The following is a 72089-nucleotide window of genomic DNA, read 5'->3' on the forward strand; positions in this document are numbered from 1 at the left end:
ATTAAGCCCGTGCGCCACAACTACTGAGCCCGTGAGCCACAACTACTGAGCCCGCGAGCCACAACTACTGAAGCCCATGTGCCTAGAGCCCGTGCTCTGCTACAAGAGAAGCCACCACAATGAGAAGCCCGTGTACCACAAGGAAATATATCCCTCACTCACCACAACTTAAGAAAGCCTGTGTGCAGCAATGAAGAGCCAATACAGCCAAAAATAAATAAATAAAATAAATAAATTTATTTTTTTAAAAAAAGATGGCAGAGGAATAACACGTGGAGATCACCTTCCTCCCCACAAATACATCAGAAATACATCTACATGTGGAACAACTCCTACAGAACACATACTGAATGCTGGCAGAAGACCTCAGACTTCCCAAACGGCAAGAAAATCCCCAAGTACCTAGGTAGGGCAAAATAAAAAAGGAAAAATGGAAACAAAAGAATAGGGATGGGACCTCCACCTCTGGGAGGGAGCTGTGAAGGAAGAAAAGTTTCCACACACTAGGAACCCCTTCACTGGCAGAAACGGGGTGGGCAGGGGGAAGCTTCGGAGCCACGGAGGAGAGCACAGCAACAGGGGTGCAGGGGGCAAAGAGGAGAGACTCCTGCAAAGAGGATCGGTGCCGACCAGCACTCACCAGCCTGAGAGGCTTCTCTACTCACCCACCAGGATGGGTGGGGGCTGGGAGCTGAGGCTCGGGCTTCGGAGGTCAGACACCAGGGAGAGGACTGGGGTTGGCTGCATGAACACAGGCTGAAGGGGTTAGTGCGCCACACCTAGCCGGGAGGGAGTCCAGGAAAAGGTCTGGAGCTGCCGAAGAGGCAAGAGACCATTGTTTCGGGGTGCGTGAGGAGAGGGGACGCAGAGCCCTGCCTAAATGAGCTTCAGAGATGGGCACGAGCTGCAGCTATCAGCGCGGACACCAGAGACAGGTATGAGACGCTAAGGCTGCTGCTGCTGCCAACAAGAAGACTGTGTGCAAGCACAGGTCACTGTCCAACTAGCAAGACAGGAACACAACCCCACCCATTAGCAGAGAGGCTGCCTAAAATCATAAGGTCACAGACACCCCAAAACACACCACTGGATGTGGCCCTGCCCACCAGAAAGACAAGATCCAGACCCACCCACCAGAACACAGGAACCAGTCCCCTCCACCAGGAAGCCTACACAAGGCACTGAACCAAACTTACCCGCTGCAGGCAGACACCAAAAACAACGGCAAATACAAACCTGCAGCCTGCAAAAAGGAGACACCAAACACAGTAAGTTAAACAAAATGAGAAGACAGAGAAATATACAGCAGATGAGGAGCAAGGTAAAACCCACCAGACCAAAAAACTTAAGAGGAAACAGGCAGTCTACCTGAAAAAGAATTCAGATTAATGATAGTAAAGATGATCCAAAATCTTGGAACTAAAATGGAGAAAATACAAGAAACATTTAACAAGGATCTAGAAGAACTAAAGAGCAAACAAACAATGATGAACAACATAATAAATGAAATTCAAAATTCTCTAGAAGGAATCAATAGCAGAATGACTGTGGCAGAAGAACAGATAAGTGACCTGGAAGATAAAATAGTAGAAATAACTATCACAGAGCAAAATAAAGAAAAATGAATGAAAAGAATTGAGGACAGTCTCAGACCCCTCTAGGACAATATTAAACACACCAACATTCAAATTATAGGGGTGCCAGAAGAAGAAGAGAAAAAGAAAGGGACTGAGAAAATATTTGAAAAGATTATAGTTGCAGACTTCCCTAATATGGGAAAGGAAATAGTCAATCAAGTCCAAGAAGTGCAGAGAGTCCCATAAAGGATAAATCCAAGGAGAAACACATCAAGACACATATTAATCAAACTATCAAAAATTAACCACAAAGAAAAAAAGCAGCAAGGGAAAAACAACAAATAACGTACAAGGGAATCCCCATAAGGTTAACAGCTGATCTTTCAGCAGAAACTCTGCAAGTCAGAAGTGTGTGGCAGAACATATTTAAAGTGACGAAAGGCAAAAACCTACAACCAAGATTACTCTACCCAGCAAGGATCTCATTCACTTTTGATGAAGAAATTAAAAGCTGTACAGACAAGTAAAAGTTAAGAGAAATCAGCACCATCAGATCAACTTTACAACAAATGCTAAAGGAACTTCTCTAGGCAGGAAACATAAGAGGAGGAAAAGACCTACAAAAACAAACCCAAAACAAATAAGAAAATGGTAATAGGGACATACATATTGATAATTACCTTAAATGTAAATGGATTAAATGCTCCAACCAAAAGACGTAGACTGGCTGAATGGATACAAAAACAAGACCCGTATATATGCTGTCTACAAGAGACCCACTTCAGACCTGGGGACACATACAGATTAAAAGTGAGGGGATAGAAAAAGATATTCAATGCAAATGGAAATCAAAAGAAAGCTGGAGTAGCAATTCTCATAACAGACAAAATAGACTTTAAAATAAAGACTATTTCAAGAGACAAAGAAGGACACTACATAATGATCAAGGGATCAATCCAAGAAGAAGATATAACAATTATAGATATTTATGCACCCAATATAGGAGCACCTCAATACATAAGGCAAATGATAACAGCCATAGACGGGCAAATCAACAGTAACACAATAATAGTAGGGGACTTTAACATGCCACTTTCACCAATGGACAGATCATCCAAAATGAAAACAAACAAGGAAACACAAGCTTTAAATGATAAATTAAACAAGATGGACTTAATTGATATTTATAGGACATTCTATCCAAAAACAACAGAATATACTTACTTCTCAGTGCTCATGGAACATTCTCCAGGATAGATCATATCTTGAGTCACAAATCAAGCCTTGGCAAATTTTTAAAAATTGAAATCATATCAAGTAACTTTTCCGATCACAATGATATAAGACTAGATATTAATTACAGGAAAAAAATTGTGAAAAATACAAACACATGGAGGCTAAACAATACATTACTAAATAACCAAGAGATCACTGAAGAAATCAAAGAGGAAATCAAAACATACCGAGAAACAAATGGCAATGAAAACACGACCCAAAAGTGATGGGATACAGCAAAAGCCGTTCTAAGAGGGAAGTTTATAGCAATACAATCCTACCTGAAGAAACAAGAAAAATCGCAAATAAACAACGTAACCTTAAACCTAAAGCAACTAGAGAAAGAAGAAAAAACAACCCACAGTTAGCAGAAGGAAAAATAATAAAGGTCAGTTGAGAAATAAACGAAAAAGAAATGAAGGAAATGATAGCAAAGATCAATAAAACTAAAAGCTGGTTCTTTGAGAATATAAAGAAAATTGAAAAACCATTAGTCAGACTCATCAAGAAAAAAAGGGAGAAGACTCAATTTAACAGAATTAGAAATAAAAAAGGAGAAGTAACAACTTCACTGCAGAAATACAAAGGATCATGAGAGATTACCACAAGCAACTATATGCCAATAAAATGGACAACCTGGAAGAAATGGACAAATTCTTAGACAAGCACAACCTTCCGAGACTAAACCAGGAAGAAATAGAAATATAAACAGACCAATCACAAGCACTGAAATTGAAACTGTGATGTAAAATCTTCCAACAAACAAAAGCCCAGGACCAGATGTCTTCACAGGCGAATTCTATCAAACATTTAGAGAAGCGCTAACACCTATCCTTCTCAAATTCTTCCAAAATATAGCAGAGGGAGGAGCACTCCCAAACTCATTCTACGAGGTCACCATCACCCTGATACCAAAACCAGACAAAGATGTCACAAAAAAAGAAAACTATAGGCCAATATCACTGATGAACATAGATGAAAAAATCCTCAACAAAATACTAGCAAACAGAATCCAACAGCACATTAAAAGGATCATACACCATGATCAAGTGGGGTTTATCCCAGGAATGCAAGGATTCTTCAATATATGCAAATCAATCAACGTGATACACCATATCAACAAACTGAAGGAGAAAAACCATATGATCATCTCAATAGATGCAGAAAAAGCTTTTGACAAAATTCAACACCCATTTGATAAAAACCCTCCAGAAAGTAGGCATAAAGGGAACTTACCTCAACATAATAAAGGCCATATATGACAAACCCACAGTCAACATCATTCTCAATGGTGAAATACTGAAAACATTTCCACTAAGATCAGGAACAAGACAAGGGTGCCCACTCTCACTGCTATTATTCAACATAGTTTTGGAAGTTTTCGCCACAGCAATCAGAGAAGAAAAAGAAATAAAAGAAATCCAAATTGCAAAGGAAGAAGTAAAGCTGTCACTGTTTGCAGATGACATGATACTATGCATACAGAATCCTAAAGATGCTATCAGAAAACTAATAGAGCTAATCAATGAATTTGGTAAAGTAGCAGGATACAAAACTAATGCACAGAAATCTCTTGCATTCTTATACACTAATGATGAAAAATATGAAAAAGCAATTAAGGAAACACTCCCATTTACCAATGCAACAAAAAGAATAAAATACCTAGGAATAAACCTACTTAAGGAGACAAAACACCTGTATGCAGAAGACTATAAGACACTGATGAAAGAAATTAAAGATGATACAAACAGATGGAGTGATATACCATGTTCTTGGATTGGAAGAATCAACATTGTGAAAATGACTATACTACCCAAAGCAATCTACAGATTCAATGTAATCCCTATCAAACTACCAATGGCATTTTTCACAGAACTAGAACAAAAAAATTCACAATTTGTATAGAAACACAAAAGACCCCAAATAGCCAAAGCAATCTTGAGAAAGAATAAGGGAGTTGGAGGAATCAGGCTCCTGGGCTTCAGACTATACTACAAAGCTACAGTAATCAAGACAGTATGGTACTGGCACAAAAACAGAAATACAGATCAATGGAACAGGATAGAAAGCCCAGAGATAAACCCACATATGTTCACCCTGATAAAGGAGGCAAGACTATATAATGAAGGAAAGAGAGCTTCTTCAATAAGTGGTACTGGGAAAACTGGACAGCTACATATGAAAGAATGAAATTAGAACACTCCATTACACCATACCCACAAAAAAAACCTCAAAATGGACTAAAGACCTAAATGTAAGGCCAGACACTATAAAACTGGTAGAGGAAAACACAGGCAGAACACCCTATGACATAAATCACAGAAGGATCCTTTCTGACCCACCTCCTAGAAAAATGGAAATAAAAACAAAAATAAGCAAATGGGACCTAATGACACTTAAAAGCTTTTGCACAGCAAAGGAAACCATAAATGAAATGAAAAGACAACTCTCAGAATGGGAGAAAATATTTGCAAACGAAGCAAGTGACAAAGGATTTATCTCCAAAATATACAAGCAGCTCATGCAGCTCAATATCCAAAAAACAAACAACCCAATCCAAAAATGGGCAGAAGACCTAAATGGACATTTCTCCAAAGAAGATAGACAGATTGCCAACAAACACATGAAAGGGTGCTCAACATCACTAATCATTACAGAAATGCAAATCAAAACTACAATGAGGTGTCTCCTCACACAGGTCAGAATGGCCATCATCAAAAAATCTACAAACAATAAATGCTGGAGAGGGTGTGGATAAAAGGCAACCCTCTTGCACTGTTGGTGGGAATGTAAATCAATACAGTCACTATGGAGAACAGTATGGAGATTCCTTAAAAAACTACAAATAGAACTACCATACGACCTAGCAATCCCACTACTGGGCATATACCCTGAGAAAACCATAATTCAAATAGAGTCATGTACCACAATGTTCGTTGCAGCTCTATTTACAATAGCCAGGACATGGAAGCAACCTAAAGGCCCATCAACAGATGAATGGATATAGAGGATGTGTCACATATATACAATGGAATATTACTCAGCCATAAAAAGAAACGAAATTGAGTTATTTGTAGTGAGGTGGATGGACCTAGAGTCTGTCATACCGAGTGAAGTAAGTCAGAAAGAGAAAAACAAATACCACTTGCTAACACATATATATGGAATCTTAAAAAAAAAGTGGTTCTGAAGAACCTAGAGGCAGGACAGGAATAATGATGCAGACGTAGAGAATGGACTTGAGGATACAGGGCGGTGGGGAAGGGGAAGCTGGGACAAAGTGAGAGAGAGTCATTGACATATATACACTACCAAATGTAAAATAGATAGCTAGTGGGAAGCAGCCGCATAGCACAGGGAGATCAGCGTGGTGCTTTGCAATGACCAAGAGGGGTGGGATAGGGAGGGTGGGAGGGAGGCTCAAGAGGAAGGGGATATGGGGATATATATATGCATATGGCTGATTCACTTTGTTATACACAGAAACTAACACAGCATTATAAAGCAACTACACTCCAACAAAGATGTTAAATTAAAAGAAACGAAAAAAGAAACAAAAAAACCACAAAAAATAAAATAATTACGTTTATAGTTACTATCGCAACAACAAACGCATAAAATCAACACTCAGTAATAAACCATCAATAATCAATGCACTCCCTTGGCCTTAGTCTCAAGTACAAAAGCAAGAAATAAGTGTTATCATTAATATATGTAATTCAGTAGTCATTTTTCAATATAATTCAAAGGAATCAAAAATAATCTTCCCAATTACTGTGCTTATTTTCTCTCAATTATCCATCATTTCTCAGTGAAATCTGACTTTGTCTTAAACAATTCTTGATAATAGGAATGTATAGAAAAGCATAGCTTGAAGGTATCTCTCGCCAATGTTCAGCAGGAGCTCAGTAGTACTCAAATTATGTTAAACTAACCCAGATCCTCCCATAATTGTTTTGTATTCAGTTAATTTATTCCTTCCTGTGTCTCTACTTAAGCATAACTCCCGACTGTTTCATTAACAACTGCAGCTGTATTGCTGCCTCAGTACATTAACTTAATGGAAGAATCTATGAAAAATTGAATGCTTTCTGGTTGGCCTGGAAAAGTTAGGTATCTCTCAAATTCATTCATTTGCTCATTCATTCATGTCACAAAAATTATAAGAGCAAGAATGTCTAACTTTGGTACCTCCACAAGTAGTTGGAAAGACGACAAGGACTTGAGTGCAGGTAGATTATCTGGGAGCTGGTCCCAAGGAGCACAGTGAGAGAGTGAGGAAATTGAAGAAAGCAAATCAGGGAAGGGGAAAAAGCAATAAAGCTCGAGGCAATGAGCAAGTTCTAGGCACGGGCACGCAGGCAGTAATCCCTGGAGGCCCTTTATGAAATCATGTAAAACATGCCTTAGAGTCATCCCACTAGGGGCTGCGGAGGCTGTGCCATTTATCCAATATCTCTTATCTGCCATTGGTTGAGGGTTGTGCATCCTTCTGGTCCAGCAAGCTCCCAGGGTGGAGAAACCGGAGAAACAGGAAGAGTTGCAGGTGCCCAGGGCTGAGATGGGAAAGTGCCTTCTGCAGCTGCTAGTGAGCGCAGGTGGGCAGCGGTGGGGCAGAACATTTGCTACAAAGAAGCAACTTCTAAAAGACTGAATGAATTCATACATGTAAGTGCTTTAAGCAACACCTGGCATGGAATAACTGCTGTATAATCTTAGCTCCTGTTATCTTGTTTAAGATACACTAGGTCCTATTCTAGGCACCTGAGAGAAGAATGACCCAGTTCCTGCCCTGGATAAGCACAAAACTATACTCAATTTCAAAAACAAAACCACCTCTCAGAGAACAGTGTCCACCTGTATGTATATTCACTGCAGTTCCAGAAATACTCTCTTATAATTTAGGGTTCTTTGGATGTCCAATTAATTTCTGGTTTTTATTATATTCTTGTTGCACAATGGAGACAAAGTTCAAATGAAGAAGAAGAAGGACCAGAGGATATATATTATTCTTTCTTGTACATCAAGAGAAAAATAAACAAGGAAAAATTCCTGAACTTTCAGACCTCCTGTTCCCCACTTACAGTGTTTCAGAATGCAAAAGTTACATCTTTAGGCTTTAGAAATGAGTGAATCTGAATCCCTTAGAAATATGCTCTAAATTTCACCTATAGGAGCACATTTCCGTAATTCCATTGGGTATTATCTTCAAAATCGTAACCCTGGAAATATGATGGGGAAGAGAAAAGCAAAACAAACACAAAACATTCACGTCTCTCTGACACCTACTGTCTAGTCAGTGGATTCGTATATGATCAGAATTAATGTGGCAGATGGAGCCAAATGAATAGTGACTGCTACCTTCCTGGAATTATTTCAGGTTATTCTATAGCTCCAGCCATTTATGAGGAACAATAAAATGGGACACACACACACACACACACACACACACACACACAGAGGGATCACATATGAAAAAAGAAAAGTTCGGGAAGTCATGACTACAGATCTAGCAGACCCCAAATCCTTTAATTTATTCACTTTTTGTTTCTGGTTATAACATAACTGCTAGTGATTTGTAAACCTCCCAATATAATTGCCCATGTACATTAGCTTTCAATGACCTTCCAAGTCAGTTTTTCCAAGAAATGTGAAGTAATCTCCTCTAGTCTCTGACATATTTAATGGCCCTCTCTGCATCAAGAAAACCATGTCTGTGTAGCTGGGGTAAGCTGTGCATTGGAGGCATTATTCAGACACGTTGATAAAGACTTAAAAAATGGGTAAGCTGGGTTTTCCATCCTCTGAAAGATTTTTCAATATGCATTGTATTTTGATTTTCAGATATTCAATTGGTATTCTTGCTTTCTAATACTTTGTTAATCTCTAGGTATCTTTTAAGTAGCACCCTATAAGTTTTCTGGTTAGAATCAAAGCCCATTTTTGAATAATCAACCTCTTGTGAAATTGGCTGTTAATACAAATTAACTTTTTTTTTGAATAGTGGAAAAGGTGAAGTGGCCAATGGGTGAAAAAAAAAAAAAAAGAACATCTAAGGTTATGGAGCTCATTAGAACCAAAGACTTCAAGGGTTTTAATTGAAAAAAGGCTAATATTAAGGTTTCAAATGAAGCCCTTGAAGAAGCAGGAGTTAAATCTCAAATTTGATGCTAGGAATATTCTAGCTTAAAATTAAAGAAAATATTATCATATACCTTTACCAATCTGAAACAAAGAAACATCATTCGTAGTTTATGATGAGCAAATCTTACTGCTTTCTTTATTGGTGTTTTAAGTGTGTTTATTTTAAATCAGAAAAAGATCAAAATAAGAACTAGTCCAAATGGTTTTTTTTCCATCAACATAAGAATTATTTGTTATCCATTTATTCCAGACACACATTCTTTAAGAATTTCCACCTCTCACTCAGCTCCCCTGTCCAGCTTTGGCAAGATCCAATTCACCTGGGAGAAAAGAGTTCTAATGTTTGGGACAACTGAGTCTTCTTTGCTGAACAATTATTATCATTCAAACTAATTTTCCTTGTGATAAAGCCATTTTAAGACAGCTCACTAACATCTCCTTTTATATTTGAACAACCAAAGGAGAATACATTAGCTATCTCCGTATCACAATCCTTCACCTTGCATAATTGCATTATAGCACTTATTTCTACAAATTATATGGTCATTATTTAGATATAGGATATGTGTTTAGATATAAGGTGTCTTTGACTCCACCCTTAGATTGTACATGCCATGAAGATAAGGTTAGTATTTTCTCATTGTCCCATATCTGGGAAAGTTAGTAGTGAACAAATAATGGTTTAATGAATGCTATTTGAAAGGTTATTGGGCTTTAAGATACACTTGCAGGGAAAAAAAGATGCACTTGGCTTCTAAATCATAATGGTAGACAACTAATCTCTCTTGTGATTAAGATTCTTCATCTGTAAATGAAAGTCATATTTATACCTACTTCACACTGTTTTGAGAATTAAATAAGTTATTAGCTATTAAACACTTAGAAAAGTTCCTGGCATATTGAAATGAGACTTCTATAACTGTTAAATATTGATGTTATTATTTTTAAAATTAGTATTATTATTAGTTTCTTCCAAGCATCCATCCCCCTAGTTCAGTAATAATTCCTCTCCCTCACCCCCCTGCAGTCCTTGAGCTACCCTAACTCTCCCTGCAGCTTCAAGGAGGTACGGTAGGGAACCCAAGTGCACCAAATATTCATGCTCTGTACCTAAGGGCACAAGGCCAGGTGGAGTCAATATAAGCCATTTTCCAATTTAAACAAGGCCAACAGAGAGTAAAGCTGAACGTCAGATGGTTGGTAATATGCAGAAAGGGAAAGAAAGAAAAGGAAAGGGAGGAAAGGGGAGGTGAGGAAAGGGAAGAGGACAGAGAGAAAAGGAGACCAATGACATCATTTGAGCCCCTGAATCTATCACTCTATCATCTAGACTTACATGAGCCAATACATTTCTTAAATTCTCTTTTTCAAGTTTTGGCCAGTTTGATTTAGATATAGACTCAGATTAGATCTAGACTTCTATCAACTGCAACCATTCAGAAGCCCTGACAAAGACAACCATTGATTCTTTGTCTGCCAAAGGAAAGAGTTGACAAAATTATCTCCATTGAAATTCTAAAATCCTGTGTTGATAAGGCAGTAATCTCAGGTGAGTCCATTCAGATGACCACAAGTGGCTTAGCGGGTCTGTAATAAGCTCACCATCTCCTACTCCCTAAGGATGGCTGAGGTTGCAGGGTTCTCCTACAAGCCTGGCGCCGACGCAGAACATTATTTCAAATACCAAGTCCTCATCCCAGGTAGAAAGGGAAAAAATGGATAAAATGGCTACACTTCCTACTAAACAGAAGTGCACTTCATAGTGAATGCGGCAGGACGGTAAGATGTAAAAAGAAAATGCCAACGTCCTAATATTCATAAAGGGAAACTCTTTTCATCTGGTCACGGTGGGTTTTCAAAACAATTGAGGAAAAGTAGACATTTGGGAACTACAACTACAGCAAGCTGTCAAGAGGTTGCTTTTTTAATTTTCTGAATTTAGAAAAAGAGCCGGTCAGCTCTGTGGCAGCCAAGAGCATGGCAGTGAACCTGAGTTCTAAACTTGACACAATCACTCAAAAGGTAAAAGTAAGTTGAGGGAACTCACTTGAAGCTTGAACTTCAGTTTCCTTACCTGGGATATATGAGCCTTGGGAAAGGTGATATCCAAGATCCACAACGGCTCTTCAGTTCCACATTTCTACAAGCTCCTAGAAGATTGGATGTGTGGGCAGAACCTCATCATAAAGAGGAAATCTTCTCAGATGAAAGCTGTAAGAAGGAAAAAATCATTTTACACGTGAACACTGAAAACAAGGTATGACAAGTAATCATGGATTGGTAAACTAGAACTGTCAAGGAGAGACAGCTTTTTAGAGAGGAGTTATTTAAAGACCTTTGTAGAAAAATGTCCCATAAGATCTCCAATCTTCAAAGCCTGGAGACTGAAACATATAATATTCCTTGGGAAAGTGTCATTTTATTTTTTAAGTGTTTTAAAGGGGTTTTTTCCTTCTCCTTTTTAAAAGATGTGTATTAGCAAAGGACAACATTAACATAAGAGGCACAGGAAAAAAGATAAACAGCTTCCTCTTCTTGCTATCAGGGCTTAAGGGTTTTTTTGTTTGTTTTCTCTGTTAAACTAAGATAAAGGTTGGTGGGGGGGGGGTGGGTATAGAGGAAAGTGAAAAGGTGCTGGAAAAGCTCCTCTTTCCATTAGTATCTTTATCTGGAGCTCTGGCCACACTGGATGTGGTAATGCTCCTTGACTCTAATGCAGTAGACACAGCAGAGGGAAGACATTTCAGGTTAATGACTCCTGAGTGTCCTGCTCACGTTTCCTGACTCCCAGGCTCATCTTTCACCCTGCCATTCTGTCTTGGAGATTCAAACTTCTAACCTCAATATTTGTTCTTATAGATGCTGATGTTAATTCACAGTTTTTAAGTTTTATTCACTCCAATCTTTGTGAGAGTTTGTCTCCACAGCGCAGATGATTGGGAAAGTCATTTATTGAGTAAGCCCCTTGGAAATGGAGACTTGGAAGTGTGACTTCTATTGGCTGTAAAAGCCAAGAATGTCAATATTCATTATCCTGGCTTAGCAGGAAGCTACTTTTCATCAATTGCCCCAGAGATCCACCTTAGCAAACCAACACCACCACAAGAAAAATTTAAGTAGAGTACCTAACATATTTAATTGAAGGTCTTTTTTCTATCTTGTCGTAAATCAGTTGCCCTGAAGAGTGGATAAAGTGAGTTTGAGTAGTTCTCAAACTTCACTGATCAAGGACTCTCAGGAGCACTGGAAGAAATTAAACCAACGCTTTGTTTTTCCTCTGTGTCCTGAATCCATATCTGCTCCCGTGTACTTCAGCATATAATTTACACATCCAACTCAGTTTTGCTTAAAAATACACTTGTTTGGATCTCTCTCATCATTTCAGATCTGGCATCTTTGAAAAAATCAGTTTCCCAGGTACCCTATAAGATTCTATAAAGATTCACTACAACCAGAAATCAAATTCATCATCTACAAAACCTCTTAAAAGTCAGAGGAACCACCCTTCCTATGCTGTAATGTGAAATGATTAGGTTGCAATATGGATATTAACAATATGTCTCCTGTACTGTGGCATGATCCTGTCATTTTGTGGCTGGAGAAAACATTTTGCAGTACCTTTAAATCTAGTTACATCAACACCCACAGTTAGTTTTTTAGAGGTGCCAATAGCTTGATTGATTAGAATATCAGCTCTTGATATATTCTTTCATTTAAATACACACCCAGGGTTATAGTAATAAGATGTAAATGGCCTATACCACTTATTCCTACATAGGCTTTTATTTTTTAACTAAGAGTACAAGTAACACTCACAAATCCATCTGTGTCTGAAAAGAGGAAGAATACTTATATATATAACATAGGCAACATCTGGCAGTCAAATGTTTATGAGCAAAGCACAGCTGTCATTGGATAGCTGCTAGTCTGGAATGAATCAATAATTTCTAGGAGCTAAAAATCCTTAATTATTTGTGGATAATGGTTGCAATCTTTTTTGGTGACTATTACTAACTCACATTTTACTGTCATAGTAGTAAGTAGTACAGGTAATAGTAACAGCAACAAGAACCTAAGTTGAATATTTTATAAGGTGTTTTCCTATATGTCATCTCATTTGATCTTTACAATATCTCCGAGAGGCAAGCATAATTATTCTTATTATTTCACAAATGCAGAAATTGAGTTTCAGAAGACTTAGGTAAATTGCCTAAAGATGTTCATAGCAATTCCAACCTGTGTTTTCTGACTCCCAAGCTCCTTTTCTGTCTACAAGATCACATGGTCACTGAAGGTCAGCAGAGCCTGGGCCACAGTCACTTGCCTGAAGCACAGGGCAGGAGCGAAGCTCAGCAGAGGATGCCGGTCAAAGCAGGGTTTACAAGCCTCAAAGATCTGGGTTGAGGTTTAGCTCTACCACTGACTAGCTGGGGTGGCCTTGAGAGGTACTTTACTGTTCTGTGCCTCTAGTTGTTCATCTCGAAAGTGGATTTGTTAAGATTAAATAAGGTAATACCTGTAAAGATCTTGGCCAGGTGATTGCTCAATAATTTGTAACTGTTTCAGAACAGTCCTATCACCTTTTATAGTCATCTAGTCTTTATGATTATTAAAATTTTTAATTACTAAAAATAGTCCTATGGTCTTTATAATTATTACCGTCACTAATAGAGAACGATAATAGAAAGGATGAGGTCAGTTCTAGGAAAAACTTTGAATGGCAGGCAAAGGAGTGTGGGTATTAAGTTACTCATCTTCAAGATCATCCCTGCTGTGACTGATTCTGTGAAACCTTCCCTGACTGCAGCCAATTGATTTGTCTCTTTTTTCTTCCTTCTCTTATAGCCTTTAATATGCCCTACTGCAATATTGTGGTCTCCTTTTAACATCTTCTTCTTTAGACTAAGCTTTCCATAGCCAAGGATTCCCCAAATTCCAGCATAGTACCTGGCATATGACAGACACTCAGCTAACAAATGTTTGTCAATGGAATTAATTAGAGATGGCTGCATGGCATCAGTTACAGTTGCTACTTATGGGAGTGGCCTTATGATGGTTTGAGCATTAGGAAGATTTTCAACAAAGTAGTTTACAGAGTGGTTGGTAAAGAGAGAAGGACCAACAGAAGAATAGAGCATAGATAGGAAGCAGGATGCTACAACTGGCAAAGTCATATGGAATTCAAAACTAGCATCATGGGCAAAGAATTCAACATACAAAAGTGAAGCTAGGGCTTCCCTGGTGGCGCAGTGGTTGAGAGCACGCCTGCCGATGCAGGGGACACGGGTTCGTGCCCCGGTCCGGGAGGATCCCACATGCCGCGGAGCGGCTGGGCCCGTGAGCCATGGCCGCTGAGCCTGTGCCCCGCAGCGGGAGAGGCCACAACAGTGAGAGGCCCGCGTACCGCAAAAAAAAAAAAAAAAAAAAAAAAGTGAAGCTGTAGACTTGGGGCATAAAGAAGGGGCAGATTATGTCATGATGACTAGGGGGATAGGTACTGGTGGTGTTATCAACCCAACTGAGGGGACAAGAGGAGAAGTTTGCAATGAGTAATTGATTATTATAATTTTGAACATTATCATTATTTCTTTAATGATATGAATAATTCTATACTTTTTTCAGAATCACTATGAAAATTCATATCAGCCTAAATAGACAATAATATCATAAAAGCAAATGCTTATCCTGTCTAAAAACACAATGTATAAGAAGGTATGTTTATAGGACTTCCCTGGTAGTCCAGTGGTAAAGAATCTGCTTTCCAACGAAGGGGATGTGGGTTCGATCCCTGGTCAAGGAACTAAGATCCCACGTGCCACGGGGCAACTAAGCCCATGCTCCACAACTACTGAGCCTTCATGCTCTGGAGCCCATGCGCCACAACTAGAGAGAAGCCTGCATGCTGCAATGAAAGATCCCACATGCCGCAACAAAGATCTCCACGACCCACAACTAAGACCCGATGCAGCCAAATTAATAAATTAAAAGAAAAGAAGCTATGTTGTTTAAACCTTTTAGATTATCCTCAAAGCCCAAATGTATTTCCACCCACTATATCCTTGAAGTCTGAAAAGTATTTAAAGCCTTCAACAATCTTTTTCCATTAAAAATTACAGTCCTCTTGAACTAAGCCATAGAGGTAACAAAATAGCAAGGAAGGATTATTTCAATATTAACAGTAAAACTATTATCTACACATTTTAGATATCACTTCCTGACTCAGTTCTCCACCCCTCAAGTTATAATGCCTGAAAAATAAAGAACTGATTGAAGGACTTTATTTGGAAATACAAATATATGTTTTACTTTGGCTTAAAGGAGATTAGATAGCTTTAAAACATTGTGATCAACTATACAGAAAAAATTAATTTTAAGCTGCCAAAAACTAACACACTAGAAAAAGAAAAGTATTCCCACAAAGACTACAGAGAGTTTGTTAAAAATGTCATGAATAACTTATCAAGCTATTAAACAAAGTCATTCACAATTAAGTGGCTGAGTAGAGACCTATCCATGAAGCAGCAGGGAAATCATTCACTGAGTACTCAATGTATGATGTTAAAAAGAAAACATTTATTTTCAAATTCAAAAAACAGTGAGAACTAGAAAAAAAATTATTAAGAATTAGAAAAAGCAGTGTAGAAAACTGACCAATCTCTTTCATCAGCATCCAATGAGCCAATTGGTCGGGAAAGAGGGCTTTGACTGCTTTTCCTGTCTGCCCTGCATAAAAGAAACACATTTCACAGCTGCTTAATAACATGTTTTCTGAAAGTTTCTGAGTAATGAGATTGTCTGGGCAAGGAAAAGAGAACATCATGCTCTAGCAAGAAAAATTAATCAAGTAACTGAAACCATCGCCAATCCTGTTCTTTCCTACCTGCGGCAGGTCTCAGCCAAAACAAGACGGGACACCTGTAACTGAACACTGGCCTCTATTGCTATTTAACACAATGAGGACGGTCCGGACATTTATGATTTAAAGCTCTGAGAAAAATATCATTTAACCTCAGCCCACCTGACGGGGAAGTTACTGATGGCAGAGTCACCTAAGAAACTCTGGTCTTAGGGAAGCCGCAAACTAAAGGGCAGAACTGGCCAACACTTCCTCTGCCTGCCTCTCCTCCACCCTTGTGCAGAAGGAAGGTTGTTTTCTCCTCTGAACACCACAGCTCCTCTGCTTAAGTTCCGGAAGCATATTCTGATGCTCAATTCACAACCACAAGGTTTGGCCTTGAAATAGAACAATAAGCACATACACATACATGAATATAGAAATACACACATACATACTGCATGTATAAACACCTATATATATATATACACACACGTAATTGTGCACATAAACATACACATATGCACATGCATGGATACATGCATATACTATATATATATGTGCACACATATACCTGAATATCTATATACACACATATATAGATATATAGTTATATAAATGTGTACCTATACATATATTTGCATATATAGATGAGCATGCATATACATATAAACATGTATACATACATGCATGCATTTATGTATATAAGCATGCATATAAATGTACACATACACACTTAAACACACAAAGGCATCCATGTGAACCCATGTATCTATAGACATGCATACATGCATTTATGTGTATATTACAGATATGCATATATGCAGTACTTAATGCATAGATGCATTATATGTATACGTGTAAATAAACCTATACATACATATACGCATTGATAAAGGTGATACAAAGTTCATAGTAACCAGTATGGTTTACAAAACCCATGAAGGAGAACTATCTCTCTTCTTTTGGAAGCACAAATCTATATACCTCTACATCAAGCAGGTATTGTCCTGGATGGAGCAGACAATGAAATCAGGAAATGGAAAAACATCATGGAAACCAGGTAAAATATTTTAAAGAAAATGGGGAGCAGAGATTTATGAGTTGTGAATGATTCGAGCAGTAAATCCTTTTTTGTTTGTTTTTAAACATAGACTCCTTGGCAATACAATGAAAGTATAGGCCTTTTGCCCAGAAAAAAAAAAGTAATACACTCAAATCTATATATAGGAACTCAATCTGTTCCAGATCCCCCAAAAGTTAAGAATACTTTGGCCTCCAGATTTTTTTTAAAATTTATTTATTTATTTTATTTTTGGCTGCGTTGGGTTTTCGCTGCTGCATGTGGGCTTTCTCTAGTTGCAGCAAGCGGGATTTACTCTTCCTCGTGGTGTGCAGGCTTCTCACTGCAGTGGCTTCTCTTGTTGTGGAACACGGGCCCTAGACATGCGGGCTTCAGTAGTTGTGGCACATGGGTTCAGTAGTTGTGGCTCGCAGGCTCTACAACACAGGGTCAGTAGTTGTGGTGCATGGGTTTAGTTGCTCCGCGGCATGTGGGATCTTCCCGGACCAGGGCTTGAACCAGTGTCCCCTGCATTGGCAGGTGGATTCCTAACCACTGCGCCACCAGGGAAGTCCCTGGCCTGGAGATTTTTAAGTAAGTTCTTCTAACCTCAATTTCTCTTCCTGAGAGAGCACAAATTCATCAGAAAAATATTGGTCACAGTACAAACCCTCCCCTCATTTGTATTTTCCTAAGTCTCTGAATTTTATTTGCTATAACTGTCTAGTATTAAAATATGTTAAATATACTCAGAAATGTAATATGGGCTAGCAATTTTTTAAAATATGGAACTAGAAACTATGGTAAAATCTCTAACTCAAATTTATAACATCTTTTATGAACTTGATGAAAAAGATGTTAACATGAGAAGCTTACACAGGATCTATGTTAGGAGATATTTTCTCAATATTAAATTACAGCTGCAAAACATACATTTAGACTGATCTATGTGGGCAAATCCTTCCTTTCGGAAAGGGCACTGGGCAGCTATTAGTATTTACAAACGCAATTCCTTTCTTGAGATCAGTAAAACACATCTCTTTACTTTTGAAATTTGGATCTGATTGTACTTTAAAGCCTTTCTCTAGAAGACATCTAACTTGAAAGAAAAGTCAAACCAGTCAGGCACAAGAGAAAAAGATTCTGTAATGAGATTTAAAAAGAGTCAGAGGCAGAACCACACTTTTTAGGAGAGAAATAACTAAAGGGCACCCACTTCTGTCTGTACTGCCGACACCATCCATGATTGCCAATTTCAGAAGGTGACAACAAAAATCTCTAACCTTCAAGAGCAGCAACCGTTCTCTTGTCTAGCTGTGTAGTAAACTATTTGAGGAACAGGAACAAAGGAGAAACAATATTTTTGACTTGACTACCTGAGAAAGGAGGTGTAGATAGACAGGGGGAAATACTTTTGTCCTAATGAATGAGAGAGATTCACAGGGGCCAGCTGGACAGGTGGACAACTTTGGAATATGTTAGCTTGATGTTACCATATCACTCAATCTCCCATCCTCCTCCACTCTTGCCAGACAGGTATCTGGAAAGCAAATATGTATCCGCTACCCAGATGTAATGAAATGCAATTAAGAATTTATCTTTCTCTGACAATTATAAGAGCAATCTTCAGAGGAAACCATCTAAACTTACAAGGATCCTACTTTATCTCAGAGTTCCATTTTAACTAATGGTTTCTAAATTACTTGAGTGGAAAATTAAGAATGCAAAACTTCACTTAAGGATGATGCATTAGGAACAAAGTGCTTTTGCAGTAAAACTTTCATTAAGGAAGCTATGTACACATGCATTTAAAAATACACATCTCTTTCTTAAGAATATAGGTAAAGAGATAAAGTAATCTGTTTGAATTATGATCTCTGGGACCATGACTGGGTTTAGACTTCTAAAATGGATAAATATCCAATTTTCAAAAATTACTGTTATCCAACATTGAGTTTCAAATGCAACCACTTTCTCCCCTACTTTCCCATTTAAGGTCTAAATGATTTCTTCTTCAAAAACCAGTTTGAACTGTTTTGAGGGGGGAAAGGGGAGGCACTACTTTGTCAAAACCTGCAATGGAAAATTGGCAAATAAAAGGCAAAATGTAACAGACATCAAATGCCTTCCAAACTAGTGCTTCTTAAACTTTAATGTGTGATGTACATTTTGATCCTCCTGGAGATCCTGCTAAAATGCAGATTCTGATTCAGTAGGTCTGGAGCAGGCCCGAGATTCTGAATTTCTAACAAGATCCCATGGGGATACCAATACTTCCCATCCTCCCAGGACCATACTTCCAGGATGAAGGAGCCAGAAAAATAGCTCTCAGCCTGCCCTCTGTCACATAACCCATAGAGAACATATGTAAGTGTATAGGAAGTACTTTCTTAAGCGAACCCGGGGGCTCCAAGTTCCCAAGATAGTTGGTGAAATTTCACCCCTATGCACTCAAGAGAGCATATTAGGACACTGTCACAGTGAAGTAATTATAAGTAAAATCTTGAGTTGGCACTACTTTATAATAACAACAGTAAATCATCTGCAAGGCCTACTAGTTTATCATCACCATACTGACTAGCCTCCTGGCTATTGCTGTTCCTCAGAAGAATTAAGAGGCATTATTAAATGAGTAAATACATTCCTGCTGCCATTTATCCTGGAGCAATTCTACAGAGTTGCCCATAGGAGAAGCAGCTCATTAATCAATCCGTTTTTGAATCTGGGAGCCAATACCCATGTAACTATTATCTGAGTCTCCTATAAATGTTAGTGATTCTTTTTCTTCTCTGGAGTCACTTAATAAGCATGGCCTGCCTTTTCTGACCAGAAGACATGTAGGCCTTTCCCATCTTGGTTTCAGCTGAAGGATGACAGTATCATTGAGGAATCTTCCAAGATACACACACCCACAACAACTTGTCTTTATACTACTCAGAATATTTTAAAAATTATCCATCCCAGAAGTGTTCTCCAAAATTGGTAAAGAAAAAAAAAAATCCTCGAGCCATTTATATGGAAACAGATATAGAAATTTCACTTATTTCTCAACTCAATGCCCAAGTATTATTTGATGATTTTTATGATACTGTGATAAGAACTACTGTGCTAAATAAGAAAATAAGATGTCCCAACGCAGTTATATTAACAGGATTAAGCTTAACAATAGAATGTTGGTCCGATATTCATATGCCAATGCCTGGCACATGGTAAGTAGACACAAAAAAGTTTGATTGTTAAATAAATCTGGAGACTCTCAATAAACAGTATTGCCTTAGAAAACATCAGCAGACTAAAACACACTCTCGCTCTCATGACAGGTACACTTCAGCTATAACTCATTGAATTAATCAGGATTTTTCACTTAGATTCATCATTTTTAATGCAAGAGGCTAGGAGCAGGAAATTAAAACAGCCTCCTCCAGATCCTTTGTTCCAACAGCCTGTAACTAAAAAAACGACACAACAATTTACTCAAGATATATTTATCCACATCACAACACCACGTATCATGGCTTATGTCAGTGATTGCATTCCATTCTTCATTTTCAATCCATTGTTCTATAACATTATATTTACGTTGAAAATAAGACAGATGGACCGTAATTTGAGAAAACAAGAATGCCCTGAACGTATCTTCCTGTTGGTTTGCAAACTGGGCCCTGAATACAGAGGTCAGGGAGGGACGGAAGAAAGAACCATACTGCTCTGGATGGGTAGGTGATGATCTTAACTAACAAGGGAACTTATACCTGGAAGAGGAGTATATCTCCACACGTGTGCCAGAATCTTCAGTTTATACGGTGACCTTAACAGAGTTCAGGCACTTAGTCCAGATGGTCTAACAACACTTTACTACTTCAGGGCCACGTCCTCATAACAGCTTCTACTGTGGGAACATCTGGCAGAGTGTAGATTCCAAGGATGGGGAGGGGTGAGAAGCCTCTGATTGCCTGGGTCCACTCCAGGGTCAACTGGCGATCACGTCCTCTCCATGACCTCCTCCAACACTCACTTCTGTCCTCATACAGCAAAAGCACAGCTAAACTCTTACAACAGGGCTTCCCTGGTGGCACAGTGGTTAAGAATCCGCCTGCCAATGCAGGGAACACGCGTTCGAGCCCTGGTCCAGGAAGATCCCATATGCCACGGAGCAACTAAGCCCATGCACCACAACTACTGAGCCTGCACTCTAGAGCCCACGAGCCACAACTAATGAGCCCAGGAGCCACAACTACTGAAGCCCACGTGCCTAAAGCCTGTGCTCCACAACAAGAAAAGCCACTGCAATGAGAAGCCCATGCACCGCAACGAAGAGTAGACCTTGCTCACTGCAACTAGAGAAAGCCTGCGTGCAGCAACGAAGACCCAATGCAGCCAAAAATAAATAAATAAATAAATTTATTTTAAAAATAAAATCTTACAGCAGAGGTCTTCCGGGTGTAGTCAACTGACAGTCACCCAAGGACCACTGAATGATGGAGAACCATGTTGGAGAAAAATAATTGAGGTAAAGAGAAAAAAATAAAATCCAGAAATGGCCATTTTTAAAAGAACGAGACAACTGGAGATGCAGGCGGCCAGACTGATCTTTTTTTTTTTTTTTTGCTGTCCGCGGGCCTCTCACTGTTATGGCCTCTCCCGTTGCGGAGCACAGGCTCCGGACGTGCAGGCCCAGCGGCCATGGCTCACGGGACCAGCCGCTCCGCGGCACGTGGGATCCTCCCGGACCGGGGCACGAACCCGCGCCCCCTGCATCGGCAGGCAGACCCTCAACCACTGCGCCACCAGGGAAGCCCCAGACTGATCTTTAATGACGCTGAACATTTTTTGCTGTGTCCACGCGAAACCAAAATGACTAGTCAGTTGCAAGGGTCAACTCTAATAATAGCAAACCAGAGTAGGCGTGACCCTTTCCTCGGCTTCTAGCGGTGGATTCGTGTTCCCACTAGTCAGAGTGACACTGTAGGGGCACAGCTTGTGCTACCCACTCGAACAATCGCACAAATAAAATGAAAACAGTCGGAGCTACTGGACACAAAAATGACCCTGAAACACCTCCCCTTCTGTCTAGTGTTTTCCATTTCCATTCTGATACACTTTCCAGCAGTTTCTCCTGCTCCTGCCCTCCTTCTAGAGCTTCTAGAAGGAAGGAGAATTCTAACCGGCGCTTCTTCCTAAAGAATCCAGGTGGCTCTTGAGTTAAAAGTGACACCTTACAGCCTTCTCAACCCCACAGCAAATCCATTTTCTGAAAGGACCAACACTCACTCAAGGTCAGGAATTACACAGGGAGAGGAAAAATGTACTTCTTTGCTATTCTGTCAGTTTGGCCTCTTGTCCTTGAAGAAATAAAAGCCCACTATTTAGAAACACTTCAGGAAAACACCTGTTCAAGGAAAAAAAAAAAACTTTTCTTTTTCCCTTTTTTCATGTTGTTTTTGCTTTTGTAGTTGTCCACATCGGTATCATAGTTTAAAAGAAAAAGCTAGAAAACAAGACAATGGAGCAAACTTTTGAGATGTGGTCTAAACAAGAAAGGCGATTAAGTGCACTGAGAAGCGGATGCTAATTTTGTATGAAAATCGATCCGTTTGTTACCAACCCTTTCAAGCTGGGGCCCCACAAGGGTCCTCCTGCCCGGTGTCGCTGATCCCAAGGGAAAGCTTCGTTCTTTGTGAATGAACTCGGAGACGAGAGCTGGGACACAAGCCCCCTCCGACTCCACACACGCGGTGGCCACCACGAGGCTGCTTCACAGGGTCTCTCGCGGGAGCGGGGTGGGGAGGAGTTCTCGCGGGATGTGCTCAGACGCTCCAGGAAACGTCTCTGCGCAGAACCCGGCGCTGGCCTGTTGAATTGAGGGTCGTGCGCCGAACTTCTGCACACAGCCCGCGAACGTGCCGTGGAGACCGTGTTGCACCAGGGTCTCTGGACTGAAGGGCCGGGTGCAAGGCCTCTGCACACGGTCCTCAATGAGCCAGTGACACCGGACGAAGCACAAAGGGAAAGAAAGGATAGACTTTATTACCCCAGTCATATCTTTATTTCCCTGGAATTGTAAATGGGCTTTGCTGGTGACACATTGAGGTATTTTATTAAATTAAATGGTTGGATTGGTTAAAAGTAGTGCTTTTTAAACGTTTGGGAGCTGGAGACGTTTCCCCTTTCACTCAATGTTTGTGATGACTCACTGGTAGGGACAGGAGCAGATCAGTGCCCCGCCGGACGGCGAGAGGAACCGGAAGCGCACAGGGAGGAAGGAGCCCTTGCTGTGCAACCAGTTTCATCTCCACCTGCCCTTCCTCAGGCAGAGAGCCGACCCCCAGACCAGTGAGTTCCTCTTTGCACTCAGCATCATCAGTGTGGCATTTCGCAGGGGGGGGATGCAGCCTTTTCTGGACTCACCCATTGGCTGCACGCAGTCCAGCTAAGGCAAGAAAAGCTGACGATTCTGGAAACTGGGCCGAAGGGCTCAGAAAATACGCACCTGTGGCTTCCAGACAGAATATCCTTTACCATCAAAAGGAGGGGATAAAAATCAAAGAAAGTTGATTCTCACTTGGCTTTAGAAGTATTTTAGCAGTCATTTGAAATGTATTGAAAATATTCCTATAGATAATCATAATCAATAATCATTACATAACATGTATGCATCTCGGTCCAGATTTTAAACTATATGCTGTTTTGAATATAATACAATCTCATCTAGGGATATTTATTATGAGACATCTTGAGATAGTCAAGTCAGAAACTTAGGCATCGACCTCGTGTCTTTCCCTCCCCCTTCTAGGTTACATCAAGCTCTGTGCCAGATCAGATTCGTCTTCTCTTCTCTCTCTCTGCCACTGCCTGGGTTCAGGCCTCGATTACTCCTTGTCTAGATCTAGGGCAGCAGCTTCCTACCTGCATTCCCCATTACACCCCACAGGGCTGATTGTCATGCAGGTTTTACCCACCAAGGGGGACCAGGGGGTGCTATCCAGTTATGACTTTACTCGTCCTCCCCCAGATAGTGAATCTAGGCACCAGGCTTTGCAGTCTCCCTAGAGAAATGAGCGCACTTTCAAAATGTATCCATCACTCAGTGTGTGCTAGTAGTAGCCCTACTATCCCTCAGAGTTAATTTTCTAAGATGACTCTTGCTGAAAACCTTTCTTTTCAAAGGCTTTGAGACCATTACTCTTAGGATAAAATGAATAAAGCCCACCTTTTTTTTTTTTTTTTTTGTGGTACGCGGGCCTCTCACTGTTGTGGCCTCTCCCGTTGCAGAGCACGGGCTCCGGACGCGCAGGCTCAGCGGCCATGGCTCACGGGCCCAGCCGCTCCGCGGCATGTGGGATCCTCCCGGACCGGGGCACGAACCCGCGTCCCCTGCATCGGCAGGCGGACTCTCAACCACTGCGTCACCAGGGAAGCCCCCCACCTTCTTTTTAACATGGATTACAAAGCTTTTAGTAATGTTTGCACGCTGCATCTCCTTATATTCACTCTCTACAACTCATGCTGCAGTCATGACACCAACTGTAGGTACCCAACCCAATATATGGCTCCATGACTCAGTTCAGAGCTCTTTCCCCCAAACCTGAACCTCAAATATACATCCATCAGTGCACTTACTGGATGGACACAGTCCATGCTGAATTCATCTTAGAGCCCCTATTGTCTGGTATGGACTTTGGTACCCAGGAAACATTGAATTAGTAGTTGCCGAATTGATTTAATTGGACATCAAAAGTTACAGATTTTTTTCTTCTAATGATGTTCCCAAAGCCTCGAAGGTGCTCAGGTGGAGAGGGTTGACTGGAGAGGTAGTAGAATGGATTTGGAAGATTCAGGCTCTGACACTTATATTAAAAATCTGTCAAGGAGAGGGAATGAGAAGCATATTAGTTGCATTTACTCCACTGTGACTTTAAATGATATCCTTGTCAAGAAAAAGCATGTGGGCAATTACTCAGGATAAAATGATAGAAAAGAGTCAACCATTAGCAAGAAGTTAATTTTGCTTTCAAATCCTCGGTTAACTTTTGAGTTGATTTTGATATGTTCATTTGTAGCTCTCTTTATAGTAAAACTTCCAAAGATGTATGAAAGGTGTGGCAATTATAAAAGAAAGAGTTCAATGGAAGAATATGGGGGCCTTTGTGTGACACACGTGTGCACATGTGCACGCGTGTGCACACACACACAGTAAATAAAACTTTATGGTGAGGTCATTTTGGTTGCCTAGATCTTATAAAACTTAGCATCAGCATTACCTACCTACCAACCACACTCTAGGCATCCATATAATTAGAAACCACGTTCCACTGGTGCTTAAAATTCTCCCATGGCTCCCCGGCAAATCCTGAGCCTGGCTTGCTGTATTATTCATTATCCAGGTCATTCCCACCTCTCCCATCACTCAAAGCACCATCGTTTGCTCTGTTACAAGAAGCTCCTTACAGCCCCCGAAACAGGCCATGATCTTTCCCACATCCTTCACTTTATGCCTGTTGCCTCTGCCAGTCCCTTTTGCAGTATATCTGTCTGTCTGAAATGCCTTTGGCCTTTCAAAATGCCACGCTGATATTATCCCTTCTGTAAAATCTCACCATAGTGAACACCTCTTACTTTTGTTTGCCCAACAATGTTATGTGTCAATTATATGTCAGTAAAGCTGGAAAAAGATTTTACATAAAATTCTTTGTTTCCCAGATGGAGGTCCTTGTATCGGTATTTCTCCATCCTACAGTTGTACTGGACCCAGATCCTGGGCCAGAGTTGAGCCCATCCAAATCCTCAGGCTCAGCTAAGTGATCTCACACTGGAGATTAATGGGCTAAAAGGAACCAAGCAGATCTTCAGACAGTGTGGCACAGCACAGCATGGTAGAAAAGGGATAGGCTCTAGAACAGACAGGCTCTGGAACTTTCCAGCTTTGTTACCATGAATAAGATTTCTGGATTTTTCTGAGCCTCAGTTTGCCCATCATTAAATGGGGATAATGATGTTGGCCTAGCAGAGCTTTTGTAAAGATTATAAATGATATACACAAAGCACTTAGCACAGCGTCTGAATCATGGTAGTGTCTCTGTAAATCCTAGGTTTCATGATTATACTCTTTAAGGAAGGAAGAGTTTCTGACAGTGCAGTCTGCCTCGGTGCCTATTAAAGATGCCAATTCCTGGGCCCTACGACCAATCTGCTGAGTCCACTGAACCAAACCTGAGGCCCCCAAATTGCATTTCAGCACACTTCCCAGGTTGTTCTTAAACAAGAATCATACATCTGAAAGTCCCTGAAATAAGGTGGAGACCAAAGAAAGTAAAAAGATAGAAGGGACATGAGGCTTGCTACTGCTGTTGACAGTCACAACAATGATAATAGTAAGAGCGATAACAGCAATAACATCAACAGGAATAATAGTCATATCAGCTGGTACAAAACACTATTGCCAGACTGTTCTAAATGCTTTAATATATTAATTTTTTAACCCCCACACCCCCACAAGACATGTCCTATCGTATTCCCACATTTCAGATGAAGAAATTGAAGTTCAAAGAGACCAAGTAACATAGCCAGGATCACAGAGCAAGTCAGCAGTGAAGCCTACAAATAGCCAGGCAGGCTATTTCCAGAGGACAAGCTCTCAGCCACTGTGCCAGCATCTCGCCCACACAAGCACAATTGCTCACCCACGTCTGGCCCAATGTAGCAGCACTTACCCCTCCCATGTGACTCTGCTGACTGCCAGGCATTGTCCCTGTTTTCACCCACCCAGCCCCAGGGCCCACAGGACAGCATGTCATACATAGGGGGGCACTCACTATGTGTTGAATAACTGATCCCCCAGGGTGAGCTCAGAACTAGTTCTTCAGACTGCAAGAATAAACATTTGCAACTTTATTTTTCACTCATGGAATTTCTTTCGAGTCCCTTATATAGATATCATCTAACCTATAAACCCAGCTCTCCCTCCTTCCCCAGCCTTCTTCAGAGGCTCCCCTTAATAATGTATATCTGTCCCCTTAGACCCAGAGTCAGGTTCAGTTGGTGTTTATTGCACGCTACTGTGTGGCAGGCACCGTGCAGGCAGTGTGACTAGTGGTTTCCAGAGGGCACCACACAGTAGGTGCTTAGCCAACATTTGATAAACACTGAGGTTCACATTAGGCCCCCACTGAACAGGGGATGAAACTGAGTCTAAAATGATTTGAGAACTTACACGACTTAGGGCTTCAGGCTGTAAATTCAGTGTCCTCTCTACCAAGTAAGGTAGAGATGGTTTAAAAAACAAAGAGTTTAACACAACAGCGCTACAAGCTTTGGGTAAATCTTCTAACTACAGCAGTTTACATTTTCTTTCAGGCCTGTGTATTTATTATCAGCTAACAGTACCTGAAATGTTTGTAGTACTTAGTATCTCTTGACTGGATTTCACATGAATTAATTTGAAATGGGCAGTCTTTGAAAAAGGTGTCAAGTGATTTATTCATATGTTCTCTCCATGTATCCTGTAGTGTCTTAAATTTACAGACGTTTCAAACATAGGAAAAGCACATCTAAAATTGACTGGAAAAACACCAGAATAACATTTAATATAACATTTTATCATGACACGAATCCATGGCTGGCTTATCAAATTCTGATAATGGGTCCCAGAGATGACTGTAAGGATTGGAAAACGATGGATCCTTCCCTCTCAAGTGTGGGCTGGATCTAGTGACTCACTTCTAATGGACAGAGTACAAAAGAAGTGAAAAGCTGTCACTTCTGAGATCAGGTTACAACAGACTGAATCCCTTTTGCTTGTTCACTCTGGTGAAGCCAGCCACCGTGTTGTAAAAAGCTCTGTGGAGAGGCCCACATGGCAAGGAACCCAGGGAGGCCAACAGCCAGCAAGGAACCACTCCTGAGGAACGATCACTGACCGCATGAGTGAGCCAGGAAGCATGTCCTTTCCAGTCAAGTTTGAGATGAGGTCAGAATCTCTGTAGGAGCCCCTGAGCTGGGAAGGCCCTGCTAAGCCACAACTGGATTCCTGACCCACAGAAACTATGAGATCATAAATGTGTGTTGTTATAGCTACGTAATTTACTATTGGGGCAATTTGTTACACAGTAGTAGATAACTAATACAGCCTGGAAAGGATGCATGCAGTGAATGCCTCTGGCCTCATTCCATCCTGGGCCCACTTTGGACATGAGCTGTGGCTGCAGAGAACAGTTCCACGTGAGCTCAGGCTCACTTCTAACTGACAGAATCTCACCTGGAGAATACAAAGTGCTTCTTCTTCTTGGCCCAGGAGGCTGCTTCAATGCCACAGGATCCCTTGGCTGGAAGAGCCAGGAAATTAATGACCATGGAGTCACCTACACAGAGGAGGACCCAAGCAGGTGGATAAATGCCCAAACTTCCACCCTTCAGAGGGACAGTTTTAGAAGCGTTTCTGCACACTTCTCAGAGGCTGCCAGTGAGCCAGCAGAATTGAGCTGCCCTTGCCAATAGCAATAACCTTGCTAAAAAACTCTTACGTGGCCCTTTTTTCCCTTCCCTGGCTCACCTCCCATACTCCTTTACTTGTTTCTCATGATCACCTCTCAAAAAAATCACCTACATTCAAAGTTTTGTCTTAGGCTCTATTTGAGGGGAAACCCATACTAAGACCATGCTGATTGAACTGTCCACTATGGTAGGATTTCGGTAAGCACAGTGGTTTATGGTAAGCAAAGGGCATGGGAGAAAGGAAGTATGCGTCATGTTTAGGGGATGGCAAATGATGTGGTTTGCTTAGGACAGTTTCCAAACTTGTCTGAAAGATTTGAGTCAGTTGTTACAATGTAAATTCCAAGTCCTTTTTCCTAGAGAATCTGATTTCTGGGAGGAGGCCTAGGAATCTGAATTTTAACTCATATGCATCCCAGTGGAATTTTTTTGTTTGTTTTAGCAGTCAAGTTTGGGGAACAGTGAGCTGGTGAAGGATTGGCCTTGGAGGCAATAGAAGGAGGAAAAGAGCAAATTTGGTCAAAGCCATGTTTATGAAGAACCTCAAAATCTTTCTTTAAAGACTGGAATGTATTCTGAGAGCAGTGGGGAGCCATTGAATGTTTCCGAGCAGAGGACTATGACGATTGAGTTATTGTGAAATTATTTGAGAGCAACAAGACATAAATGGATTTCCTGAGATGCGAGTTTAGGTGAGATACACTATGAAGAATATGAAGGCCAATAAAGAGGTTCTTGCAAGTGTTCAGGTGATGTGGAATAGAGATTCAACTAGATACTTGATCAAAAAAAGAGAAATAGCTTTTTGTGAACTAAGCCTGAAATTTGAATTAAATAGGCTCGCTTCACAACATCTCCTTCTCTGTACCGCCTGCAGACTATGTTTGTAGGGCCTCTGTGCATTTTGTTATCATTCTTGGCAGGCAGTATTAATCTCTCTCTTTTTCGTAAGTAATTACCCTTACATAACTCTCAAAGTTATGGAATTTTTTCAGGGGAAAACTCTACCGTGCACTTAAGAAATGGATGATTATTTATGTAGTTGGACCGCTTGGGAACATTTACATTTTTCCTTTATGATGATTAAAGCCTAATGCAAATAGAGTTTTTAACATAGGTTCCAAACATATTTTAATGTGTATAACTGGAAGTTTGACACTTACATGAGTGTTAGTTTGGAAGTGAAGCAGATTTTCCTAATTAAATCAAAGAAGAAATTCACTACTGCCTTAAAACAAAATATTATAACAAAAAGAAAGAAAGGAAAAATACCAACACAGTCTTTTGCTTTGGGCTGCATTTTGGTTACATATTTGTTTGTCTTTCGGGCAAAAGGATTAAGCAGTAAGCATCACAATATGGTTACCCACATTCATAAGACTGAGTAATTTTATTATTTTAACAGCAAATACATTTCTCTCTCTCTCCTCCTCCTCTTTCCCTCTCTTCTTCCTCCTTGTCCCTCTCCCTCTCTCTCATTTTGTAAGAGCACTTGTAAGTATGTGGCACAAGAATATCCCGTGAACCTCAGATGAGATGGAGCCTTTCTCTCTGTAACGTGCACCCCAAGTCAACTACAAGAGTGTGGACTGCGGGGCTTCCCTGGTGGCGCAGTGGTTGAGAACCCGCCAGCCGATGCGGGGGACACGGGTTCGTGGCCCGGTCCGGGAAGATCCCACGTGCCGGGGAGCGGCTGGGCCCGTGAGCCACGGCCGCTGCGCCTGCGCGTCCGGAGCCTGTGCTCCGCAACGGGAGAGGCCACAACAGAGTGTGGACTGCGGAGTCTGCAGTCAGCCTAGTAGTTGTCATGCCAACCGTGGTGTCTGCACGCCCTGTGCCCAGGGGCAATCGTGTGAGCTCCAACCTCGCGGGGTATCTGTATAAGGATTGAATTAAGCCACATGGATGAAACTCTTGGAAGAAAGTTTGGTGCCTGGTAAGAGCCCATATAGTAGTCCTCGGTCTTCATTATACCTCACGCCCTGGTGCAGAAGAGCCTAGCCACCATCTCTGATGCAGGCAGTGATGGTGGAGGGGCACAGGGGCTCCCCGTGGACCTCTTAGGGGCTGCCTTGTTCATAGATTCCTCTCCAGCACCTTCATGAATAATGTTAAGTCCCCATTAAGTGAAAGTGTGTTTATTTACTGTGAATGAGGAAATTTGTGTCTTGCAAGAATTCCTAAACTTTGATTAGCAATGAAATAGGTTGTGCTTCCTTCTTCTTCAGTTGATTCAGCATATAATCTTTCCTCATTCATCTGCTATAATGGATGGCTGAGAAGATACTGAAAATTAAGCAGCATCTTATTTGTCCTTTCAGAATGGTCTAACGGAGTGGGGAGCGTTGAGGAAGGAGAAAGATACTGCTATTTGTATAGTCTAATTGTATTATCTTTAGGGCAAAAGCTCAGAAGAAGGCCTCTAAGGGAGCTTCTTGCCCTAGGGCACCTAACTGTCAATATGCGTAAGTCACACACCCTCAGCCTGTCTCCAGGAGGTCAACTAGTCAATCTATTAATGCACTATTATTAAACCTTTGGTGGCACTGATGGAGAAAGAAAGCCTAAAGGAAAGCAGAAGCATTCCAAAAAGGAAGATAAAAGCCAGAGAATTAAGAAAGGGAGAGAGGGCTTCCCTGGTGGCGCAGTGGTTGAGAATCCGCCTGCCAAGGCAGGGGACATGGGTTTGAGCCCTGGTCCGGGAAGATCCCACATGCTGTGGAGCAGCTAAGCCCATGCGCCACAACTACTGAGCCTGCGCTCTAGTTCCCGTGAGCCACAACTACTGAAGCCTGCACGCCTAGAGCCCGTGCTCAACAAGGGAAGCCACCACACCACAACGAAGAGTAGCCCCCGCTCGCCGTGATTAAAGAAAGCCCACTCCCAGACATAATGCAGCCAAAAATAAATAAATTTACCAAAAAAAAAAAAGGAAAGAGAGAGATACGACAACACTCAGTAGGAAAAAGATCAGAACGATTAGTTTTAGATGCAGCACGTCACGTTTAGTTAATAAGAAAAGAAAACATTAAGTCAGGGAATTCAGGCAAACATACACTTAGGAAAACAGCCAGAGAAATGGGAATGAGTTCATGCTGTTGCAACTAGTGCAGAATATAACTAACACTGAAGGCACCCACACCACTCCCCTTCATGCAGATGACACAGATATTAGAAAAGGCATATGTAAATAAAATAAGCATTCTTCACAGAAAGAACCAGCGCCATGTGGGGAATGGTCCGGAGAGCAACGTGGGAGATGTATGTGCAATAGACAAAGAATGAAATCTTGAGGGCGTGGACTTGGGTTGGCAATGCAAGTGATTGATTAACAACTCTCCAAACTTAAGAATCTTTGTGTTGTGAATACACATCGACTGGCTTCTAGTCCTTATACATAAATAAGTGTTGGCAAATCACTGGCCACTGCTTCAGGGAAGCAAAGTCTCAGATCTGGGGAACACCAGGGCTAATTATTCTAGGGGCAAAAATTTGCCTGAGTAGCCGTGAATATCCTGCCTGGCTTATTCTCCAGTCGGGGACTGGGGTAGATGGACATGGGCATTAATAAGAACAGTGGAGAGAGACAGGATATAGGTTTGTCTTCTCTTCCTCCAACCTGCCTGTTTGTCAGGCGGTGCGTCGTTTTCTCAGAAGGTGAGCATGGTCATGAACACATACTAGACCTGAAGGTTAAATAAAGTTGAGACGAAGAACACTTAATGGCTATACTTGTGTACTTAGAAAGGGAGGCGTGGAAAAGCCAGAATGCAAACACAGCAGTGCTTTTAGCCATGGTGATTATTACCAGACTATGAATTTGGTGGTGAGGGAAAAGGTAATTTGCCACTGTCACATAAAACACTATACAGAAATATCTGTGTTGCTGCTGTTAGCCAGCTTTGAGGCTTACTATTTGCCCAACTCTGTGCTGAAATAATATACATAATCTCATTTAGTTCTCCCTATAGACATGTAAGATAGATACTGTTATGATAATCCCAGTTTTGCAGCTGAGGAAAAGTTGAGCTCAGGAAGTTTTAATATCTTGGCCAGAGTCATAAAGGGATTGTAAATGGCAGCACTGGGTACAGATCACACTAATCTTAGTCCAAAACTCATTCTCTTAGCTTCCCTGCTATATTCCCTCCCAATTTAATCTTGCTAAATAAATATATTAATGTAATCTGTAGTGAGAATCTAAGCTACCTGTATCAGATTTATCTATGACGAGGGATCCTGAAAGATTTAGGGGTATAATATGACAGCATTCACAATCTATGAACTAATTAGCTGGAGACACCTGTAATGATTAGAGTGTTGTTTTGGAAAGAAAACAGAGGAAAAGAGGAAGCAGAGACATAGGATCACTTATTTGGGGGAGCATATCACTCTATGAGAATGTCAAAGAATCACCTATGGTTGCTGCTGTAACTTCCCTAAAGTTATCTCCTGTTGGAGACTTTCCAAAAGCATATATCTATATTTTATTTCACAGGGAAGACGGACAGTAGGGCCCTTGGTATAGAGATTAAAAAGAGGGCCTGCTGAAGGAACACATACAGAAGTGCAGCATCCACAAGGGAAGAGCAGACAGAGGTTATTTTCAATTACATTCTCTTCATATATAAAGCCTGCCACCGAGATAAACCACAGTCTACTTTCAAAGAATAAATTTAATCAAAAGAAATCAAAGTTGTTTTCTTTTTCCTTTTTGAAGTCACGCCTGTGTTGACTTCTAGACAGCTTTACGATATACCTGCCAAATGCAAAGTAGATACTGAACTTTGATAATACAAGGGTTTGGCTTATAATCATGTGAACCACAGGGACTGCTCATTTTATTAGGTAAATAAACTAGAGCACAATGCTCATGCAGGCTTTGATGTCATAGGAAATGAAGAGAAAGAGGAATAACAGTATTATTGAAAGAAAAATGCCACAGTGTGTTTTCAGCTCAAAGTGGCAATGTGAACTTACTTATTTACCTAAACTCTTTACCCAAATTCTCAAATGACCAAAATCCTATAAAAATAGAAAGTAATCTATTTCAGAACAGAAGCCATAGAGGAATCAGCCAACTGTTTGCAAGAAAATCTAGCATTGTAAATTAGAGTTAATATGTGATTACAGAAGAAAGATACGAACTGTGAGTACCCTCAGCACATAAAAGAAGAGTCCTCCAGGTGGGAGGGCTACGAGAGAATCCATATACAGATGCAGCTGAGGAAAGCCACATGGTGGGAACCAGGGTAAACGAAGCCATGTTGTTTGAGGGTGGAGTGGGGTATGTTTTAATCTTCTACTGCAAAAGTCAAGAGTCCAGATCATGTCTTGTATGGGTGGTATGATATATACAGGAAAGAATAGGAAATATCTGAACAGAGAAACCCATAAACATGCACACACAACAAGAGGACAGACAAAAATTCTAAAGTAAACCCAAATAACTTGTGAATAATAAATATGAAAACAAACAGTCTTATTACAAGACAGAAGATCTTAGATTGTAATAGAAAAAATAAGTTTAGCCAAATGTTGATGACAGGAAACACAACTAAAATAAATGGTAGAGGAGAAAAAGAAAGAAAAACAATCATTTATGGAGCATTTAATACCCGGCATTCACCAAGTATTGTACAGATTTTTATCTTATTTTATATTAGTAACTACTGCACAAGGTAGTACTATTTTATTACTGTGTTACAAGTGAGAAAATAGAATCACAAAGAAGTTAAATAACTTTCTTAAAGCCACACAGTTTACTCAGTGGTAGATTCATGAAATTTCTGCCTTAGAGGCAAAAAAGAAAAAAAAAAAAAAGGCAAAACATAGTTCGCAGTTTCAAACAAAAGAAAGACATGCAATATTAATATAAACAGTACCATTTCTCCATTTGTTTGGTGCTGAAATATTTGAACAGGGAACTACACACATTTGCATAAAACAAAAAACTTTCTTTAAAAACGACAGAAAAGATAAGGAGGACAAATAGTTATTAAAAAAATCAAGTGAATTAACAATACTTATTAAAATACATAGAATACAAGGTAATTCAACCAGGTACTTAACAGTATCTACAGAATTTTTTTTCTTTCTTCTTTTTTTTTTTTTTATTTGAAGTATAGTGATTCACAATGTTGTGCTAGTTTCAGGTACACTGCAAAGTGATTCAGATATATATATATGTATATATTTTCTTTTTCAGATTCTTTTCAATTGTAGGTTATTACCTACCCATAATTTTAAATTCATAAAAGGTCATACATGTAAATGTCATGAGTTCTTACATAAGGAATCTTCCCAGAAAGAGCAGGGACCAACCATGCATGATTTTCCCGTAAGTAAATGAAAGAATATGCGAATGAATGAACACCTATTTGTTTTTGACAGTCCAAGTTGATAAGAAAATTATTTCCTAAATATAATACATTTTAATTTAAGAAAACACACACACATATGCACACAATTAAATCCTAAAGGCAGAAACTAAAGGCAGAAATTTCCTGACCATAGTGTAACAAGTACTTTTAATTAGAAATAAATAACAAAATAAACCACTTAGTTTAAGCATGCATAATGCAATATGATGTATTTAACTATATAAATATAGTGAGAAAAAGATGTGGGAATTGGTGGGTCTTAAGAACATATAGATGATTTTTTTCATCAGTGCTTTTATGCACATGCATTTTTATGTATTCACATTACAAAGTTGGTAAAAATGTGTTAAATATACCAATTTTTTGTAATCCCTTGAGTGTATTTCATGTTTTTTTCTAATATTCTATTGTTTCTCTATAAAGTCTTCAAATTATTCTCATAAGAAAAATACAGCCTTGTCATATAATTAAAGATATCCTCCTTCCCACCTCAAAAAAATCTCACTGCATGTTAATTTTTCAAGAAATTTTTAAATTGTGGAATAAATTTTATAAGTAAAGGGTGAGTCTTTTAACCAAGAGTTATTGAAGTAAAATGATTGTCCACGATTGCCTTTAAGAGACTCATTTTTAAAAGACAAAGTGTGACAGATATATCCATTTTTATATCCTACTGTATTCCTTTAAGAAAAAAAAAAAGCTTGTCTTTTTTTCCTAATTTAAAAGTTAGTTACTGTGCTGTAATTGTGAAATTGGCTTTTTTTAAAGGAATCTATCTCATCATCTTTAAATTTAAAGTAACTCGATGACAGTAAAAGTCATCATTACATTCTTCCAGTGTCAGAATCCCAGATGGCATGATAAAAAAATGAATAATCAATAACAATTCAGTACTCATTATGTGTATAAAAAATTACAATGATTAGATTCAACTTTTGCATATATTTTCCAAAGATGCACTTACGCATAAAATTAGGTTTTGTTTAATTTTAATTACATGTTACATTCTTTTAAACATAATTATCAAGGTATATTCTTCAGTTCCATAAATTACTACATGAATAAAACAACAATTCAAAGTACTGTTAAAGAGGTACATGAAGGTATATACGATCCAAAGAAAGAAAGCCTTTTGAAGGCTTCGTGAAGATGATCGCAATTACTATGCATGATGAATAATGACCAGGGTTTCCAAGAATATAGTAAGGGATGAGGACATCTAATGATGTGACATATAGATCCCTGGGCGGGGAAGGGCACAGGGTCAAGGGGAATGTTTTCTGTCTGCAGTAAGTTAGCACTTTTACTGGAATCACATGATTTGAAAAAAAATAGAAAATAAAAGAAAAATTTAAATGAAGAATATGACTAAGACAGTACTGTCAGCAACTTCAAATAACTGACTCAGATGCTTTTACTCAATTCATTAGGCGATGGGGAGTCATGATGGTTGTTTTAACAGAAAAGGAACCATATATATATATATATATATATATATATATATATAAAACACTTCACTTGAGGGATATTTGATATTATACTAACAAAAGGTCAAGGAAAGAAAGCCTAAATTCAAGGCAGTCAATTGGTTTTTTTTTTTTTTTTTTTGTAGTACGCGGGCCTCTCACTGTTGTGGCCTCTCCCGTTGCGGAGCACAGGCTCCCGACGCACAGGCTCAGAGGCCATGGCTCACGGGCCCAGACGCTCCGCGGCACGTGGGATCTTCCCGGACCGGGGCACGAACCCGTGTCTCCTGCATCGGCAGGCGGATTCTCAACCACTGCGCCACCAGGGAAGCCCTAAGGCAGTCAATTGAATCATTATTCTATTCCAGTGGTTCTCAGACTTTAGTGTATGCATTAGCATCACCTGCAAGGTTTGTCAGAATATAGGTTGCTGGGACCCATTCCCAGAGTGTCAGATTCAGTAGGTCTTGCATTTCTGTACATTCCAATGCGGTGCTGATACTGCCGGACTGAGGACCACACCTGGGGAACCACTGGTCCAGTAGTTCAGTGAGAGCTAAGGGTCCCTGGACTAGTGTGGTTCGTTAGGATCATACTGAACTAGAAATGACAGAAAATCTAACTGTGGCTAAATAGAGGGAGTTTATTTTCCTCCCTTACAAATTCTAAGGGAAGGTCTCTGTGGATCATGCAGTTGCTCAAGAATGTCATTAAAAATCCAGGCTCATTTGACATTTCTGATCTGTATGGTATGTGGCTTTAATCCTCGTGGTTTCACCGTGGCTGCTGTACCTCCAGGCATTGTGTCCCTGGTTCAGGGCATTAAAAAGGCAAAGCCTCCTGGAGAGGCTTTTTAAAATGTTTGTTTAGAATGACTGTCTTATCCAGGGATTTATACCGACATCTCAATAGCCAAGCATGTCATAGGACTTTCTCTCTCCAGCTCTAAAGGTGGTTGGATAGAAAGCAGAGCAGATTACTGGCTGGCACATTTGACTTTCTGAACAAAAGTCAGGATTCTTCTAAAAAGCAGTGGTCATGGGCATTAGGTGGGGGACTAGCAGTGTTTGCCACACAGAGGAGTAGAATGTGATTGCAGACATGAAAGGCTAGAGTGAGAAGATGTAGATCTTGAAAATTGATTTCTGAATCTTTCACATCCTTCCAGCCTCAGTTTAACTGTAATTCCTCCAAAAAGCCTTACTTGACTTACAACTCCCAAGTTAAATGAAAGGCTTCTATTATTTAGCCTTGGCAACTGGAATAATTAATCCGCAGGTAATTCATTGGAGAACAGCATTCAGAACATCTAGGACTGATAGGGCTCTCACCCATAGACAAAAGGGTTATAGCAGAAGCCTGAGTAGAACAGTTTTTCAAGAAAAGTGGTGAGGTGATCTTCCTGGGGAAGGGTCTTTGTGGGAGTGTTGGAGCCTGGGAGAAGGCTGCTATATAGGCTCTGGTGCTGGGTGTGGAGGGGAAAAAAATATATAAGAAGGAAGCTCTGCCTATAAGTGAAAGTCATTCGTTTATCTCAGGAGAAATACTGCATCCTTTAAAAAAGAACAGGCTATATTAAAAGGGAGCAATGAGAACATTTTTAAAAGGAGAGTTTGGAAATGGAAAATATGATGTAGAAAAAAAAATTCTATGGAGGGACTAAGAAGTAAAAAGGGCAGAGCTCAGAGTCACATTAATGTGCTTGAAAAAGCTAAAGTTGAACAAGTTTTCTACATGAGAGAAAGAAGGGGGAAAAAAGAAGATGGAAATTAAAGAGAAAAGTTTAAGACATGAATAAAAAGATCCAAGGGGCCTGGAATTCAGCTAATAAGAGTTAGAAAAAGTAGAGGACAGAAATAGGAAGAGGAAATAATCAAAAAATGATAGACTAGAATGTCCCTGGCTGGAGAAAAGCATACGTCCTTAGACTGAAAGGACATTTTAACATACTGAGTAGAAAGAAATATAATACATTCAGAATGACAGTGATGAAAAAGATTTCAAAATATTTACAGGAAAAGGAAAGCAAAAGAAAACACATGCAAAAAAGACATTCTACCTACAAGGAACAAAAAATATCAAAGTATCAAAATTCACTAAGAAACATAGATGCTGGAAGAACAACAGAGTTCAATGGCAAGAGAGTTTAGAACTTTGAAGTTCTGGAAAACTTCATATGGAAAAGAAGTTGAACTCAGAATTCTATGATCATTCACATTGATAATAGAATTTTATAAACAAAGTATCAATCAGGAATGAGGGCAAAGGAAAGATATTACACAGGTAAGAATTCAAAAAGGTTACTATCAATGTACCCTGTATATTCTAGTTTTGTTGAGATGTAATTGACATGTCACATTATATTAGTCCAAGGTGTACAACATATGATTTAATATATGTATATATTGCAAAACGATTCGCACAATAAGCCTAGTTAACATCTGTCACTTCACATAGTTACGTATGTTTTTCTTGTGATGAGAACTTTTAATATCTAATCTCTTAGCAACTTTTAAATGTACAATAGGGTATTGTTAACTCTGTCACCACACTGTACATTACATTACATCCTCAGAGTAAAGGCAGTTTGTATAACACTTTCCATACTGTACCACAGGTAGATTTGCAGATATCTCTTCTGTATCTCTTTCTTCATGAAATATTTCCAGCTCCTTGAGACAGGAGCAATATTTAATTCATCTTTGCGTATGTGCATCTTGCAGAGCCTGATAAACCACTGTTCAGTAATGTTTAGTAAAGAAAAGAAGGGAAAAGGGAAGGAAAGAAGAGAAAGGTAGTTCTATTTCAGGGATCAGTCCCATCCCAGACACCTTGGACTAACATCATTGAAACTGACAATATACTTCTACAAGTTGGATTGATTCCTCCACCTCCAGAATTATCTGTTCTAGCCCAGTCTCTGCTGGGAGCAAACACGATGCTGAAAGGCCTAACTACCATCTCTGTGCAACAAGAAAGCCAGAACACAGAAAGGGCTGGAAAGAGAGTAAAATGGAAGGGTATGGCTACATAAGAATCAGTAGCCAACTCACAAGTGGGAGAGGCAGCCCTGAGATTGGAGAACTGTCGTCAGAGGGGTACTTTCAGCTTAGGAATCCCTACGTGGAGCAGGTTCAATTTGATGCTGTGATTGAAGGAGTGGTCATTCCAGTGAGAGGCCAGAATGGCATGGAGCCCACTGGCAAAGAGGTTGAGGAAGTGTGGCCAAAGTAAAGGACACTCATCAGCATGCGTGCTGCAACTCTGCGGTTAAAATCCATCCAAATTGCCCACGTGAGGTCAGGAGGACACAGCATGCCTGGTGTTAGTGTACCTCTGTTTAAAACCCCTCAGTGGCTCCCCACGGGTCTTAAACTCTAAACTTGTTAATATGGCTACACGGCTCAACAGAGTCTTCTGCAATTCCCATGCACACTTACTTGCAGCAACTCGAGTTAGGAAACCAGCCTCCTCTGTTCCTCAAGTGCAGTAGCTCCTTCCCACTCCCGGGACCTGTGCTCATGGTATGTCTCTGCTTATAACACCCACCACCCTTTCACCCGCTGCTTACAAACCCCACTCGTTCCTCTATCTCAGTTTAAATATTTCTTTCTCCAAGAGGTCTTCCCTGTGGCACTGGCAGATCAGGTCTCCCTGGTGTACACCCTCCGCAGCACACTTCCCCTCACCGTGCCTGTTGCCATCGTGATCGGAGTTATTTGTTCCTAAGTTTATAGTTTCCCATCTCCTTTGGGTTTTAGTCCTTTGAGGGCAGAGGCAGGTCTGTTGTTTGTACCAAGCTCAGGGCAGCACAGTGTCCAGCCCATGCATTCTCAGCAGGAGCTGTATCACCCCCAAAGGGGCAAAATTGGTTTCTTTGTGGAGATGAAAACAATCTCACTCCCTTTATGTGTAAAACATAGATCCACATACAGAACAAAAACACATATTCCATGTATTTTGTGGTATTAAAATTTCATGGGGTGCAGGAAGGCAATTAGAAAATGTCTAAAAAGTTGAAGGCAAAACAAAATGCTGATCTAATGTCCTCTAGCACAGTGCCTGGATAGATTTGACCCCTAACTATATAAATATTGAGTGAAAAAAAAAAAAGTCGAGGTAGAAGGAAATCATCGATTTTGATGTGGGCTAGAAGGCAAATAACCTTGCATATCCCCTTATGAACCTTTTGATGAAACATTCTCGCTTCACTGTTCTCCCCTGACACTGAGCATAGGGGAGATTGCATGGTAAGACAGAATCTTTCAGGGACTTTGGTGTTGCCTTATTTGTCTTAAATTCATATAATTTTAGACGTTGCTTTTTTAAAACACAAACAATAGAAACAGAGCAAAGAGGAACTGAGTTCCGAAAATGTATGTAGATCGCTGCGTAGCTCAAGTTTGCAAATTTAGTCAATGCACAGGGTTATATTTAAGGTAACTTTTCAGCTTAGATGCTGACCTTGCTGGATGCCCACAATGCTCTACTTTCCTCTCACAAAATTTCCACACTTAATACTATTATTAAGTACGATTACAATAGGCACAGTGACAGCAAGTATGCTGCCAGAGAGGGTACACCAGGGAGACCTGATCTACTAAACATGAAGATTTCCATCTAATGAGCAGGGACCCTTGCTAATTGTATGAGATAAAGCATGTTTAGACAGAGTCTAGCACATATTAAGCACTCAGTAATTATTAGCTGTTACTAATAGTAGTGGTAGTAATATTTTTAGTGCTGTTATTATTCATTTCCACACTTGTATCAGCACACCAAGCCCAGCATTAAAGTAAGCACTTCATTAATACCTGACAAATAAATAAAATACAATTCTAGCCAGGGAATCTCTTTCCCCTCCATTTTGACCCTTTTACTTTTTTTTGGAACCAGTATTGGATAAGAACGAAACACCCAGGCCCTTTTATTTAACATTTTTTAACATTAGTGTTAATGTGCCAGGGACTTCCCTGGTGGCGCAGTGGTTAAGACTCTGCCTGCCAGTGCAGGGGACACGGGTTCAAGCCCTGGTCCGGGAAGATCCCACATGCCGCAGAGCAACTAAGCCTGTGTGCCACAACTACTGAGCCTGCATGCCACAACTACGGAACCCCATCCACCTAGAGCCCGTGCTCTGCAACAAGAGAAGCCACCACAATGAGACGCCCGTGCACCACAACCAAGAGTAGCCCCTGCTCACCGCAACTAGGGAAAGCCTGTGCACAGCAACGAAGACCCAATGCAGCCAAAAATAAATAAATAAATAAAATTATATTTTAAAAAATGTTACTGTGCCATACCTGGGATAGAGTTTAAGCTTCTTTTCACTTGATCTCAGATTAGACTGGATATGTTTATGATTCTCAAACTTAACACTGAAGTTATTACCGTATTATCTCATTTTTATCCAATAAGCCTATTTCTTCCCAAATCACAGCCCTTCTTATTTCAACGCCACGACTGATAAAGTCCACACCTGACCCAGAATAATCATTGCCACTTATTCACTCTGAGGTTGTCATCATACATGCCACCAAACGTTAATGAGACGAGACTGAGGCCTGTGGCTGCCTCAGAGCACGCACGATGGAAAATCAATCTTGGAGCGAGCATCAGGGCGAGAGGATCCTGCATGATAGCGTGCTGAGCTGACTATGCAGAAAAGCTCAGCACCTTTTGCTTATCAGAGATGACAAGTGAGCCTCGGATGAAACACGTCTGTGAGATTTTAGCAGCTCGACACTGAGCGCCCAACTCTGCAATGTGATAATTATCCATCAGTGTTGAACACAATCGGGAGTCCCAGAAGCAGACTGCCATTTGCAGATTAGAGTCGACATAAGAAACTCATGGGTGTCAGTTTTTTGTACATACACACAACGTACATATCTATGTCCTTTTCTTAAAAGATACACGTCAGCGCTTCGAATGGAAAGCTCAGGCATTCCAACAGAAAAATTCTGTGCCCCGACCCTGCTCCCTCATAAAAAACTACCTCTTTCCATGGTGTCTGTTTACATATATTACAGTGGGAAAATCAAATAAGAACAGCGTAGCCATTCCTTGAGCATGCTGTGAGCGTTGAGCCAAATGATCTACCAACCTATCACATTTCATCTTTCCAAAAATCCTAGGAGGTAAGAATTTCTGTGTCTGGTAGATGTTCCAACAACCAAGGCATGGAAACATTAGTCTCTGGCCACAGATGGCAGACTTGGGCCTGAATTTGTCTCTCTCAAAACTCATAGTTTTAATCATTGTCTGGAATCGTTAGAGTATCTTCTAGAACAAAAAGCCAGTCTTCCGTGATAATAAGCAAACTCAAAGTAAAGAACGTGTTGAATTACCTGTCCCATAAACACCTTATATTTAGTAGTATAATCTGAAACAACGTAAATTTGTTTTATCTCTGAAACTTTAATATATTATCACACATCATTAAGTGGTCGTAAAGCTGGTAAAGAATATATTCAGGTCAAGAAATACAGCTTGAAATGAAAATGTTCCTTGGGAACACTGGGCCTTAGATGGGGCTTCATTTGGAAACCCATTGGGAGTTGATGCAAAAGATGCTGAAATTCAGCATCTGGTATAACCGTTCTTGGAGTTGACCAGGTGAGGTGTGAGTCCTTTCTGGCTAACTGCTGTATCTAGTACTGACATTGTAGCATTTGTAAGCAATGAAAATCCATAGCACCATTGTTCCCACTCCATTTGGCCCATACTGGGATAACATAGGGAGCTGAAAAAATACTCATATCTGGACCCCCCTACTAGATATTCTGATTTGATTGATCTGAGATGGATCCAGGCACTAGTATATTTTTAAAGCTCCCCCAAGTGAGTCTTTTTTTATATATATATATAAATTTATTTATTTTATTTTTGGCTGTGTTGGGTCTTTGTTGCTGCGTGTGGGCTTTCTCTAGTTGTGGTGTGGGGGGGTACTCTTTGTTGTGGTGCACGGGCTTCTCATTGCCGTGGCTTCTCATTGCAGAGCATGGGCTCTAGGTGCGCAGGCTTCAGTAGTTGTGGCACATGGGCTCAGTAGTTGTGGCTCGTGGGCTCTAGAGCGCAGGCTCAGTAGTTGTGGCGCACGGGCTTAGTTGCTCTGAGGCATGTGGGATCTTCCCGGACCAGGGCCCGAACCTGTGTCCCCTGCGTTGGCAGGTGGATTCTTAACCACGGCACCACCAGGAAAGCCCCCCATAAGTGATTCTAATGCACATTCTAAGTTGACACCTACAGATATTAAATGAAATAAAAGGAGGGAGGATAAAGTTTACATGATGGATAAAATAAGAGAAAATATTCCTGTTGCTATCTCTCTGGGCGTTAGGATGATATTTTGGAAACATTGATCATTTACTTTTCCCTAGTATTTTTCTTTTCTCCAGTATTTTTCTTTTCTCCTTTGTCCTTAATCTCTGTGCACTACTATACTTCTCTCTGCTAATTGCTTCTGGAAAGGAATGTGTTCTTGCTTTCTAAAGGTAGAAAGCAAGAACAAAAGCAGCCCCCACTAGTTTCTTTTTTTAATAGAATTGGGAGCATAACTTGTCCATCTCTCCCTAGTAGAAAATTTTCTCAGTGCAGACAGAAGGGTGAAAATTAGAGGTTACATCACTTGAGTATAGCTTCTCTGTGGGTCCCAAAGAAAAGAGCTATGGACAATATTCTTGCAGATTGAAGACTGAACAACTCCCAAAAGATCTGAAGTATCCAAGAGGAGGGGTGTCCTGGGCCTTAATTCTTAGGTAAGGTCCCAGGGAAGCAGAGTGTCTCCAGAGGAAAATAACAATAGCAGCAGCCGCATATGTATCTAGACAGGGGATTTAAACAACATCCTATAACTATTTCATACAAACAGCATGAAGTAGAGCTAATGGAGAGATTCCATCAGCCCAAGAGGTACTGAGATAGCAGAGGCTCACTGGCCTTAGAAGGAACTGGAGCATCTCCATGGTTACCTGTGTAGACAGGTGGCTGATAACTAGACAACCCAGGCAAGGAGTGTCTCAGCGGACACTAAGAACAAGATGTCCCTCCCTTCCTCCAAGGCCTTGGCATTTTATAACCCAAGTTTTAGACATAATTCAAGAAAGAAGGTTAAGAGTCTCCAAATTGCCTAAGATTAAATTTCATAAAAATTATTGTATTAGGGAAGAAATTAGCTCTGCGTTTATGGACTGACATTGGCACCCACCACACTTTTTATTCCACTCACATGCCCTCTCATTCATTCACCACAGCTGTCCAGCTTCGGTGTGCTTTTGCTTGCAAACATCTGCCCCTGTGTCTTTCTTCTGAAACCACTTTGCCCAGCGAAGCAGAGAGCCAGAAGGTTAAATGTCTTTACAAAGCCAGTGACTGACGGGTACAAGTCTCTAAAGGCCCAGCTTCCTTGGCTGAGGCTGGGACGACTCTAAGACATGACCTACACCCTAGAGTCCCCTGCAGGATCAGGCTGACGATACTCTCCGTGGGATCTAGATCCACCCCCAGCCCCCAGCCAAACCTCTTTGCTGTTCTGCTTCCCACACTTCCTTAGCACTACCTCCTGGGAGCACCTCCTCTAAAGGATTTTCTCATGAATCCTCATCTCAGAGTGTGCTTCTGGAGAACTTGACCTAAGAGAAAGGCACACTACCGTCCCATGCAATCTCTCTTTCTTCAATATGCCTATTTCCACGTGCCACATTTCCTTCCCACATGCCGACCTCTTTAGCTTGGGATATAAGGCCTTAATTAACCTGACCTGTATCCATCACTCTGGTTTCTTCCCTCATCAATCCCTGCCTTACCGTCAGATTCCAGCAGCACCAAACTCTAATCCTGAAGACTCAGACTGTTTTACAGGTCCGTGTTTCCCCGTGTTGATTGCTCTGTCTGAAGTGTCCCTCCCACTCTTGTCCTCCTGGAAAACTCCTATTTCAACCATAAAACACAACCTTCTCAAGAAACCTGTCCTGACTCCTCTAAATCATCAACTCCCCACCCCCCAAAGAAAAGAATATCTTATTATTACAAAGATTTAATTCCTCCATCTCTGCTTTATTTTCACGTGTACATAGTTCTACCTTGTTTTTAAGCATACTCAGTTTTTCTTTTTTTAAGAGAAACAACTTATTTTATTTGTAAAATAAGTACTGGAGGAACAGAGAGGGTGTTCGTTGTTCAGAGTAACATCAGCTTCATAGAGAAGACAACCCCACTCATTGCCATGTGATAGAGAGAATTCTAACGACCGGAATGAGAACCTCAGTCATTTGGGCATTGGAGAAGCCCAGCTAGATAGCTTTGAGTATTTCTTAAACTATCTAAAGTAAAGTTGGAAGATATTAGCATTCGTATCAGAATGTATTGAATATTGGAATTACAAAATAACCCTCCTTTGAAGATGTCAAAAAAAAGCAGAAATTATTAACCTTCATTATTGTCATTGCTACAGAGTGAAGAAAGATAAATATATCTTATTCCGGCTCAAGGTGGCAACAGTAGCTCTAATTCCACAGACCAAATACACCCCTAATCTTTTCATCATTACCACCAAAATAGTGATGAGATAGATGAGGGTGGAGATAGCCACTCGTGGAGGGGGTGGGAGCTGAGGGCAGGCTGAATGCCATGCAGCCAGAGACAAGCATACTCAATTTTGATTTGTTTAACTGCCTTTGCTATCGGACAGGAAATTCTTTGTTAACAAAACTTGTGCTTCCCCACACTGTCTTTGGTGCATAGCAAATCATTAATAACACGGGAAATGTTCCATTATTTTCCTCTTTGAGAACTTTTTTCATCATCTTACAACCTGACCAAATCCTAATAATTACCCTTCAGTTTACACTCCTGGTATTAATATACTTTCATAAATATTCAAATATATGCATATTTTAATTTTCTATATAAGCTTAAAATTCTGGAATTCGTGTAATCTTTAGTGCTCCTTTTGCCATTTCCCCTATGGTTTTCCATTTCACCCCGTATCAGCTTTGTGTAATGCTCATCTATGTTTATCCCCTCCTCAAGGAAGTCAAGGACTATATCGTATGTATCTCCTTCATTCCCTCTAAAATGCCCTTGATAAGTACGTGTCAAATGAGTGAATAAAACAAAGGAACAAAATGCAACTCTTGCTTTCCTGATAACTTCAAAGTTCTTTAAATACAGACTTATGACTTAAACTTTCTCATGTCCCCAACAGGGAATAGTGCCTTAGAGATGCTCAGTAAATAGCTGTTGAATTATTAAATGTTTTAACAGTCAGTTTTTACATGAGTTGATTCCACACTACCTTATTTTAGAGAAAGCAGAAAGTGAGTTATAGGGATTTGTCTAGAATTTCAAAAAGCTTAGGTTAGAAACTGAAGGTTAGAGATCACGACTTTTGATCCATGACCAAGAATTTACTCCAAAAAGTACTCAGTCTCTTTAAATTATATATAGAGTCAGCTCCCCATTATATCTTACGATATTAATCTAATGTGTTATCCGAGAGAACCTTGATTTACTCTCCATCATCGATTCCCAGCTGGTTATCATATTGTCAACATCAAGGCTACTACTAAAGAGCCTGCCTACAGAAAAAGTAGGAAGGTGTCTGAGTCATATCATCAAAAAGAACAATATATTTAACACCTACTATATACTAGACATTGTGTGGGGTTTACATAAGCTTGTTTCTTCCTCAGCAAACATTTGGGAAGAGATTCTAGTATTGTAATTAAGGTGCAGATCATTAGATAACTAGACTTAATAGGAGTAAGACAGTGTCGATCTTGTCCAATATTCTACGCCTAGTGCCTGGAATACTGTACCGCAGATAGCAAGTGCTCAGTAAATATGCACTGAATGAATGAATTTGCCTGAGGTTATCAGGCTGGTAATGGAGGAGCTGGGTGTAAACCGAGGTTCCTCTCCTCCTACCATCATGCCATGCTGTGTCTTCCGTAGTTTTGCACCTCAAGGTATAGTGGTCCCTGGACCAGAATCATCAGCATTCCCTAGGAGCTTATTAGAAATAAAGCATCTCAGACCATCCACCCCCAGGCCTCCTGAATCAGAGTCTGCATTTAATAAGAATCCCAGGGGATTTTTGTGCACATTGACGTTTGAGAAGCACTGTCCTAGGACGTGTTTTACAGCATATATCCAAGTTCCACAATAATAATTCTCAGGATTTATTGACATTTTTCTGTCTTCCAACAGAAGTGGAAATCAAGAATCAATTGCTAATAATCAAAAATTTGTATGATTGAAATAACAGCCACTTATGGGGCATCTCCACTGCACTAGGCACTGTATTTGGGATCAGAGCTACAAATATCTGTAAGGACAGTTCCTACCTTTAAGGATGCCAGAGGAGGGGATCTTAACCTGAGACCCATAGATTGCCCCTCCTGCAGCCAGCAACCTGCCCTGTCGTCACATACATTGCATTTTGCAGTGTGTGTGTGTGTGTGTGTGTGTGTGTGTGAGAACAAATGCACATTTTTCATGTGCATTTCAGGCTAAAGGTCCATAACTCTCATCAGATTTACAAGGGTAACTAAAACACTTCTTTAGTATCAGAAACAAAAATTAGAATTGGACCACTAATGCTAACATAGAGGAAAATCACTTTAAAATTTTTAATTGAGTCTAATACAATTATATCTCTAGCCTATATTAGATGGATATACACAAACATGCATCTACATAGTATATACATATATTATATGTACGAACATTTGACCATGCGTTATATTTCTGTTTAGCCGTTAGTCCTTACAAACAATGCAACAGCAATAATAGCTAATACTTATTGAGACTATATTGTGTGCCAAGCGTGATTTTGAGCCCTGAATTAACTTATTTGAGTTAATGACAATTAGGAATTATTCTCATTTTACAAATTAGTCAGCTGAGGCTGCAGAGGTAAGTAAATTGCCCAAGGCCACTCAGCTGGGAAGTGAAAAGTGCCAGGACTCAAGCCAGGAACAGAGCCTAGACCCTTAGCCACTACCCAGCCTGTGAATAAATGGGAGTGTGCTGATTCTCCACAGCAGGGTTAAGAGTCATGCTGCTGATCAAACCAGGGAAGGAAGAAGAGGAACTATTTAGAAGTGGTACCCGCCCAGTTCCCTCAGCGCTGTTATAAGCGTAACTGAGGCTCTTTCAGTTTGTCACTTCAATTTGGCAGACGTTGTGCATGAAAACATGTATTTGCATGTGCGTATAAGACAATTCTAATTATATACACATATATGTAAGTACACACATGCATATATGTGGACACACACTCACACATTAGTGGTCTTAACTCAGAAATAGAATCATTTCAGTTTCTCTTTTTGTTTCTTTTGCTGAACATTTCTGCACATTCCATGGTAACCAGGTCCCTTGTTCTACAGTGGTTCTCAACCACATGCATCTAAATTACTGGAGGGGCTTGTTAATAATTCAAACACCTGAAACCCTCCCTGACCTACTGAAAAACCATCTTCAGGGCTAGGGCCCAGGTAACTACAAGTTTTAACAAGCTTTGGGAATACGTATTTTTTAAACAAGCCCCTCAGGTGACTGAATTTGGGAATAAATACTCTTTTTTTTTTTTAAAGGGCTTCAAATGCTTGGCTTATTTATTTATTTATTTATTTATTTATTTATTTATTTATTTTTGCTGTGTTGCGTCTTCGTTTCTGTGCGAGGGCTTTCTCTAGTTGTGGCAAGTGGAGGCCACTCTTCATCGCGGTGCGCGGGCCTCTCACTATCACGGCCTCTCTTGTTGTGGAGCACAGGCTCCAGACGCGCAGGCTCAGTAGTTGTGGCACACGGCCCTAGTTGTTCCACGGCATGTGGGATCTTCCCAGACCAGAGCTCGGACCCATGTCCCCTGCATTAGCAGGCAGATTCTCAACCACTGCGCCACCAGGGAAGCCCGGGAATAAATACTCTTTATTAACCCTTAAAGTGCCTGCAAATTACCTGGCCATCTTATTAAAGGCAGATTTAGGTTCAGTAAAACTGGGCTCAGGCCTGAGATTCTGTATTTCTAATCAGCTGATACTGATGCTTCTGGTCTGTGTGTCACACTTTGAGTAGCGAGGCTATGTATTACTGTTTTAACATTTATGTTCAAGTATACATGTTGGCCCCAGTTTCAGTGCTCTGTACACCTAGAAACAACACACCCCAGCAGTTTGAGGACTAAACCCTCTTTGTAGGAACGGAGCATCTTGGAATTCTGAGGAGCAGGTGGAGGTGTTTTGTTTTGGCGTTTGATATAAACCAAATGAAAACAGGTTATTCACTCCGGGCAGGAGGACGGCTCCTCGTCTTTCATACCAATGTCCCCTTTGTAGCTCGCCAGCATGGTTACTTGTTAGAACACAAAATGATCATCTAAATGTTAACATGTTGTCATTAAAGAATGATGACCACTTTCAAAGTACAAGTAATCCCTGACATCCTATAAAAAGGTGATGGAAGATGTAATATTTTATTCATCCCAAGGCTTCATTAACAATTCTTCTTTAAGGCAGCTGGGACTCTAGCATCTTATCCAAAGAGCTTTGACTGGAGTAGTAATTAGTTAAGCCTAAAAATCGTGAGGATGTATTGGCAAGAGGTGGATTTAATGTGAGGCAAAGAAGCACCTTATAAATGGAAGCATGCACAATTTCTTTTGCCGACTGTACACGTGGAGGTCTGTGATCACATTCCTGGAGGCATGCTGGCAGAACAAGCTGCCTGCTTATTATGCAGAGGGGAGAGAAGCAGGGGGCAGGAAAGCAATCTAGTTCCCTAAATGTGCTGCCAGCATTTCCAGTAATTACATAATAACAGTTATTATGATAACAGAAATAACAGCAATCATTGTCATCATCATCACTATGCCACAGAAGTTATAAGTGATAAAAACCCGACTCAAATGGGCTTAAGATAAAAAAATAATTTCTTGGCTTATATGATTTGTCAACGTGTAAGCAGATTGAGGCACTTTAATGAGTCACGTGGTGTTTTGCTTTCTCCCCTCCTACCATTTTCGTTCTATTTCTTTGTCCTGCTTCCTGGTATGGTGTCTGTCTGAGGCAGACACTCTCCACATGAAGACCTGTAGGACCGCCGTATGTTTGCAAACGGCACTCCCAGGAGAATTCTCAATAATTAGAGCAAAATTTCTGGGCATTGGGTCCCGCTGGACCAGCCTGGATCATATGTTTATTCTTGAAGCAATCAGTCTGGCAGAGTTCAGTGGGCTCCCTGAGTTGAGGAGACAGAGATGAGAGTCAAGGAGACAGAGGAGGCCAGAGTCCACGAGACAACACCAGAGAGGAGAGGGAACGTGCACACGGAGAGAATTCCAGACGTCTGCAGAGGGTCCCGCTGGAGCATCCATCCGAGTACTGATGCATCATGTTTGTAAGGAGGCTACTGAAGGCTGTGGTCAGAACCATCTGAAACACTTAGAGGGAGCAGTAAACAGGACTTGGGGTCAGAAATAGTGCCCATCCTCATAATAAAAACCCTCTTATTCATGGGGCCTTTGGAAGAGTACTCAGAAGTTCTTGCTCCAGGAGTTGTAAATAATTAGCCCTAGGCGAAATCTACTCTGGCCTAACCTTACAAATCTTAAAAAGAAAACTTGAAAGGATCATCAGAGTATTTACAAGTAATATAACTTAATCCCAGAACAGAGCTCAAGACTATATGTAGAAATACAAAATTACGCAGCACCCGAAAAGCTAAAATTCATTTGACATTTTTTTCTCAGTGGCACATAAAACAAGTTGCTATATTTTTTAAAGTGGCATCTTAAAGTTGATGGAATATGGTTTGATTATAAGCCAGTCTTCCCCTACTTTTGTCATTTTCCAAATCATGCTGTCCCACTGAGGGTCTCACAACATCCAAAATTTTAAAAAAACGTGTTGTTTCAGTCCACAGTTCTCCCTCTTTGTCTTATGAGCTCTGTGTCTGACATCTGCCCCTGCATCTTGCTTGGCATGACAAAATGTTTGAACTCATTCTTTTATTAACCACTTCATAATCTCAGTTCAGATGCCTAGATACAACGTCTTAAAAGCAAAAGGAAAAAACGTTTCGAGAGAAAAAAATTAATTCGAAAAACTTAATGTAGAAAAATTAATTTAGGAAAAAAATGAGTGACAGAGATACCATTTATATTACCATAGCCCCAGTTCTGCAGATTCAGCACATGGTCTAGATCTCCTTTACTGAAGAATAGTAAATCTCTAAGTATTTTCTACAGACAGATTCTCAAGGGGCCTTTAAAAAAAAACTGGCAATAATTAGTAAGTCTCCTTTCTACCACATTTCATATAAAAGGATGGATTGAAGCCCTTCTAATTTGTACACGTGTATAGTGCGTGTGTGTGTGTGTGTGAAAAACACTTCACACCTTGAAAAATGCTGACAAACACCCATCTATTGTTTAATATATATATATAAATATATTTTATATTTCTTTAATTGATTCATCATTTCAGTGCCTGGTGGAAGGGCCATGAAGTGATAAAAACTAAGTTGAAAACAATTAGTTTAAACCCAAACATTTTCTTTTTTTTTTTTTTTTTTTTTTTTTTTTTTTTTTTTTTTTGTGGTACGCGGGCCTCTCACTGTTGTGGCCTCTCCCATTGCGGAGCACAGGCTCCGGACGCGCAGGCTCAGCAGCCATGGCTCACGGGCCTAGCTGCTCCGCGGCACGTGGGATCCTCCCAGACCGGGGCACGAACCCGTGTCCCCTACATCTGCAGGCAGATTCTCAACCACTGCGCCACCAGGGAAGCCCCCAAACATTTTCTTGATGACAACGTAACTAAGCTTCAAGTACTCTCTTTTATACAAGGATTGGCAAAATATGCCACCTAGAATTAATTAATGAACAGTGCAAGATGAAGTGACTAATTAGCAAATAATGGAGATGGGGAGGGAGTGAGAGTGGCTGGGGATGCTTTGCTTACAGAGCTAAGGTTCTGGAAATAACTGAGGATAGAATATGTTCCTCAGATATAAATACTTATCATGGGCTTCATAACACACGAAGGACAAACCTATTTAAAAACATGCCTCCTGTCGAAGAAAATGAACAGATCAGGACTCGTCAGATGAAACCATTGCTGTTGACGTAGCAAATTTTGTGCTTCCTAGAAACCCTTTACAATAGATATCATCTCACCAAGTCCACTTTGTAACAGGCAAATTTGATCCCCTTTTCCTCCAAATTATGGAGTGGACCGGCAGGAATTTGTTTGCTGCTCCCAGGAAATGGCTTGCAAGAGAAGAGTCTAGTTCTCCATATAGCCTGGTTCTTCACTGACATTTAGAAATAATTAAGATCACAAGTATATTCTTTTTAAAAAATGGTTTATAGTACTTTCTATGCGCTAACACTCATCTGGGTACTTTACAAAGGTTTGATCCTATGGGATAGATACTGTTATTATCTCCATCTTACTAATGAGAAAACTGAGCTATGAAGGATAGAACTGTTTTACAGCTGGACTAAGAAAATTCTGTCCTTTTTCTCTGGGGTGCCTGGATGACCAGCTGTAACTATTGGCTAAAATAAAGGTAGTGGGCTTTGTGATGTGCTATATAAAGTCATAAAATTCACCGGCCACCCCTTGGGCCACGTCCTCCACTAATGCTATGACTGGCCACAGTAAAGTCAAACAGTAAAGTCTGGCTAAAAACTGGGAACTTCTGCCTTGAGCTTTCCCAAAGCCAAGATATCTCACACAAATTTTGGTGGTTTCACTGGGAGAGAAAGAGAGAGCAGTTGTCCCCGAGTGGACTAGGACCCTAAGGACCTCACACCTGGTTGTTCCCTGGACCCCCAAGGCCTAGCTCCCCTCTCTTTCTCTTGCTGCTTTGTACCATGTGCCTTTAGGAAAAAGCTTTCTGGCAGTGTGTTCTGTGGAATCAGGTGAGTCCTTTAAAATATCCAAACTTGGAGAATCTTTACATGAGGCACAGAAGTTAGTAACTTGCAGGCCAGTTACAGACAAAACCAGAATTTGACGCTAAGCATCTGGCCCCTAGAATCTCTGGTTTTAACCACAAAGCTACGCTACTTGTCACAAACATCAGCACCCAAATTAGAATGGTATGTGGTCCTCAGGGGAGTCCACCTCTAGCCTTTCCCAAGTGTTCACGTATTTTAGTGAACCCCAAGGGGTGTTTCATATAGGCTTAGAGCCTGTCCTCCAGGGTTCTGTATAAGTTTTCTTGTTGACAGCCCTGAAGTAGGCAGAATTCTAAAACATCCCCTGAGATCTCTCAAGCCCCTGGTATACAAGCCCTGCATCACCCCTTGACTGCATATGGTGGATTTTACTCTGTGACGAGGTTACATCATGTATATGAGATACAGCACAGTTTACTTCAGCATGCGGAGATGACGCAGGTGGGCCTGACCTAGTCAGGCAACCTTTAAAAGCAGGGAATGTCTCCAGGTGGTGGCAGTAGAGGAGGCTGGAAGATGGAAGGGGACACTAGGATAGGAGCTGAATGCTGCCTCTAGAAGTTGAGACCGACCCCCAGCAGTCAAAAGAATTGAGAGCTCAGTCCTACAACTGCAAAGACCTGAATTCTGACGGCAATCTCAGTGATCCTGGAAGTGGATTCTCTCCCACTTAAGAGCCTCCAGATGAAAGCCAGCCAGGCCAACACCTTTGATTTCAACCTCATGACATCCCACGCAGAGAACCTAGCCAAGCCCACCTGGACTTCTGACCGACAGAACTGTGACGTGATGAATGGGTGTTGGGTAAAGATGCCACGTTTGGGGTAATATGTTACGCAGCACAGAAAATGAATATAGTCCCCGAGGCGTAGTGACCACCACTTCCTCGGAGAGCATCCTCCCTGAGAACATTGTGCGCTGGCTGTGTCATCTCCTGGAGCTGCAGAGCCCTCAAGGTTGCAAGCCAGGCCGGCTTCCTGCGGGGCTCCCTGGGGCACAGGCTCACTGGCCCCTCACAGAATCGGGGAGAACCTTCTCTGAATCCCTCTGCTGTCAGGGCCCCACCAATACTCTCCGTGCCAAGAAGCAGCCAGACTCCTGGAGAGAACAAGCCTGGCGACCTTAACTTTCAGCTCTCTCAACAAGGCTCAGGCCTCAGGTCTCCTTCTCTCCTTTTGCTCACCCTGTCCATAGCACCAGGGCATCAGTGCCAGAGACCCAATCCTCAGATTTTTGTGCAGCTAGTTGAGTGAGAGAATGTCATGGACTGCATGTTTGTGTCCCTTCCAAATTCATATGCTGAAGCTCTAACCCCACAATGTGATAGTATTTGGAAGTGGGGTCTTTGGGAGATAGGTTTCAGTGAGGTCACGCGGGTGGAGCTTCATGATAAGATTAGTGCCTTCATGAGAAGAGGAAGAGACCAGAGCCCTTTCTCTCTCCATCCTGTAAGCACACAGCAAAGGGGCCACTGTCTTCAAATGAGGAAGTGGTTTCTCACCAGACACCACATGAGCTGGAACCTTGAACCTGGACTTCCCAGCCTGCAGAAGGGTGAGAAAGAAATGATTGTTGTTTAAGCCCCCTAGTCAGTGGTGTTCCATTATAGTAGCCCAAACAATAAGACAATGTCCCCCATCCCCTGGGGCTGCTAAGAGGATCCAACAAAGGCCTCAAGAGTTTGATAGCTCACTGTTACCACCTCCAGGAGACACTGCCTAATAAGGAAGCCAGGTTGAGCAAAGAGGAGCTGAGAATGAGAGAGGGAGAGACAGGGAGGACCCTTGATCCAATCGTTTAGACAGGAACCAATGCATTTTCTTTGCTCAGTCCTCTTTACGTTGGGTTTTTGTCATTTACACTGAAGAAGTTCTGACAAAATAGCACGGTTCGTTCCCGTAGAATTCCTGCTGGTCTCACCCAATCCCTGCTTTGATTCGGTCATATCCTCCCTCCTTTAGCCACCCTTATCCCATTTTGACTTGTTGAAAGGGTTGGTTCACTAATGGGACACTGTTTTCAGTCTCTGAATGCTTGCTTTCTGACTGATGGAGCTTTTTGCTTTTTTAAAAAAAATTTTTTTTAATGCTCAGTAGTTATTTATATATAATCTCTCCATTATTCTGGACAAATCTCAACCAGACTAAAGTTTCCCCAAACCTTTAATTGAACTTCATGAACTACTTCTTCAGAGAGAACTTTAACCAGCCACCACGGTCAAATATTTTATGATCTTTCCAGGGCAAGAAGTGCAGGAGAAAGGAAGATGTAGAGGTGCCGTAAACAAACAATCGCCCATGGCGCTCGTCTTGGGAGATGAGACTGTCAAGGGAGAATTAGTAGATATAAAAGTAAAAAACGACCTTGATGCCGGTGCAAGGGTGTTTGTGTTAAACTTATAGTGGAGGTTTGGAAAAGCTCTACAAAAGCTTTAAATGAAGAAGAAATGCTACCATGTCCAAAAAGTTATCTCTGCAGATGTGCTTGTTTTGCATTAAAGGAGAGTTCTACACTGGTGACCCTGAGAAAGTTGCTAAGACTCTTAGCTCATTATTTTATTCACTCCATGGAGGTAAAGTCCAAGCTACCCTATGGAGGTCATCGCTATGAGAAACCTCAAGATTCAGGCATAGTGATGATAACTGTCATTGCCCCATTGCCATATGGAGCCCTTGCCCACTTAGTAAGTGGCAGAAACTGGGCTAAACACTTTACATTTAAGTCTCACAAAAATCTGCAGGAGTAAGTAATATTAATATCTCCATTTTACAAGTTTCAGGCAGGTTAAAGCATTTAAGTCAGCTAGTCTGCTTGAGTCACAATTTAACCTGTCTCTGACTTTAAAATCCCTTTTGAGGGGAGAAGAGCCATTCACACATTAAATGTACGTATAGTGCAAGACTGTTGTCTCCTAACTCAAACTACTACCTTTTACACACACCCACATACAGATCTCACACATGCCCACACATGCACACACTTCCCTGCTGCAAGAGCTCCAATTTTGTTTATCCACATCCCTAGGATTTTGTATTCTTACAAGGAGACCCAGACACAGCCCCAGGGGTGAGTCTTGATCCATCTGAGTTAATTAAGGCAGTTTCATCCCCCTTCCTTGATTGGCTTGGGAAGTGGTCTATGACCCAATTCTATCAAATGAGATACAGTGAGAATCCATTTCCAGGGCTTCATGGAAATGTTTCTTAGCTCTTAGAAAAAGAAGAGATTCAAGGAAGAGACCAGACCTTTTTTCTTTTCTGCTCCTGAACAATGATGTGTGTTTAGGAGCCACTGCAGCTATTTTGTGATCATGAGGGAAGTGAGATGGCATGCCAAGGATGACAAAGCAGAAAGTCAGAAAGAAATTGGGTTCTTTTTAACATTTACTTATTTATTTATTTATTTTTGGCTGTGTTGGGTCTTTGTTGCTGTGCACAGGGCTTTCTCTAGTTGTGGCGAGCGGGGGCTACTCTTCATTGCAGTGTGTGGGCTTCTCATTGCAGTGGCTTCTCTTGCTGCGGAGCACAGGCTCTAGGCATGTGGGCTTCAGTAGTCGTGGCACGCAGGCTCAGTAGTTGTGGCTCGCGGGCTCTAGAGCACAGGCTCAGTAGTTGTGGCGCACGGGCTTAGTTGCTCCACGGCATGTGGGATCTTCCCAGACTAGGGCTTGAACCCGTGTTCCCTGCATTGGCGGGCAGATTCTTAACCACTGCGCCACCAGGGAAGTCCCAGGAATTGGGTTCTTAATAGCATCACTGAACCTCTGAATTGGCCAAGCAGAAGATGCCTCAACTTGGGATTTCATATTTGAAAAATAAATCCCTTTATTTATTAAATCATTGTGACTTGGGTCTGGTGTGACTTGGAGTCAGAGACTTTTAAAGATACCCCAATATTTTACTGTATATTTGTGAGGGTCCTAGTAAATGAAACATCCACTGGTTTACATTCTCTGTCCTCTTCTCACTTTTGACTCTTTCTGTCCTCAAGTCCACAATGGCCTGTTATTCACTAAAATCATTTTTTTCCCTATAAAAATGAACACAGCAAACCAAGCTAACACATGAGTGTGTGATTATATTACATATATGTTACGTATGTAATGATGTTATATATCGCTTGTAATAATATAAGGTGGGTGCAGCATCCATCTTGCTGGACTCCCTATTCTTGTAATGGCTTTGAGGGAGGAAGCCACCATGTTGGGGAACCCCAAATGGCAATGAACTTGGAGAGGACTCTAGGAGCTCTGGGTGACCTCCAACAGTCAGCCCAGGAAACTGAAGCCCTTGGTACTACATAAGCAAGAGAAGGAATTCTTCCAACTGTGTGAGTTTGGAAGTAGATTCTTCCATACTTGAGCTTCCAAGTGAGTCCTTGGCCCTGGCTGACATCTTAAATGCAGTCTTACAGAGGACCCAGCTGGGACTCCTGACCCACAGAAACTTCGGGAAAGTGAATATGTATTATTTTAAACCATCACTCTTGTTGTTTTTTGCACAACAATAGAAATGAGAGATTTTGGCACTTGAATAACCTTAAAGTAACCATCTCCGTAAATTTTGCATTCTAGGCACCTTGTTTGCCTCACCCTAGCTCAGACCTTGAGATAACGTAATTTTTTCAGCTATAGACTTTGCGAGAAGGATTTGACAGAACTGAATCATAGCTTGCCTATTCTGTTCAATTAAGCTGGCATTATTGGGCTTTTTCTTTCCCCTCTATAAAGTGTTAAACACAAAGCAATTAAGAATATTTAGTGCTTTGTCGTGTTCACTAATTACACTTTGTAAAAAGCACAATTGTCTTTAAAATACCAGTAATTCCTGCGTTTTTCTATATTCATTTTCCCAACCCACTCATATATACAGCCTAAGAAAGTACCTATGCTTTATTTCTTACCACCTCTACCAGCTCATGGTAAAAACCAGTGCTCAAGGAAAGAATTCAGCAGTGGTCAGGATTTCCAAGGTGTTTTTTTTCTTTTTTCTTTAATGTAAGAATTAAAATGTAAGAATTTCAATTTAAATGTAAGAATTTCAGAAGATCTGCAGTCAGAGAAACTTGGGTTTAATTCTGGCTGCTCTATAACTCACAAAGTGTATGACTTGAGAAAATCATTTCCTCCTAGCTTCATGCCCGTTATCTGAAAATGGGGAGATTAATAAGACCTACCACATAGGGATGCTTTAATAAAATAATGCCAGTAAAGTTCTTAACACAGTACTTGGCACAGAATATGTAGTCAGTAAGTAGATGATAGTGATAGAAAACATTTTAATAAACATTAATTATGTGTTAGATACTGAACCAAAACCTTATTTACATTTGTTCATTGAACTTTTATTACAGACCTGCAGCTGTATTATACCCATCTCACAGATGGGGGCGCTGATTCCTATAGAGAGCAAGAACCTTGCCCAAGGTTCCATGGATTATAAGAGATTCGGAAGGAAGCCGTCCAATACCGGAGTCGACCCCACCGTGCTCCCCGCTTGTTCCCACTGCCCACTGTTAACTACTGCTCTTTGGCAAAAATTTGATTTCCCTGCCTACTTCCTTCTTGCCTTCCTTTCTGAATGTGCCTGGGACTTTCTTGACGGTCCAGTGGTTAAGACACCAGGCAGGCTTCCACTGCACAGGGCATGGGTTTGATCCCTGATCACGGAACTAGATCCTGCCTGCCGTGCAGCAAAACTATTAAAAAAGTAACACTTCCAGAATATGGGCCTCTCTGCCAACATTTGGTGACCTGTATTATCAGGTGATGATACAAGTAAGATGTGTCTCAGATTCTCTTTAGAGATTACGCTTTGCTATACGTAACACTTAAGTTCCCTTAGCTTTTCTAAAACTCCTTTTCTTTTTAAAGGGAGAGATTTGGGCTTCTTCTCAGTTCTAGTCACTGCTCATCTCATCTGATACGCTTTTCAAGACAGAAGTTAAAAAAGATCAAAATATAAGTTACTGGCGTCATGGGGCATTCCAGTGGAGAAATGGTCACTTTCCTCATGACAAATGAGTGACTTCCCTATCAGACTCCCTCCTTTTTTTCCACCCATAACCACCCACTCTAATTCACTAATACAGAGTAGGAAGGGGAATGCTGTGGATTTCACCCCCATCCTATATTTGCATTTGAATAAACAGATTGCTCCCAAGTGAGCTTTGAAAAAAAATGCAAACCACTGAAGTCAGAGAGACTAAAATACAGTGATTATGAACGGGAATAGAGTATGGTCCAGATAAATATATATTAGTCATGAGTTTCATATATATCAGAAATATTTCTTTCTACTGCTCTGGCCCACCGAGGTGTAAAATTGATTCATCTGCTCTGGGAAAGCACATTGTGTCTGTCCTCCATAATCCATTCGCAATCTTAATTGATTGTAGCACGGCCTGTCTCTGATTGGACGTATAATCACAACCTCAGTTCTATAAAGTATTTTCTGCTGCAGGAGGATGAGAAAAACAATCTACAGGTATTAACATTCAAGAACTTCATTACATTTTCTATGCAACTCACCCTCAAACCAATCCAGTGGTTTATTAATTTTGCAAACCTAGATGTCGCTCATTAAGGGGAGGTGTTCGGGTATTAAATCCCACTGATCATACAGAATGGAATAGTTGATAAGGGAGCTGGATTCTTTTCCTGCAGAAATTAAATTCAGAATTCGCAGCTTGCCTCCTTCTCATCCATTTCCCAGTTTCCCAGCCATCCGTGGATATTTAAGCGCACCTTCCCATTTTCCACTCTCAACATACATGATCAGAGAATAGCTCTGTTCTCAATCCTAGGACTGAACCAGTCAGCCGAACAGCCTGCCCTGAGCATGTGCAGGGATGGGCATATTATCTCAGCTGGACCAATCACAATGAACAGTGGGGCTTTTGCGAGAAATACTGGGGAAAGTAGCCTCACTCTTCTCTGCTGGATTTGACCTTGGAAGCATTTAGCCTCAGATTGTCCTGGCAGCCATGTTGCAAATACAGAAGGCAAGGTTGTCTGGGAATGGAATCAACAGAGAAGATACAGAGTTGGGTGATGGAGAAACAGAAGCAAGTAACTTTTGGGACAGTTTTCAGTCTCTGCTTCTAGCCCGATCTGCCATGTTCTATTCAGTTATGTGAGCCAGTACTATTTTCTTCTGCCCGGGACAAAGAGGAGTAGATATTTTGACACACCACCAAAGGAAAACCAAAAGATATAGTTCCTAATAGTTGTTAAATACATAGGGATAGTTACCTTGTTCATTTTGATTAAAACATACAAGGGGAGGCCCCATTACACATCTGGTAGGCATGGCTGGAAGCATTTCCTGTTGTCGTCTCCCTACCCTAAGTTCTGCTTCATCCAGCTGATATATATGACCACATAGAGCATGAACTAAGTGCTCAGTCTATGCAGCCAGACTGGCTAGATTCAGAACCTGCTTCACTTACCCACCAGCTGTATGAGACTGGCAAGCCCCCTCAGCTCCCTGTGTTCCAGTCTCCCCATCTACAATAGTAACATATTCCTCCTAGGGGCATTACAAGGCTATCATGGGGTAATTTATGAGAAGCCATAGAACAACGTCTGGCATGCTCTTAATATAAATGAATAAAAAATGTCAGTCTTAAAATCTCATTCACCTGAGAGTTGTGCTTGGTACCCACTGCCATTTTGCTACCCATGGTCCCCCATCCTAAATTTACATCCAAAAGAAGCACATTGGAATTGCTTCCCTGCTTCTCCCCATCCCGTCCCAAACAAATTAAACATTAAAAGGCACTTGTAAACTGATTCACATGCATTTGAAAATAGTTGGCTATAACTAATGCACTTACTGCATTTAATTTTTTATATATATATATATATCCATCTGTTTAAAAATGAAGAACATGCCCTAACACAAAAGAACAAGTTGAGAACAGTAGGGTCTGAGGGGCCTGAAATAGGTTCATAGAACAGCTATTATGTGACAGAGGAAGATTATCAAGATAAACAAATAATTCTCCTTACACGGTCACCTTTTTAAAGTGTCTACTTGGATTATGATCTCAAAAGAAATGTTTCTAGTTAAGGGTCTCAATAGGCATAGCCCTTCGTTAATCATTTTATACCAAAAACATCTATTAACGTCTACTTGTGTAGCAGATACTCTGAAAGAGGGTAGAGATGCAAAAACTGATAAAATATCAACCTCTGTCATGAAGTTGTTCCCAGTCTAGTGGGAGAGACAAAACCAAAATAATACAAAAGCAATGTAATGATTTATTTCAGTAAATATATTCCGATTCTCACACAAGAGCTATGTTAAATGCTTGTGATACAAAGATGAGTTTTCACATAAATCCTGTCCTTGAAGAACTCACAGCTGTACACTTGTGACACATGTAATACTATAAAACCAAATGTAGTATATTATTGCAGCACGAAGGAGAAGGAAGCAATTAGTGATGTCTCTGAAGAGGTTAGTTAAAAGGATACCAAATTCTGTAACAGGTTGTAATACAATGCTCTCTGGGGCCAGGTGGTTTAGGAAGTTTTGGGGTGTTCTTGGACTAATAGAAAATATAATCATGGTGGGATCCCCAGTGTTTAGCATGGCACTGAGCTTACCATGAAGAGCACAACTGTATTTCTTCTCTCCCTGTGACTGCAAATTTTATCGGCTGAGATGACATCTTTGAATCACTTGATGAGAAAACACACTCATGTAGATGTCAGCTTTCCTCCAAAGAAGGCAGCCTCAGTGAGTGGAAAGGCAAAACTGCAAGACTTCTTCTAGGGGCTAAGTATTGAAACAGGCTGAAAGCTACGTGAAATCTAAGAATTCTGTACAGCTTAAACTCCATAAGCAAAATAAAAGGTTTACCCCAAGATAGGGTTATGTGTTTGCAGGGAAGGGCTTGGCATCCTTATAAATCAGGGAGCAAAAAGGAACATCTCCGGAATGTTAAGCTCCATAAGAACAGGTCCTGAGTCTGTCTAATTTATGGTATATCCTCTGTGCCAAACCAGATGACTGGCCAAAGTAGGTGTTTAATAAATAGTCACTGAATAGACTCCTGATTTTTAATCCAAATTGATGATGATTTATAGACTATACTTTCCAGAGTGAATGGGGGGGGAAATGACCTTTCGTATGCCATGGTGAAAGTACAATTTGATATGAACTTCACAGAGGACAGTCTGACACTATGTACCGAAGACTTTGAGCGAAACCTTCATCTTCATCCCCATAATCATCTGCATTATAAGCTCGATACCTTTTAGCTGATATTCCAGGCACTGTGTCAAGTACTGGGTCGGCCAAAAGGCTCGTTCGGGTTTTTCCGTAAGATGTTACAGGAAAACCGGAGTGAGCCTTTTGGCCGACCCAGTACTTGCTATGCATGCTTCCATTTATTCCTCTTCACAGCATTATGCGCTAGATAATCATGCTAACTCCAGGCTTCTGCACAAGGAAGCATTCTTGGAGAGAGCCGTGTGCCAAATTCCCCAGCAAGCAAGTGGCAGAACCAAAATTCTAACAGCCATTTCTGATTCCAGACTCAAGCTCCTGGCTGCTATGGTAAATGTTCTCTTAACAGACAAAATAATGTTTTTTTGTTGTTGTTCCTGTTGTTGTTTTTATCGTGCAGTACCATTTCTGCTCATTATACTGGAAGAAATCGTTGTGTGCTGTGCTTCAAAACTTAGTCAAAGTGTTAAGTTTTATTTGTTTAACATTTTTACTTTTTTCCCCTTCTTGTTTTGCTAAAATCATATAACTTGAGCCTTTGCTTCACATTTCTTTGCAAAAATGTCACTTCCCACTCAATAGTTTGGAGAATTTGAAGCAACAAAAGAGCTTAAAATTAAACATCAGGTGCCATAGCTTTTAAAATCTATTGGTGTTCCACGTTCCAGACCCCTACTGGCCATCTCTCTCTTTGGGTCACCATGCCACCATATTTCTAGAATGAGTGTCTTCCATACCAAGTCACTCGTCTCATTGCTTCTCATATTCACCACTATAAGACTTCCTTCCCCTCTTTTGGTAAATAGACCATTGGATGAATTGACGTTCAGTGAACTAGCCCATACTTTCTACTCTGGGGCCGTCAAGAAAAACCATATTCAGTTGCTTCATTACGTGGAACAATTGACTTCCTTTAACTCAGTCACTCCATTTTATTTTATTATTTTTTTATTTTTTTTAACATCTTTATTGGAGTATAACTGTTTTACAATAGAGTGTTAGTTTTTCCTTTACAACAAAGTGAATCAGTTATACATATACATATGTTCCCATATCTCTTCCCTCTTGCGTCTCCCTCTCTCCCACCCTCCCTATCCCACCCCTCCAGGTGGTCACAAAGCAGAGCTGATCTCCCTGTGCTCTGCGGCTGCTTCCCACTAGCCATCCACCCTACGTTTGGTAGTGTATATATGTCCCTGCCACTCTCTCACTTCATCACAGCTTACTCTTCCCCCTCCCCATATCCTCAAGTCCATGCTCTAGTAGGTCTGTGTTTTATTCCCGTCCTACCACTAATCTCTTCATGACATTTTTTTTCTTAGAGTCCATATATATGTGTTAGCATACGGTATTTGTTTTTCTCCTTCTGACTTACTTCACTCTGTATGACAGACTCTAGGTCCATCCACCTCACTACAAATATCTCAATTTCGTTTCGTTTTATGGCTGAGTAATACTCCTTTGTATATATGTGCCACATCTTCTTTATCCACTCATCTGTTGATGGACACTTAGGTTGCTTCCATATCCTGGCTATTGTAAATAGAGCTGCAATGAACATTTTGGTACATGACTCTTTTTGAATTATGGTTTTCTCAGGGTATATGCCCAGTAGTGGGATTGCTGGGTCGTATGGTAGTTCTATTTTTAGTTTTTTAAGGAACCCCCATACTGTTCTCCATAGTGGCTGTATCAATTTACATTCCCACCAGCAGTGCAAGAGGGTTCCCTTTTCTCCACACCCTCTCCAGCATTTATTGTTTCTAGAGTTTTTGATGATGGCCAATCTGACCGGTGTGAGATGATATCTCATTGTAGTTTTGATTTGCATTTCTCTAATGATTAATGATGTTGCAGTCACTCCATTTTAGATTAGACTCTGGGACTAGTTAAGTAATTTACAGTATGGTAATACTATATAATACTTAGAGCAAATCAAAATTATATTGCACACAAAGTTATGAATCTGGAAAGACATTTTAAATATATTGAGTGAATAAATATATTCAGGTTACAAAAATGATAAAATATATTATACCATTTAAAGCAAACATTTAAATTGCATTTCTGTTTGTAATTATATACAACACAAGTTTTAATTGTATTTTTTTCTGCATTGTGGGATTATAGGGTTTTTTAAACATATAAAAATATATACCTATATACATACAATTACATACATAGAGTAAACCCTGGAAGAAACTTCAGAATACTTTTCTATATTATCTAATTATTCTAAAATAAATATTATAGGTTGTAACTCCACAGAGCAGAAAATTTTGTCCATTTCATTCACTGTCTGTATCCTAGTCTCTACAGAGGTCCCTGAAATGTAGTAGGCTCTTGATATATATTTTTGAGGGAATAAAAGGGTAGTCTTTTGTAAAATAGTTCAAAACAAGATAGACTATTTTTTTAATTAAGTGATGCTGAGAAAACCATCTGTAAAGAAAAAAAATTGGATATCTACATCATACCATAACCAAAAATAAATTGTAAATAGACACAACGGTTGGATATAAAATATAAGTCTCTGGTCCTACCCCCAATCTTTTCCTGATACAGCCAGAGTGATCCTTCTACAACACACTTTTGATCTTATCACTCCTCTGTTTAAAGACTTTTAAGGCTTTCCCAGTGCGTTGCTATTAAAGTTTAAAACGTTAAAAGTCCTGAGCACAGCCTGGACATCCTGCAAGGTACAGAACCTGCGCACCGCTCCACTTCATCTTGTCCTCTCTCTCTATCCCAGTTGCATTTGGAACTGGGACTTTTCTCTCCTTCTCAGAGAACTCAAGATCCTTCGCTTCAGAAACTTCCCACATGTGGTTTCCTTCCTTTTGAAACACCTCCCAACAGAATTCTCCTAACTAACCACTCACTTCTCATCTTTCAAATGGTACTTCTTGGATAACTACACCGACTGGGAAGTATCTCACCACAAAATACATACTTATTAAAAAAGGAAAAATAGTAACTCTACACTACAGAAACTGGCAAACAACGCCTTAACCAAGTGAGCAAATCATCCTGATAGTAAGCACTAAAAAGGACACAGCATTGCTTCTGTGGCATTCCTGCCACCAGTGTATAGCCTGAAGCTAATCATGGGGAAACACCCCCAAACCCAAACTGAGGGGTATTCTATGTACAGCCAGTGCTCTTCAAAAGCTGCAGGTCTTGAAGGACAAACACTGAAGACAGGAGCTCTTCCAGACCAAAGGAGAGTAAGGAGACATGACAGATAAATGCAATGCGAATTCTAGATTGAATCCTGGACTAAGAAAGGACATTAGGGGGACAATTGGAAGAATCTGAAAGGTCTGTTGATTAGGTAACAGTATTGCTATTGTTAATTTCCTGGTTTTGTAACTTGAGCTCTTATTATGTAAGAGAGTATCCTTTTTTATTTTTAGAAAATACACTGAAATATTTATAAATGTAGTGGCATCATCTCTGTAGTTTACTCTTCAAACATTTGAGAAGATAAAAATATAAATATAAATAAGTATATCTATGTATACACACACACACACACACACACACACACACACATATACCAGGGGTGGGGCTGGATTATAAAGCAAGAAGGGAGTTAAAATATTAACATTTGGAGAATCTAGGTGAAGGGGTATTTGGAAATTCTTTGTTCTATTTTTGCAGCTTTTTTAATTAAAATTTTTATCTTGAGTTAATTGTAGACTCAGATGCAGTCGTAAGAAATAATACAGAGATGTTCTTGTGCACCTTACCCAGTTTCCCCCAATGGTAATATCTTGCAAACTCATCATACAGTATAAAAACTGGGATATTGACATGGATGCTGTCAAGATGCAGAACTTTTCCATTACCACAAGGCTCATTCATTGACCTTTTATAGCTACACCCTTTCCTACTCACAGCCCTTCTCTAACCCCCATCAACCACTAATCTGTTCTCCGTATCTGTAATGCACTCATTTCAAGAATCTTATGTAAATGGAGTCATACAGTTTGTCTGCTTTTTTTTTCTTTTTGGCTTTTTCCACTCAGCATAATTCTCTGGAGATTTCTCTGGGTTGTGGTCGATATTAAAAGCTTGTACCTTTCTGTTGCTGAGTAATATTCCATGGTATGGATGTACCAGTTTGGTTAACTGTTGAAAAGCATTTGATCATTTCTAATTTAGGAATAAAGCTGCTGTAAACATAAACATACAGGTTTTTAATTGAACATAGGCTTTCATGTATCTGAGCTAAATGCCCGGGAATATATGGCTGTGTATTAGTTCCATGTTTAGTTTTTTAAGACACTGCTGAACTGGTTTCCAGAGGAGCTGTGCCATTTTATATCCCTCTCAACAATGGGTGGGTGATCTAGATACCCCCCATCATTGCCAGCATTTGGTATTGCTGTCACTGTTTTTACTTTAGCCATTCTAAAGGGTGCATTGTAGTATCTCATTGTAGTTTTAACTTGTCTTTCCCTGTAAGGGGCTAATGTTGAACATCTTTTCATACGTGTATCTGCCATCTTATATCTTCTTCACTGAAATGTCTCTTCATGTCTTTTGCCCATGTTTTAATTGGATAGTTTCTTTTTTACTGTTGAGTTTTGAGTGCTTTTATATATTTTACTCCTAGTCCTTTGTTGAATATATGGCTTGCAAATATTTCCTCCCACTTGTCTTTTCATCTTTGTAACAGCTACAGCAAACATTGAACAGCTCAACTCTGAGGAAGGATAACATAAAATTTCATGCTAAGAACCTATTTACCACAGTTCCTGTTACCAAATACAACATATTTGGCTTTCCACAAAAAAATTAGAAGGCCTGAAGGCAATAAGAAACACAATCTGAGTAGACAAAACAAACATTTGTACCAGACTCACATATGGTACAGATGTCGGAATTATCAGACAGAGAATTTTAAATAACTATGATTAGTATGCTAAGTGTTCTAATGAAAAAAGTGTTCAACATGCAAGAACAGATGGGTGATGTAAACAGAGAAATGGAAAATCTAAGAAAAGAAGGAAAAGAAATACTAGAAATTAAAAAAACACTGTAACAGAAATGAAGAATGCTTTTGATGGAATCATAAGTAGACTGGATACAGACAATGAAAGCATCAATGAACTTAAAAATAGGTTTATAAAAAACTTCCCAAATTAAAATGTGAATAGAAAAAAAAAGCAGAACAGAATGTCCAAGAACCCTGGGACAATTTCATGATGTGTGTTCTATGTATAACTGGATTATCACAAGGAGAAGAAAGTGAGAATGGAGAAGAAATATTTAAAGTAATAATGGCTAAGAACATTCCAGAATTAATTACACTAAACCACAGATTGAAGAAATTCAGAGAACACCAACAAGATAAATACAAAAAAAAAAAAACTACATCTAGTCATATCACATTCAAATTGTAGAAAACAAGAAATTATTATTTTTTTAACATCTTTATTGGAGTATAATTGCTTTACAATGGTGTGTTAGTTTCTGCTTTACAACAAAGTGAATCAGTTATACATATACACATGTTCCCATATCTCTTCCCTCTTGCATCTCCCTCCCTCCCACCCTCCCTATCCCACCCCTCTAGGTGGTCACAAACCACCTAACTGATCTCCCTGTGCTGTGCGGCTGCTTCCCACTAGCCATCTACTTTACCTTTGGTAATGTATATATGTCCATGCCACTCTCTCACTTTGTCCCAGCTTACCCTTCCCCCTCCCCATATCCTCAAGTCCATGCTCTAGTAGGTCTGTGTTTTATTCCCATCCTACCCCTAGGCTCTTCATGACTTTTCTTTTTCTTAGATTCCATATATATGTGTTAGCATACAGTATTTGTTTTTCTCCTTCTGACTTACTTAACTCTGTATGACAGACTCCAGGTCCATCCACCTCACTACAAATAACTCAGTTTCCTTTCTTTTTATGGCTGAGTAATATTCCATTGTATATATGTGCCACATCTTTATCCATTCATCTGTTGATGGACACAGATAAATTCTTGAAACAAGCTGAAGGAAAAAATAAACACCTACATTTTAGAAGAATAAAAGAGATGAATTACAGCACATTTATCAGAAGCCATACAAATAAGAAGAGAATACAGTGAAATATTTAAAGTGTTGAAAGAAAAAAAACTCCACCAGCCTAGAATTCTAGAGCTAATGAAATTCTTCTACAAAAGTGAAGAAGTAATAATGATGTTCTTAGATAAACAAAAACTAAACAAAAACTAAAGGGATTTTATCAGCAACAGAACTGCCCTGAAAGAAATGTTAAAAGAAGTTCTTCAGGAAAAAAATAAAATTATATAGATTAGAAATGCAGATCTACACAAAGAAATGGAGAGCATCAGAAAAGAAATAAATGAAGGTAAAATACAATATTTTATTTTCTTATTCAGAATTTTAAAATAACTTAGGGAGGGCTTCCCTGGTGGCGCAGTGGTTGAGAGTCTGCCTGCCGATGCGGGGGACGTGGGTTTGTGCCCCGGTCCGGGAGGATCCCACATGCCGCGGAGCGGCTAGGCCCATGAGCCATGGCCGCTGAGCCTGCGCGTCCGGAGCCTGTGCTCCGCAACGGGAGAGGCCACAACAGTGAGAGGCCCGCGTACCGCAAAAAAATAAAAATAAAAAATAACTTAAGGAATATTTTATTATAAGGTACCTGCAGTACACATGAAGTGGTGTAGTATTATTTGAAGGTACATTCAGATTAGATTTAAATGTTTATTTTAAACTTGAGGGCAACCACTAAAAATTCAAATAAAAATAATTGATATGCTAACTGAGGAAATAAAATGGGATCATATAAAATGCCCAATAAAACCAAAGAAGACAGGAAAAGGGGAAAAAATGAAACAAAGGACAAATACAGCAAAACAGTTACAAACATGGTAGATATTAATCCAATTATATCAGTAATCCATTTGAATGGAATACCTAATTAAAAGACAGATTTCAGAGTGAATTTTTAAAAATACCCAACTATGTGGTAGCTTCTCCAAATCCTCACCAAGTCTTTATATTGCCTGTCTTTTTGATTTAGTTATTCTAGTACATGTGAAGTGCCATCATCCTGTGATTTTAATTTGCATTTTCCTTATAAGCCGTGACCTTGAGCATATTTTCATGTGCCTACTGGTCATTCAGGTATCTTCTTTGGAAATTTATCTATTCAAATCTTGTGCCCATTTTTAAAGTTTCCTGTCTTACTATTATTGAGTTGTAAGTGTTCTTTATATATTCTGGATACAAGCCCCGTACATATTTGATTTGCAAATATTTTCTTCCAGTCTGTGGGTTGTTTTATTTTACTTTCTTGATTTTTGTCTTTTGAAAGGCAAACATCTTGAATTTTTATAAAATTCACAGGTATTTTGAATAGAACAAATATATAATTGAGAAGAAAACTATTTGGAAGAGGTGAATTTGAATAAAAATATGTATTTGTCACATACTGGGCTTAGTTAGGGTCACAGAGATAAAGGGAGTGAACACAACATGTAGTTACAAAAGAAGCAGCTGAAGAACATCCATATCAAAGTGTCCATTCTATGCCTTATTACAAAACATGTGGCATTACTATTTATATGCACAAATCCCTAAGTCTGATTTAATGTCATTTTCCTACCAGTTGACATGAGGTTTAACCCAGTTAAAATGTTCTGAGGTTTAACCCAGTTAAAATGTTAATCTTCTTAAGCTGATCATAAGGAGTAGCATTAATGACGACTGTTTGGGAGACCACTAAGCTGATGTCGTGAAGACAGGTGAAGTCCTCTGAGACTTTCTTCTCAAACCCTGAACTTTATCACACCAGGAATCTTTTTAGTATTCATTTCCGGATGCGCAGGCTCAGCGGCCATGGCTCACGGGCCCAGCCGCTCTGCGGTTATGTGGGATCTTCCCGGACCGGGGCACGAACCCGTGTCCCCTGCATCGGCAGGCGGATTCTCAACCACTGCGCCACCAGGGAAGCCCCATTAGGTCATCTTTTGAAAAAGCTTTGTACAAAGTGAAAAAACACATTTCTCCCATCAGGATTTTTTAATTAATTCATCCAAGGTTTTTAGTTATTGCTGCTCTAGATTATTTGAAAATTTACCCCAAAATGGAAAAACATCTATCACTCATGAATACCTGACCAATAAAAAAACATTATATTTCAAGTCCAATTTATAAAAGTCTCCAGAGAGACAATGCTGTTTAGTTTTTTGAAGGAGTAACAAACTGATGTTTCATATACTTATTTTCGGAAGAGAATGTATATTTAAGAATTCGAACACTGACAAAAAAGGGAAGTCGTGTTTAAAAAACACATTTAGAAAATTAGCCTTTAAAATTGTTTTTCCTCAGAAGAATCATCTTGAATCATCAATGAAGAAGCAATATTGCAGGCCATCTTTTCATGGTCTTGGGGAATGTAGAACTAAGCCAATGTTAGTTAAATGTAAGAAACACAAAAAGCCAGTGGTTAGAGGAGAAATTGACTACCTAGAGATAGTTTTATCTAGAAGAAGAATCTTGTGCCCTAAAAATGAAAATCAGACTAGAATTCCACTAGGAAACTGTTAAAATGTTTCCATCACTAATTTATACACTAAGATGTTAAATGAAATATTTTAACAAAGGACATTTGGTGTTGCATGTTTAATAAGGAATAAGCATATTTGGATATGCTACAAGGTGAAATCCTACATTGCCTTGCTTTTTCCTCTTCTAATAGTTGTTAATAAATTATTATACTCTGTTAAACTGATCACCAGTTTATAAAGTCACAATTATCAGAGTAATTATTATGGGATAATCCTTGTATATTTGCTGACCTGGAGATTAAATATTTGTTCAGAGAGGCAAAGTGATATGTCTTAGGGAATGTCTTTTAAACATCCATAGTTCGAGAGGAAGCCTTTTATCTGCCCAACATTACTGAGTATTTGATGAGCAAATTCCATATTAAGCCATATTAGTACAGATTGCCCCCTTCTCATTCATGTATTCAACAAATCTGTAAAACCCTATGTGTCTGGTGGTGTCCATCTTGCTGGTATTTGTGGAGGACTTACTAAAGTATCATGTATGTATTCACACAGTAGCCCTGTGTGACTAAGAATTAGGTGAAGAGGATTTGGAAGCGTGAAGAGAATCCGTAGCTTTCTAAAGGAGTCACATCTAGTAAATGGTTATGTCGGCTTTTGTCTTTGGAGCCCAACTTTTAACAATCATGCCTTATTGTCTGTTTATTAAAAATTTAAGTGTTTTCCAAGTGAATACAAGTCTGCAATCCTTTATCTGAAACCCAAGGTGCAGAATTTGATTCTGCGTTGAGAACTTTTCTATGCTATAAAGATAATATAGTTGACGCAGTAATCAATCATCTTACTATTTCTGCAGCCAAGTGTATGAATGAGGTTTACTGCTTGCTTCAGCTCTGTTTAGGTTATGTTTTACTATCGTATTAATCTTTTTTTTTTTTTCACGCAGGCCTCTCACTGCCGTGGCCTCTCCCGTTGCAGAGCACAGGCTCTGGACGTGAAGGCTCAGCGGCCACGGCTCACGGGCCCAGCCGCTCCGTGACACGCGGGATCCTCCCAGACCGGGGCACGAACCCGTGTCCCCTGCATCGGCAGGCGGACTCCCAACCACTGCGC

This window comes from Kogia breviceps, chromosome 14, assembly GCF_026419965.1.
Source record: "Kogia breviceps isolate mKogBre1 chromosome 14, mKogBre1 haplotype 1, whole genome shotgun sequence".
Taxonomy (NCBI): domain Eukaryota; kingdom Metazoa; phylum Chordata; class Mammalia; order Artiodactyla; family Physeteridae; genus Kogia; species Kogia breviceps.